Source organism: Egretta garzetta, unplaced genomic scaffold, assembly GCF_000687185.1.
Source record: "Egretta garzetta isolate BGI_Z169 unplaced genomic scaffold, ASM68718v1 scaffold79, whole genome shotgun sequence".
Classification (NCBI taxonomy): domain Eukaryota; kingdom Metazoa; phylum Chordata; class Aves; order Pelecaniformes; family Ardeidae; genus Egretta; species Egretta garzetta.
The window spans coordinates 8,222,703-8,294,791 of record NW_009260791.1 but is presented as its reverse complement, the minus strand read 5'-3'; positions in this window follow the sequence as shown (position 1 = coordinate 8,294,791).

Sequence of the window (72,089 nt, the reverse complement as noted above, 5' to 3'; positions counted from 1 at the left end):
ATTATCAGACAGTATTTGAAAAATTATCTAAATACTCTATAACTTCTTTTGCCCTCTACTAGGTTTATTTTTTTCATTGTTACTAAAAATGTTACTGCGCTAGCCACTTGCTTGAAAAAAAGTCATTATGGATCACAGCATTATCCAACATATCTTTTCTGTTGGCAGTGGATCAATATTTCCAGAAGTTACTTTTCATTATATTAAGATCTGCGAGATGCAGATAATGTATTGTCTATTCCAACTAACAAACTTGAGCAGAAACCTCAAATTTTACAAGGAGTGGCTCTCGCGTCTAGATGCAGTTTACGTATTCTTTATATAGACTGAGATTTTAGCACTGATCTTTCAGCCAAATCTGTTTATGTTAAGAATATGCGAACTTTTCCTGTTGCTACAGTTGAATACAGGCTGTGGTAGGTGCATTTTTATTAAGCAGCAAAACATATTTTATTAAATACAGGTCTACAGAAGTGAAACCATTTTTCCTTTCTGCTGCTTTCAGATGCTGAAAGGATGTTTAAAGTGGACTGCATGCTCCCATAACTTCTCTCATGAAGCAGACACCATTGGGGAGGAGGTTCTTTCTTTCAAAAGCAGAGCACTGAAAAAAAAAGATTAACCAAGGAAGAGAGAGGAAAACAGATTAGTAAATGCAATGGAATGAATTTTGGGAAGAAATGTGGACACCGTGATGGAAAGTAAAATGACACTAGAGTTGGAAATGCAAATGTCACTGGAGCTGGGATTGGTATTGTGTTAGAGGCTGAACTGGTAAGTTAAATGGAGCTGATATTTGAAATACCAGCAAAACAGTTTTACGGATAAGCTCCTGGGTATTTATTTGGAGAGGAGCAGCAGATGTTAGCTGTAGAACTGGTTAGGGATTTTCTGATGAGCTACTTATTTCCATGAGAAAATTATAACGTTTTAAGATCTAAATGGTTGATGTGAATACTCTCAGTAAATCTCCCAAGTTGTTTTGGTTTTGTTGTGTTTTTTTGAAAAATGTTTCCAATTGTTGAAATTGCTTCAGCATTTCTAAAAGGAAAGTTTTGGAGTATTATCTTCCATGACTTTCTGCTAAACATTTTAGATAATTAGGACAAAACATTTAAAAACATTAAACATAAAAATTCAAAACTCAAGTTTAAAAATCTGAGACAACTCAATCCAGTATTTTTTTATTTTACTATATTGGGAATGGAAGTTAAAATTTGATTTAGGCTGGCAAAACTGTTTTCTGCCTATCCAAGCCCATGTCTGGGCAAACTGACCATGGATATACAAGATAGATTAACATTAAAATAGGATGTGAAAGATTGCAGGACAAAGCTTTCTTATGTCAAATATCTGCATGCTCTGTTTCTTTTCTTTGAGCAAAAAGTGTGCTGGTTTGGGAGGGAAGAGGTTTATTTGGTGGTTTTTTTCCACTGTGCTCCAAACCAACCTCACTGTACTTGAAAAATTCTGGGATAGGGCAGGCTCCATTTGTCCCAAAGTATGCTTGGAGGATGTTTGTTACGGCTTGACGATAGAATAACTGATGCATTCAGATAAGCATGAGTATGTTGGCATTGCTTGTGCATATTTGTGCAAATTGTGCTCTCTAGCTCTCTGGATCTTAGGAGCGTGGTACTTCTGGAACAAGGCAGTCATTGCCACTTAAAACTGCTAACTTGGAGATACGTTTCCCACTCTGAGGATACTGGAAATGAAGTCGTCATTGTACCTTAAAGGAAGACACAGCACAGGGTTTATTCAGAAATTTCTTAATGCTACTTCTTAGATGATTTCTGAATAGTGTATTCTGGGTGAAGGACACTTTTTTATCGCTTACATAGCACCATTTCACTGAACAGTCTCCTGAATGTCACTGTCATACAATTCTACAGATTTCTGGGCTGCAGTGACCTGAAATTTCTAGGTCTGAGAGGCAGACTTTGTAATAGTATATAACAGCTGTTTCCTCTTCAGAAATGATTGCTTGATTTTCACAATTTAGCTGGGGATATTTTTCAACAAGCAGCTAGTATGTTTGCTATATTTTGGTATTTTTCTTGAAACTAGATTGATAATTCAGTTAGTAAAATATGTATGTTATACTGTATTTTAGTTAAATTTGGGGTTTATTATAGCAAAGTTCTTGAAGTACTGTTCACTTATTAATACATACAGGCATAAACGATTTACAAACTTTGTTCTTTTACACATCAGGAACCTGTTATATTGTTACTTAACACTAATATTTTTGTGGCTGCTGTCCAGGCCTCCATGTCATTTCCACTGAAATTCTTTGGCAGTTCAAAAAATAATCCAGGTCCTGGGAATGAAAGTACTGCCCATGCAGAATCAGATACATATGTTGTAATTTATGCATGATTTTGACCTGTAGGAATGGGTGCCATACTATTTCTGTGAGCAGATACAGCCTAAAGAAAGAGGTATAAGTTGTTAACTATCCATCAACAGTTGTCTCCAAAGCTTATGGGACACGTCAAAGTAAGAGAACATTCAGAGTGGCCAAGCGTAAGTAAGGATGGCAGAGTCTTATTTGTGATCATTGTGAGCAATGCCTCATAGTATGGAAAGGATACAGGTTTACAGGCAGTTTTAACATTGAGCTAGAAATTTATCTAGGAGCTAGATATTTCTGAAATGACAGCTGACTTTCTGCTCTGATATTTAAAAAGATGCTGACTGAGCTTGTCAGACTGGTTAGTCCCACTACGACTAGTTTTACCATACTTTTATGTGGTTTGATATTTTTATCCACAAAATTCGGTGTACAATATAATGTGAATAAATTAAATTACGGTTAGCCTAAATTATTTAATGATTGCTGCATGAATACTGAGACCACATACAGGCCCAGGTAATACTTAGGTGGGATTGTTGAGAAAATAAATATAAGACAATCGATAAACGCTACACCTCTATTCTTTTGTGTGATTTTCCTTACTTGTAATGATTTAATGAGTTAAGAGAGACCGCCCATAGGATCAGGGAATCAATAGATTTATTACCTAAATTGTCATTGATCTTTTAATGTTTATTGGAGTTGGTTACTGCTGCTGCTTTGGTTTCACTGCATGGAACTAAAAAGCTGGAGCTAAGAATAACATTATGGGGGAATCTTGTATTTTACACAGGAGGGGAGAGGATGAAGGAATGGAATGGTACAGGGGATCCCAAGGAACCTGCAGGAGAGAGAAAGGTAAAAATGGAAAGAGGGAAGATTCACAGGGAAGGAATTTATTGCAAGGAGTACTACAGTTGCACATCACAGTTTCTTACTTGAAAATGTTTGGATTTAAAACTGCAACCTTAACAATTTAGCAGGCTGGGTTTTAAGATAATTAGAACTATATTTTCCTTTCATTTACAGTCACTGTCTTGCAGTCTTAACTTCATTTTATCATAGCTTTTCAGTTTGGAATTCAAATTAGGAAACATTTCATTTAATTTTCATGCGCAACAAATAAAAGATTGGTAAACCATGTAACTGCATACTACGTGCTATATGAACACTAAAAGGTGTTTCATACAAGCCTTGTAAATAGCTTAATGAAAGTTCACTCTTACACCAATTGCATCATGTGTTTCTTTAGGAGAACCTTGTAGAACTAAATACACACAGGAAACAAAACGTCTGTTTCTGTGCCTTACTCCAAGATAGGAAAAATAACTGTGCATAAAAAAGACTTAATTGCTGACTGATTCCTTAAGTAATAAAAGAAAATGCCCTTTCATTTAAACCACAATTTAGGCTTAATCACAGGGAAAAAAAGTGTATCTTTTCCTTGTCATAATAGACAAACATCTCAACACAAAGCCCTACACAATGCTGCCTCATTGTCATCCTGGGTTATGTAAACAAGGAAATGGTAAGATAGAGTAGGAAGATATTTCAAACAGATTAACTGCATTTGATTATGCTTAAATTTAATGGATCTTGACACAATGAAGCATGTGAAGAGAGTCTTAAAAATAACTTGATTAGAGTAATGTCTTTCAGGGATATAGGAGAATATAGCAATGTGAAATTAGATAGAAATATAGATAGACAAACAGGAGAATATAAAAATAAACATAAGTAATCTGATCTTGATCATGCTAAATATTATCAAGAATAAAAGACTTTTTAGAAAAAAGATGACATTAAAAAAACCTGAGAATTTAAATCAAACTTATAGAAATAAGGCACATTTTTTCATCTTTCCCTTTGGAGTATCTCAAATAAAGTGGAGAAATTCATATGGTTTTCTAAAAGATGCACATTTTATACTACGTATTTTTAGGTTCGACAAGAAAGTATCAGGCTAACATTCTGGGTCTATGTTGTGAAGATGTGATAATACATTTGTCTCTGAAATCTCTCTTCTAGAGGTCTAATGCAGATTCGTTTCTCATTCCTCAGGAACTTGTTCTCAACAATTTTCTGCTAACTCCAGAACTAGGAGGGAAAAATAGACAACTTAAGATGGTCTTCTTTGTGAGTATCAAGCTCTTGGATGTGCATGTCTTTCTAACCACCTATAACCCATTTTGTCTTTTGAATATAAAAAATAAGGATTTTTATATTCCAAGTATATAACCCAGTCATCTAATTGATTTTGCATAGGTAGCAAGACAACAGAGCTTCACTGGACTCTTTGTGAGCACAAAGATCCAATTGTAGACTTGAAAATACTTTGAGGATTACATCTCCTACAGAAAGAAGCATAAAAAGGAGCCTGTAGAGCCTAGAGAATTTTCCATGCAATCTTAAACTGAGGCAGAGTAAAGAACTTAATCTGAATTTATGATTCTGAGAGGTGCTTTTTAGTTGTCACCTAAAGCAAGAACAACCTACATTTCAAGAAATATTTTAAGATGGGTGCACCTTTTCCAGACAGAGACAGTGCTGGAATAGCAACCAGTATCATCAGATCTTGAGATGACATTGACCAGCTGCAGCATGCACTGATGACAAGCATCATGCACAGCCATGTACCCGATGTCATCATGTCCCTCAAACTTCTGGTGTTCATTAGTGACCAATTCCGGCTGTGCAGTGGATTCACATCCCTACATTCCTTTTCTTCATTTTTTCCTAATAGCTGTACCATTTGTGAATGGATAATAGGACTATCCGCAGATCTGCAACGTGGAGGCAGACAGAAAAACAGAATAAGACTGGCCATTACTAGGATGAAAAATATGTCTGAGCTACAGAGATGCATATTGCCTGCACCTACCCCCATGTGTCCATTTGGTTTTGAGAAAGGTACTTGGCCTTAAAGATAAACTTACATGGAATCTCTTCCTTCTGCCTAGAATGAATCAAGTCAAAAATACCATTTTGAGTATAGAGTTTATCCTCCAGGGGAAATTTGCTCCATATCATTCTCTGTACAACAGTCACTGGAGCAACTCCAATCCTCACCTGGAGGTTAAGCCAATAAGGCAAAGAATAGGTCTTCTTTCATGAGATTCTGGGGGGTACCAGGGCAGATATGTACAGAAAGAACAATGGCAAAGCAGTAGCTCCTGATACAGGTTGTTCTACTCCTTCTCTTAGTAGCTATACCCCTGAGTCAGGCAGTTTCCTTTCTGTAGGTTGTAGGAACTTGGTGTGTGAATGTCTATGGACAGTCAGAAAATCTGGTCTTTAGGGTACCTACCAGTGTCACTATACCTTGATAGTTTCAGCACAGCTGTGTAGTAAGACATTAGAGGTAAAGAAAAGTTGCTAAATATTTCACCTTGGGATCTCAAATTAGTTATTCTTCAATTTTTAACCTGATTCTGAATAACTTTTGTTTAAAAAAAATTCTTCTTAGTCACTTAAACATAGAAAAAAACCCCTCCAGTTAAAATCTGATAATGTACCTGAATCATTAAGTGTATACCTGTAAATATATATCCCTAATACCCAAAACATAATGATGGAATGCTGCAGTTGCAGAGAAATGATGCTATGGTGCACAGGGGTCAGTTGCACTGGCACAAGAAAATATTCTTTATTTGTTAAGGATTATTTGTTTCAATGAACAAACTGTAGCCAACTTTGCACCATACAGCACAAAGAAGGATTTAGCTTTTTCCTTTGTTACTCATCATGACTAACGGGAGTCTTCAATAACCTTTGTGCTGTTAGGGTTAGGTTTCATGCATTATGAAAGCAAAACACAATACAGCTTCAGGAAGCTGCTCCAAAACTTCTAAAGAAAAGCTACTTCCTATTTCGGTTTAATTCAGCAACTATTGAATTATTTGAATTGTACAGCTGGAAAGGGATTTTTGCTTTCAGAAGGACTGTAAGTCGGACAATCTGAATATACAGATTAAAGCTTTTCTGTGATGTGGGCAGATAACATGTCTTTGTGATTTAATCCAGCCGATGTGCTATATATTTTTTTTTAAATACTGTTTGTCCCTTTGCAACCACATTATTTTCATATTGTAGTTATGGGTCAGGGTAAAGACTAGTTTTTAATATTTCTAAAAGTAAGAAAAAATACCCTTTTTCTTCATGTTTTTCAGACTTACTCTGAAGACAAATCTAAGGACACAAATCAGTGGACTTCCACTGGCTACTTTGCAGGTATTAGAGTAAAAATGTATTTCAGAATTTAACTGATCATCCCATGCTATCTGAATACCTCACTGTTTTTGAAGTATACTTTGGCAGCAGCTTTGTAAAACAGAACACAACTATTATTTTCGTATATAGAGTCATGGAATGAATCACATATGTAATTCATGATACTTTGTGAAAACAAAGATATACAGTCTTGCTTTAAACTAGTATATAAGCTTTATGCTTTGCAGTTAGCCAGCTACAAGGACACAAGTTAATTTATTTAAAGCTTAATTTCATACCAGTGCACTGTGCTTTACAGCTGAGACAGTGTCTCATAAATTATGGGCCACATTGGTCTGTGATAGAGAAGGTAGTTTAATTCAGGTGTCACCAATATCAAACTAGTTCAATAACCACTTACCCCCTGCCTGCCTCCTGCTAAGAACCAGCAAATATGCTTTCCTCTCAGGAGGAGACTCTGCATGCATGTATGCTGGTGCAAACCTCCAGCTGCTTCTTTCAGTTCAGACTTGAGCACACAGCATTGTGGAGGGCACTTTATAAGTATTCAGGTAAGTGTGTTACAAGTTTTTAATAAATGTGTTTTATTTGAAGAAATCTGATTAAATAATAGCTTTAGGTACTTTATATCCTCTTTAAGACACTGAGATGTGAAAGTCCTCACAGATGTAGCAAAGAGGAGGCATTTGTCTAAAGCTTGATTCATTAAAATCCTAGGTGGTCCTGTTTGGCTGGTCAATATTAATTGCAGCAATGACAGTTGGGGTCAGGGGATCATGGAACAGCCGGTCTGTATTACTTTGACCTAATCTCAGGTGATGTGGTCTAGGAAATAGTTAATTATATTATTTATCAGCATTCCAGTGACTCATATCTTTAATGTTAGGGTGGTTGATCATTATGCTTTGTAGACCCTTGCAGCTGTTCCTCATCATAAGCTTCCTTCTCTGTATTGACCAGAATAGTGAAATACATTCAGTTAAGTTTCATAAATTATGTGTCTTCAACCAGCAACACAGTATCTCAAAGTATGCAAATACAAATCATACTGGTACAAAGATGTACTGGAAACTCTTTAGTGACTGTGGAGGGAAAAGAGAGGAGCAAATGATCAGAAAACATTTTTTTCCTATTTCAACCAATTGTCCCTCCGCTAGGGGTTTCAGTTAAAGTTTTGTATATTTTGCCATTTCAGACATTTTGCAATAGACAAAGCATACAAACCATGAACTGAAAATGTCAGCTATTAATATCTAAAAAGATTTGAAATACATTTAAAATACAGCACTTTGTTAAACTGAGTCAGTAGTTGGTAGATTACATATGTGCTTTCGATGAAAAATCATCTGTTTTTCCAAAAGCCAAAACAATTTCATGTGGAATGCCAAATATTATCTTCATTACAAATATTTATGTTAATTCAAGAGAATGTGAACAGTGTGCAGAAGTTGGGAAATTGAAATTTATGTTTTTCACAGGAACTGTCACTTAACTGCATTGTAGCCACAGCGGCATACACTCACAGCATTGTTCTAAAAAAATTTTACATCTCTGCAAAGGGGCTCAATGCCAGCGGCTGTGAGAACCTGCATTTTGAATTTCCTGCGTCTGGCATATTTAAATTTTCATCTATAACACTAGATTAAATTAAATCTTTATGTTGAATATATGGTAAGAAGCTGGATTAAGCTCTGAATTCTCTAGTTAACACTCACAAAGTGCTTCCTGAAATAAGATCACTTGGATCATTTATCCTGCATAGCGTTCATGAAGATAGATGTTCAACATTTCCGCGAGAACTCTTCGTCAAAAGTTTATTCTGCCTGGGATAAAGTTCAGCTGTTGTAAGTGTTTCATGGCAAAGGTCTGAGCCTGCTTCCCTTATTCCTTTGGAGAATACAATAACATAGGAGGGATAGGAATCCCATGATGTTCATGAATGTTATCCCACAGATTGCTATTTGCAGAAGAGAGGCAGATTTTATGAACATATTGAAAATGTATTTTCAACGTATTAGCTGGGTCTGTAGAATTATTTTTTCTTTTTGCATTGTGACTCTCTTTTCTTTAAGTCTCGCTTCATTTTATTAAAACTTTGAAAGCTCTACATAAATATTTGAAAGGGATTTCAAAAATATTTCTTAAATATAGGTCAAGCTTTAAATAAACAAATTTGCATGCATATTCTGTTCTTCTTCCACAGTACTACATATTTTTAATGACAAAAATGTTCACTTAATAAAGTTCACAATAAATGTCAACAATCACAGTCAAATGTGCATGTAATATAAATTACAATAAATTCATCCAGTTAGGGTTTATCTTAGATATCACACTTAAGCAAGAAGTTTGGAGGGCAAATCTGTTAATATCTGTTCATGATAAACAGTAGTTTAAACAGTGTTTGAAAAGAATCATTAGGTGATCTTGGGTAAAGAATGGACTGGACTTAACTGTAGTCTGCTTAAAGACATTTCCACAGACAGAAAGTGTTCTGCAAAAGAAAAAATAGAATAATTTTATAAATTTTAGTATATCCTTCTGAATGCATCTTAACTAAGGGCTTTGAGATCTTATAAATATTCTACATTTGAAAACAGCAGCTTTTGTGCCAACGTGATTCTTCTCTAATGAGTTTCTGGTATTTGTGAACATTGTACAGTTTTCACTTTAAAAATTTCTAAAATAGTCTTTCTGGATATAATTGACCTTTTTTTCTAGTTCTAATACGTATTGCAAAGATCAGCCTACTCAGGGTAGCATTTGTGTGGCAATTTGTCCTCCTTTAAATTCACTGCTTAATTTGCAGTGAATTAAACATCAGAGATATAGAATAAAAGGAAGATCCACCATGCTTCCTGATCGAAGTTTGATACATGGGTTGTTTTGCATAAAAAGTCTTCATAATACTTGTGTAGTTCTGCCTTGGGGAAAATGGTGGTTAGGAATTAGAAGACATGATAATGAAGGCTGATCAGTCATCTGTTTGAGAACAGGTCATTGCTACACTCAGCTCTGTATTACATGCAGTTAAAAGAATTAAAAGACCAGGGACTTTTTTATTCTTTCTGACTGCAATCTGGCCAAAAGGGAAGATACAAATTGTGATCTGGCCCAGTTCTGAAACCTAATTACAAATATCAGCATTGAAACATATGGACTGACAAATCATTGTATTAGAAATATCCAACCATGTCACATCCCAGTCTCCGGCACTTGAGACTCTATAATATAGACACAGGAGAATTTGTTAGCGTGCTTCGCTCCAAGAATTGCCTTAATGTAAGACAGGGCATGGCAGCTGGATATAACTATCCTGGAAAAATTGGGAATTAAATTAGCCACAATGAGGTGAAGGCAAATTTAATAGGTTAGTTTATGTGCAAAACCTGCAGATTCCAGGTTTATGTCAGAGTACAGTGACCTACATACAATTTATTGGGCTCTAATGTAAGAAGAAAAATAGTTTCATTTACTGTATTTTACAAGCAATTAATTCAAAATTGAAACTATTATTTTCTCTTTCTTCTGCTTCAGGCCTTCTTACCAGGATCACGTCCCTAGTTAGAGTAGTTTTACTCAGTACTGAAGAGACAGTTAAGCCAATGTATGTTCCACAACAGTAATGGGTCCATAGTGATGTGATGTTTAAGGCAAGTAAGCTTTCGATTCTCAAAAGAATAAATGCATGGCCAAGATCATCTTTGGTGATTGTAACATCACCACTTCAAATGCACACTCCTTTCTTCATTCTGTTATCTTTCTTTCATATGAAAGAAACATTGAAACCATTCAACAGGACTGAGAATATTTCTTCTCACTGGATGCTCACATTTAAAATTCCAGTCTTTGTAATATCAAGAAAATTATTATTTTTCTTTTCTCCCTTTTAAAATTGTCTCTATTCTGAAAAAGATTGACACTGACTTAAGGAACAATTGGATTAATAAGATCTCAGATATCTATGTCTGCGCACATTAAGCTAGTTTGTCTTTAATTTTTTTGCTTCAGTGTTCTTTCTCTGTTCTGATGCTATTGAAAAGTCATCCCAAATCCTCTGTCTGGTCCACACTAATGCTGAACGACCTGCCCCCTGAACTTTTTGAATTAATGAAGCTAGAGGTCTTCTTGTCCTTTAGTCCAGATGAGTCCCACGTTTCTTAAAGCACTTAGCAGAGGCTCCTGTGAATGAATTAGTTGAAGTTCCTTGAATAGTCAATGGTGAGAGATATGCACCTCTGTGCGTTTTATGAACGATCCACCCTCTGGAGCTGCTTGGCTCTCTCCACTGTCTGTACAGGGCCGCTGAAGTAAACATGTTCTCCAGTCCTATATTCAGCTATGATTATTTGGGGAACGTGCCAGCATTCATGCTTTTAAGAAGTTTTGATAGTGTTTTCAAAAAGGTTACGTTAGTCCGGTCACACTCTCAATTCCAGAGAGAGCTAGCTGCTGTATTTCAAATAATGATTTTGAAAATTCAGTAAACATCTACTTCAAACTTTTTTCCCCCATAGTTCAATGACTTAATTTCCTAAGACTAATGGTTCCCACTTCCATGCATGTGGTCATGATTAGATTTTTTGGCCTAGGCCTCCAGAGAACAGGAAACTTGCTTTTGACATCTACAAGTAAACAAGAAGCCCTGGGCTGCTTTAGAGCTCTGGCTGGGCAGAGCCTCCAGAGGTGATGATACTCTGCTGCATTTGTCACTGAGCAAGGAGGAAAACTGATTAGGCCGGGTCTTGTTCTCACTACATGTGTGTAGCAGCTTGGAGCAATTCAGTTAAAACAGGAGGAAAAAAAAGGTTATTCTCTACTGACAGAACAGGTGACAAAAGAATGAACTGAATGTGCCAGGGGAAAGAACAAAAAGCTGCTGTTTGTGCAGTTTTTCAGTAAAACGACTCAAAATACTGACAACCATGATTTGTGGGCGATTTGGGGTTTTTTGGCTTTTGGATCTGCTTTTCGGTGTTTTTTCCTAGACCACTAGTAATACAGGATGGTTTCCCAGTGCAGCTTATTGAAACTACACAAACAAAGGCATTTCTGGGTTTTTGTGGGTTTTGGTTGGGTTTTTTTCGATTTTCAGGAACTTTGTATTACTAGAACAATATTTAAATCATTTCATCTGATAATATTTACTGGTGATTTCACATAGCAGGATATTTACATTGAATTTGAAGTACACAGGATATTCCATAAATTAATTTGAATTCAGATATCCCTGTTCATCTCTTTTGTTTTAGTCTTTGTCAGGTATTAATATGTATCTTTTGGGGGGCTTGCTGCTTTATATACTAGTGGCATATTGAAGATTTGCATTATAGGAAAATCCTTCTGCAATTTTCTATGTTGTGGTTCTGCTAAGTGGTAATGTAAAAAAGAATAAAAACATGTGATGGAAATTAATTCCTCAGGAATACTCCACAGTTGATTGTGGCAAACAAAGGAAGAGCATTCAGGATATATTCACTGATACCATGCTGCAAGAGAAGTGTAAAAAAGTTATTGTTGTATCATGTTATCCCTAAATACACATTCGGAGCTTTAGTTCTAGATCTGTTTGACATATTTGGAGCATGTGACAAGATCTTCAAAAATTTTCCACTTTCTCAACTAGCCTTCAACACTTGTGAAATAAACTGACTACAGTGTGCCATGTTAAAACTCCATTCTCTCTTCCTTGTCTTTTTTTAACAGTAATATGTTCACAGGGAATACATTCAAGACTCTGGACTGAATCAGGCTGACAAAGTCTTGCAATAATATTGAGTAGTGAACATTGTTTGTCTTGGCCTACTTCTGAATTTTTTTATTCTTTTATTGCTTACCTTTTTTCTGTATTCTCAGGGAAAAATTATTTTTCCCACATGAAGTGACCAAAATAAGGAAGATGGCTGAGGTTAATTCTGCTACTCCATTCCAATGAAAAATCCTGTTTTTTTCATCAGCATTAAGCACCTTTATTATGCAAAAACACAATTCTCCTTTTCACATTTGGTCTCATTTTGTTATTTTGCATAGCATATACATGTGTATGCAACATGTATATGCAGTAAGTCATTTAAATGAAAGCTTATTAGCTAGAATTTTTAATGATTTATGCAAACTCATTTTTTTGAATCTGAAGAAGTTCCACTTTTAAAAAGCCCTAAATATTAGTGCCACATTTCTTGTAAAAGTGGCTACTGACTGAAGACTTAAACAGGTCAGGTTGATCTATAATTAGTGTCTATATTTTTTATTATGTTTATACTTAAAGGAAACCTCTCAATGTTTTTTAAAAAAGATGTCTGAAGGTGGATGAATGCAGATTGCACTGCATGTTACATCTATGTGTGTGTGAGAGAGGAGCAGCAAAAGGTACCACAAAGAATGAAGTGCTACAGAATCAAAAAAAAAGTCAGGAGCCTGATCCTCAAAAAAAAAAAAAAAAAAAAAAAAAAGGCTTGGGAGCAGCTTTTTGTTCTGATTGCTAACTGAGGCATGGCAACATACACAAAGATAGTATCTCCTAGTTTATTCCTTCTGTGTATAAAAAAGAGATTTTTATACTTTTTTGATAAATAAATAAGATTGCATTAAAGACATAGTTGGCCTCACTAGAAATTCCTCTTCTACTCAAACCAAACCAACTCCCATGATCCAAACCACAACCTCAGTGCAATGACCAAAGTGGGAAATAGGCAGAGTGCAGATGAAACACTGGGGAAGTTATGAGAAATGCTTTTTTTTCATGGCTATTGCTACCACATGTGCTTTGTATGAAGACATATTAAATGCAGAGCTGGTATCATCACCGGTTGTTAAAGTTTCCTGCTTTTTATTAAGGTTACTTTTCTATTATCTGTTGTATACAACTTTATTTAATTTATCCATTTTGCTGAATCCTTCATGTTTGGCCCCTGCATGAGAATTTATTTTGTTTTATTTTTTAATTCAGCCAAAACTAATTGCATGGTTTCCAAGAATGAAGCCAAGGAAGTAAATCAGCATGTAAAAAACTTTCTTGCTCTTTTCCTTGAAAAACTCTCCAACCCACTTATTTATAAGCAGAAAAGGAGATTTGGCAGCTTTTTTATTCATATAGATGTCTTCCCATTTCCTTAAAAGACCAACACTTGTTCAGGTAACAGGCCTTTAGAAAACTTCAGTTTGTGCATGTTCAGTAGATGCTTCATAATGTTGAGTGTTGATGCCATCATCGCTTGCATCTCTCATGCCTTGTATTACTGGCAAGACTGTACTTTTGCCATCTTCACAGTGGGACTGAGCAGGTAAACTTTAGAGTATGTGAAAAATGGCAGGCTTCCTTTCATAAGCTTCTCCATTTAGGGAGAGAGTCAATATTAGGCACCAGGCTGAAGAGCATAACAGATATCGATATGTTCATGATCACCAGTTACTGTTTTTTTTTCATGATATAGCATACTACCTTGTTTTGTGATTTGTGAACAGGAAAGCATCTCATTCAAGGCTGGCATTGTATAATTGGGACGAAGGGACTCGTAGCACCTGAGTCTAGGAGAAATAATGAAGGCAGAAGGGAGGCAGGTGTCTAAACTGTGAAACATTGAAAGTGGACTGTTAAACCAAAACCAAAACTGATTGCATAGGAAGATTGAAACAAGATACCAGTGTATTGTTTTCAGGGAAAGTTGGGGGAGGGATAGGAACTGCAGTGGAAAATTTGGCCTGAGATGGAATGTGGAGGAAGGAGTGAACTGTGAGTTTTGTTCAGTGTGTTCTTTCTATTTTTATTACTTTATAATTTGCTTTTAGTATTTAATATGTTTGTATTAAACATTCCTTTTCTTCTTGGTATAACTTCCATAAAGATATTAAATGTAAAATACATATATATGGAAAGACTGTTATATTATAAACAAAATTTCCCAGGTAATAGCATCTTGCTGTTTCAAAAAATTAAGAAGAGAGTTTTGTTTTTAAAAGTTTGAAGTACTATACCTGCCATCTACTGGAAGTACAAGGACGATGCATTTAAGTTGTATTATGTTAACTGTTCAACCAATAACATTTATCGTCCTACTACCATATTATTTGACTTTTTTCCAGTAAAAAAAATGGAATGAACTTTAACCTGCATTATTTCACTTATTACTTTAACAAAAGATGGCAGTCTTAAAATATAACTCAAGTTTTCAGCCCCTCAACTTTCATAGATTTTTAATTAACCCACAGTAAAATCTAAATAAGTATTAAGAATCAAGTGTAAGAAATAATACATTTGCCTTGTTCTTCTGCCCCATTCTACATGACCATTCATTTTTATGGATCTGTACAACTTGCAGTTGGAGTGGGGGTGAACTATATACGGAGAAATAAGTTTTCAGATACTTAATTTATGTATTTATTTGGAAAAGAATAATTACAATATTTTAAAATGACAGCTTAATTAAGCGAGTGGTTTTGTTGTTGTTAAAGTTTATTTCTTTTTAATGTGGGGCACATTTTTAAGGGACTGGTAAATTACATTAGGTCCATTTTTATCTCTTTCTTGACTCTTAGCTCTGGTCCCATAAACCACAGTAATTTCATTCCAGCATGGTCACTTGGGCTGATTAAAAATGGGGCAAAAAGTCATATAAAGGTGAAGAAGTCCATTAGTCTTATATTGCCACTGGATTTGTGACAGTCTGACTTAAATATCATTTGATTTGGTTTAGTAATCCAAAAGTACTTGGCAACAGAAAGAAAAAAATTAATGATTCGTTATGGCTGCCATGTGATATAAATTCCCAAGTTTGCATACAATCCAATAGAATCCATTTTGATATGAGAAACAGTATTTTGTCTGTATATTAACAGTAAAGGCTAATGTAGATTCTTTGATAAGCTAGGTTTCCATCAGTTCAAACTGTGAAAAGGAAGAGAAATAATTAAGTGTATCTTTACCTTTTTAAAATCTATTGTTAACCAAAACAAAAGAGGCCTAAAAGGAAAACAAAGTCACCAGTTGTCATCAAGGAAGTATTGCTGAATTCCCAAGATATTATTGTGGAAATAAACATTTTCAGGCCTGGGAAGGTTCTTTTTCAAGACTATAATACTCAATACCATTTACTTTTGGGTACTACTCGGCATCGCTTTTATTGCCCATTATTAGACACTGTCAGAGTATTACATTCTGAGAAATTTATGGCTAAAATTGTTATGCTTTTCTGGAATGGTTGCTAAGCAAGAAATTAAATATTTATTCTTCTCTGCTTTCTTTTAGTTTATTAACATCTATTAGTACATATTTGATCACTTTACTAGAGGAAGAATCTTAGGCAGTTAAATTAATTTTCACTCTCTTTAAAATTGAAATTCTTGTTTCTCAGGCTGGGCTAGGAATCATTTGAAACCTGTATGCCTAAACCAGACAACCTTGGACAATAGCTACTTTCAGTGGAAAATATAAATGCTTTAGGCAAAGAAGATCTTGAACTTTTGCCTTCTGTTTGAACCACATATATGCTATTATAATTATGGAAGACTACACAGTGTCTGGATTCTATAACATTTAATTTAAAATTGATTTACCATGGTAGGTATATTATGTTGGCATTTCCCCATCTTTCTGCCTAATCAAATGTCAATTCTAAAATGACAAAATCTCTTGATTCTTTTGAAAGCAGGATAAAAAAAGAGATAATTCCTTTTTTCCCCAAAATGGAATTTTATTGAAAACTTTAAATATAGGAATGGTTATTTGATTATTAAAATAAACTTATGCATTAGGAATGAAAAATATATATAGTGTCATTTATCAATAAAATATGTAAAACCAGTTTTTAATAACGGCAAATTCCCTTAATATGAGAAATGGAGTTAGGCTCCATGCTGAGGCTGGGAGTCCTCTCTGCAAAGCTAACCATGTACACCTAAACAGCTGAAAAATCCTAGATACCTTTTTCATAAATGCTTTGTGTATGCTCCCCTGACAACCTCAAGCTCAACTTCAGACTCCGTTGTAAGGTACTCCTGTTTTCCAGACATTTTAGTATGGGTAACCCTAAGGCTGCTAGGCTTTTCAGTGTGAGCTATAAACTTTTTACCTTCTTTCTCTTCTTCACATTCTGGGAAAAGGACATTTCACATAAGCAGTCTTCATATTTTCCAAAATTATTTTTTTCTCTCTCTCTTTGACTTTACAGAAGAAGGAATTGAAGGGAGGTAGAGGGGGTTTTGTTTATGGATTTTTTTCCCCATATCTGCATAGCTCTAGGGCAGACATGGTTAACTATTAACAGTTTAAATTAAACACTTCACATACATAATAAAAAACAGGTCTCTTGTGTTGCTGCTGAAGCAGAATGGCTCTTTTTATTCAATATGTGCTTTGATAGTATTCCAGATTCATCTTTCTGCATTTAGATAGGTTAAGTGGTGCCTGAAGGATTATTCGCAAATTATTACAAACAGTGTAGCAGATAGTCCACAGCAAAAGAGGAAATATTAAAAGATGTTTTTCTCTTTTAAGGAAAATGTCATCCAAAGTTTAATATCCATGTGGAGCAGACATATGCTCATTCTATATTTCCCCATCAGAATTGCTCTTTTACTTTGTCAGGCAAACTTCTGCGTCTTTCCTATTGCTGTTGGCTTCCCCACAGATGTTAATCTACCGCCACCTGATAAAAAAAAATCTCACCGCTAGCTACCCAATTGATTCCCCCAAAATGTTACTTCAAGGTTCTGCAATTTCTTTGTCCTATAAATCTCTGAAGTTACTTTTTCATCATGGAGATCTACTGTGTGAGATGTTCCTAAGCATGCAAGAGTCTTACCAGTTAAATCTACTAAAATCAGAATTCTGACAAGCAAAACAAAAAGCTTACGTTAACTTAGTGCATGCAAATTGTTATTTCTTCTGAACTAAACTAAACTAAACAACTCAACTAAACTCAGTTAAACTGTATAAGCCTCTTTTCCTTGAGTCAGTGGTTTCTTTTCTTTCCTTTCAGCATCCCAGGTTCTCTTCTTCAGTAACTTTGGATTTGGATTCTAGAAAAAAAGTAAGAAAATGCACAGGTGTGTTTTTATGCTACCTCCCTTTAACACTGTAATTCTGTCAATGGGGTTTGCTAAGTTCCTTTGCCTCTGACTTTAGAAAAAAGTGTGATTTCTTGAGGTTGCTACAGAAAAGATTTTTTCCTGAAGTGCCCAGTAGAACATGATCTTTGATAAGAATAGTATTATTTCCCCTGTTGAGCCTGTTCTGAAACAGCTGCTGAGGACTGCACTTCTTTCTGGTATGTGCCACCTATAAGATGATAAAAAGTGCAAAATCGTATTCATTCCATGTACACATTTCACCAACCTGAGTGGGCGATAAAGGATCTAAGAAAATGAATGACACAGTAAATGATTTTTTGAACTAGCAATGGCATGCTGGAACAGCTGCATTTACCTGGTTAATAAAAGAATGTAGGAAGAGAAGTGGGAAGAAGGCAGATGGTTATGTTTTGATTACAGCAGGAAGCCTACATGGCCAAACTGAGTTTCCAGATCTCCCACACTTGTGTGACTTTGAGCATGTCAGTTAATCTTTTTTATGCTCCAGCTTTGTACCATCAGTGATGACGATATTTTTCCTATCTCCCCATAGTTCCTGGAGGAACTTTGTGGTAAGAAGTTCTATCTAGCAACAACAAACCAAAATTAAAAAATTGCTTAGTGGCTTTAGCCAAATAAGTAGTACTGCACTTTTATCATACATTTCATTTCAGTCTAAAGCATTTTTAAAAGATTAGGCATAACAATACCACCTCGATAATCTTGTTTTGAATAAATCATTTATTTGTCTATACTCTTATTAATCGCCATCTTAATTGCTAGTCAAAACTTCTGTTTCATTTAGGTTGATTATTCATTTAAGGTATCTAGTAATGTGGGGCACTTACTGCAAAAAAATTACAAAAAAGGAAGCTCATGTTTTTTTCCGAGTTGTATCTGGTCTCCTAGAAAACCATTTCCTCCTTTAGAACAGCTTTCATACAGAAATAAGATTTCTTTCAGCATTAGTGTATCTAGAAAAAATGACACTTTCCACCTCTGTATGTTGTTGGGTGCCTAGGAATAATGTAGACAGCTAGCATCTGTGCTACACATGAGCTCTTACCCAGCATCTCCCAAACAGAGTGAAAAGATCATTAACAGCCCAGATTTCAATCTTCTTTATGCAGCTCAGGTATCAAATGAGTAATTTGCTGTCTGTAGCTTTGAGAAGCTCAAATATAAAAGCTACAAGAGACGGGATAATGGTAGCTTAGTGATTACACTGTTTTTCTAACTACTTCCAAGGCTTTTGCTTTCAGTTCTGCCTTAAGAAAAAGATAAGCCTGAAAATGAGCCAGGTCCTTATTAAAACATAGCATACGTCCAGGAAAAAGAGGTCTGGCTGTTCAGATTTATGTCTTTTGGCAGATTTGTAAGGTGTTTATGTATAGTAGATTTGATCTCATGGACAAGTGCTGAAGGCTTTGCTTAATTTCCTAAGTGTTTAGAAATTCTGATTAAAAGTTGTTGGTAATAAGACTTAATTCGTTGTAACGACACTTTTCAGGACCAAATAAGGTGGTGCTTTTCCTTTACTGTAATACGCATGCTTCACAGCCGCAGCTGGAAGGGCCAACCAAGTGAGGAAAGAATGTGTTACATGCTGCATCTCTCCAAACTTTAACATACTATTGGTCTAGTGAACATATAATTTATCATCATTTTTTGTTTAGACATATGCTCAGTAGGCAGTGGGATAAGATCATGAATTCCAGACATGTAACTCCTATAACTAGCTTTGTTATAGGCAGGGATTCATAACAAGTCTCTGACAAAATGTGTTTAGGTCAGAGTAATTAAACCAGAATCAACCATAAACATTTTTTTCCAGATACTTCCAGCTAAGAAGAACAATACTTAGGCATGTTTAAGTGAAGTATTCAGAAAAGGAGAACATGTGAAATGTATTGATCCTGTGATGTACTGCTTTTGCTTGTTTGCCATAGGGAACAGTTGTACTAGTATCTTTGGTAACGGTTGTGAAAACGTAGGCTTAATCGCATGGTTAAACATTTGCTTGTGACAAAGGATACTCAGAATGACACGTTTTAAAGGATATAGTGTATCTTGCACTGGAGGCTTGCTACAGCTCTAAATTGCAGGTTTAATATATTTCAGGGAATCACAAACTGGTTTGTAGATTACTTTTTATTCTATAAACACCAACGAAAAAATGATTTTAGATATTACTGTTCTCACGTTGCTTATCCAAGTCACTACTTTTTGTTCATTTGGTAAACTTGTAGATGGATTGCACTACTGCAAATAATGGGGATGTTTAAAATGAAATGTAGAATCCTCCCTGGAATACCTGATTATTTTTAAAAGGTCATATATGAATCTGAGTTTTCAGATATGGATTTTCTCCTGCCGTCTTTGTTACAGTATTTCTTTCCTCTTATTGTTCTCTATATGTCTACAAATAATGGCATAAACCTTGAACACCTTCAATATGCAATTTTTCATTCTTAATAGTTCTAGCACCACTTAGAAAAAGAATACATGGAAAAAAAGCATTCAAATGCCTTTTGTTGTAAGACAGTTTCAGTATTTCAAACAAAATTCATGGAGAAATATACAATAGAGGTGGCTACTAAGGCAAAATAATTTCACCACAATGTTATTCCATTATATTTTTGTCAAAAGCTAGTATTCTTTATCATGCAACTTGAGAAAACAAATCAAGACTCTCTTCCTGTATCTATTTAAATGTTTGTAGAGCATTTAAACATTTAAAGCATTTATTTTTCAGGTTTTTTTTAGCAATAAAGAACAAATAGCTACATAAGAAATGGATGACAGAAAGGGTGCTGGCTAACAATCATTTTTAAGATCGGGACCATGCTAGCTTCCTAGCCTGCCTTTTAGAGTTTTTATTGAAGAAATCTTACGATATCATTAAGTTATATCTAAAACAGTTTAAACTGTTCTGTATTCCTCCCTCCCTCTGCTAACCCTGAACAACTTCTCTGCATTTAGTCCACATGGTTTGTAGAACAGTCTCCTCAGACACCATTCCTTGTCATTCATCACCAATTTATGCACTCTTTTGGTAATGGTTTCAGCTTACGAGTCTGTGCTCCACCGTGATAAGAATCTGCAGAAAGCTCGAAGTCTTGCAAACAAATCCCATGTAATATCTCAGCTTAATGTAGTGCTCCATGTATGATTTCCCTGGTGTGATGCTGCGGATGTGTCTACTGGTTTCTCAGCAAAGCAGGTTGTTTGTTTAGAAGCAACTGAAAATGTGCTCTGTTGAGAGAAGGAGGTTTCTTTTGGCTATTCTAAGCAATGTTATCGTGGCTTTTTTTTACTTTCTCTGGTTATGGTTCTCTAAATGTTGTCTCTAGACTGTTAATATGATTGTGTGGAGAAGTGGGAAGAGAACACTGATTCTGATCTCAGTGAACTCAATGGGAATTTGGAGGTTTTGCGGAAATGCAGATTATTATGTTTAGCAAAAAAGGTACTTTTATGGAGGGAAGAACGCTGATAGTTGCTTAGTGACAAACTATGGGCCTGAGAAGGCAAAGGTACAGTCAAGATAAATAAAGCTATGTAGTTAATTAAAAGCATACTCAGCAATCATAAATCACAGTCCTACTTTCACAGATGCTACTTCTTGCATCAGAAATCAGGTATAAGAAATCAAATATAAGGCAAAGGATGAATGAGCAAGACAGACATCAAAAAAACCCCCTTATTTTTGCACTGCATTTTTCAAAATTATGTGGAAGTTTGTTAGCTTTAAAAAACAAAATAGGAAATATTTTAATTTGGTAGGGCCCTAATTTAATATGAAATAAATTCACACATCACAAGGAAATTACTATGATTCACTACAGAGTCCTCTGAAGAATTCTAAATCTCTTGAAAAGTCTGATGTTTTAGAGGTAGCACATTTCTTCTTATTACCTGCACCACCTGATTAACTTTAAAATCTTTGTGATCTTTTCTAAATTAAACAGAGATTTTTGTACTTGTAGGTTACATTTTATAAAGCTTAAGAAATGACAAGGCTCATAATAAACCCAGACTTCAAAACTAGGTTTGTAGATCTAGAGACATTCACCATAAACTCAGTCAGACTGGGAATTTTGCTTGGGTCCAAGAATTGAATACTCATCAACAGTGTTCATCTGAACTATACCGAGGAACAGATGAGCAAAACTTCAGGGACTAAACTGAGTTAACTTCAGCTGTGTTGTTGATGGTACCAGTAACAACATTTATTAAAACAATTGATGATTGATTATAAAAATACTCAGCAAAATTCATCAGACTAATATGTCACCAGTGCCTAATACTGTAAAACTTACTATTAATTGTACAGTCATACTGAAATTTAATCTTAGTCTTTAAATATCTGTAAATATTTTGTCATAAACACTTCATGTTTCAGCGAAAGCAATGTGCTATTTCTTTTTTAAGCAGTGCAAGTCACAAAATTTACTGTGCGTGTTCAGTGTTGAGTGCAAACAATTGGATTCACAATGCGAAATACGTGGTGGAGCTTGCAAATGAATTCCCCAAGAAGCGAAGTCTTTGATATGTGGTGAACTAGGTTGCAACCTCTGGGTCAAATGTCACTGTGAATTATAATAATTGCAATTTATGGTAAAGACTAGAGTAAGGTTTGAGACCTGTCAGTACATATCATGAAGTAGAAATAAATTGCAGCTTGTCATAAATGACACATTTCTTTTAGGTGCTTTCTTTCACTTTGACTGCTTCAGACCTTTATCCACCCAGCAATTAACTTTATTCACATTAATATTCAGCAGTGTTGACAAGACTGACACAGTAAAACTCAGTTTGTATAAAAGTAAAGACAGTTTGATGTAGAGTTATTATATTGTCTCATAATTCACTGTTGAGAGGTAGATCTTTATAAATGAAGAACAAAGCTATTGACTCTGGTGTTGACTTACTGTGCCAAAAAGGACTCTGATTTTCTGTTTTTCAAGGTACACAATTTTTTGTTTGGAAATAAACAGTAATTTTATCTAAAGCGTTACTAAAAGTAATATTAATACACTGTTATCATCCTGTTCATTATTTCCATATATTCACTGTTTCCCCAGATATTTTAAAAATATTTAGAATAATTATATATAATGTAAAGAAAGGATATAATATATATATAAAAAAATAAATATATAATATAAATAAGGATAATAATATATTTAAAGCATGGTGTGCTTTAAAGGCTGTGACCACACAAAAGGAAGAAATAACTTTTAAACTGAAGTGGAAAGGAAATAATGACTGAAAACAAAGAAGTCCCCAACAGTTGGTGTATCCGTCCTATATAATATTACCCAACAAGAAGTGAAGTTAATCATGAGAGAGAGCAGGTTTCCTAATGTTTAAAAGAAGTGTTACAGATGTTGACGAGAGATTTAACAGCTGCTCTTTTTAGGTTTACAACATTTACTCAAAATGCATTTACGAAATTGCTGATGCACAGTTGAAGCCATTACGCAGACACAAACTTTAAATTAAAGTACAGATACGAGCTTTCTTCTGGTATCATTCTACTTTCATGATGTCTTTTATGGAAGAATCAGAAAGCCCTTAATTAATCAAGCCTTATCTCAGGCACAGCGTTTGAGTTAGGTAAATAAGATATTACATTACCGTAGCTGACAAAGAGACTTCTGTAGAGCTTCTTGCTGAACGTGGCAATTTTACGGCACCTTTCTCAACAGGGTCTCTGAATGGGATGGAAACAGTAATAATTCATACCAGCATTGCCTGTAAGTTTAGTCTCTTTTCTTCCCTGTTCTCCCCCATTGAATCTGTAGATTTAGGCAGAGGAAATTTATGTAAAAGAAGTCTGAGTCTCTGTTGCATGACAGCCTTCTTTTGCTACTTCAATATAATGAGACTGCAATACAGGTAAAACAAGAACATGTTGGAGAGAACTCATGAGTCCTCCACAATGTATTTTACTGCGTACGAAACAAAAAGGAGGTGAATGTCACGGCAGAATGACTAAAATCTAGCTTGTTGTTATTTCTTGGTGTCAAAGGATTTCCAGCAGCAAGGCCAGCTGAGAGCAAATTGGAGATGCTCCTAAGCTGTTGTAATGTCACCAACAGCTTTCTGTCCTAATAATAAAAGAAGAATTAAGCTTGCTTAAAACCTACATTGTTCCTCTCTGCTGTTTCTCATTGTAGGCTTATTGAATTTACTTTCTGTACCTTTAAGAGACATATGTGAGGTTTGTCATCCCTTCAGAGTTAACTCGGCCACTGAATGTAGGGGTTGCTGATTGTGCTACTCCTGTCCAAATGTGGTCCTCTTACCCAAGCGTGGTGGTGCTTTTCAGCCTGGACCACCCACCCTAGATGAAGACATAAAGAGGAATTTGATGCTGAGGGGAGAGGGCTGATGGTGTCTTTCTTACTTTCAGGACCCCAGGATGAACACGAATGCTTTGCTCAAAGGAAATTTGTCCCTTTGTTTACCACATACCAGGCTGTTAGGCAAAAGAAATATATCATCACTCCTCATCAGTCTTGTGAGTCTAAGGTGAAATTTTCTTTTGGCTGAACTGTTTGATAAATTTATCAAATAGTTTTATGATTAATTATATGAATGAACAAATGAATTTATGATTAATTATCTTTTTCAGCTAAGCCCTTTACTACAGATGCTCACCAACCTGTATTATAAATTCTCCCTGAGGCTGCTGTGATTCCATTTCATGGAGAGAAATAATTTTCTTGCTATTGTTTAATCTCTCATGTCCTTGGCATTATATCACATTTACTTATTCTCATTTCTCCTGCTGAGTTTAATCATAATTTTCACCAGTGCTGAACACCTTCAGAACCCACTAGAACTTGTTTGGAGATGTAGGCTGTGAAAATGAGACTTAACTAGTGAAGGGCATACATAGGCATCTGCAGCCTTTGGCTCTCCACTGAGTTCAGCGTACAAGCTATCTGTGCAGTACGTAGTTGAACCAGATTCACAAAAGCCAGTGAGCCAACTGGGGCTTTGTCTTGGCTACTTTGGGGACACTAAAAGCCACACTGGATCTAGATATTTATCTCTATGTGAGTTCTGGTCTGGTGTGAGGTGATTAGATTTGATCAATCCTTTTTTAAATGAGTAAAGATGAACTGCAATGTTAATAGTATTACCAACGATGCATTCAGGGGTAGGCAACTTATTTTTAAATCTCCATTCTGCCCACTTCAGAGGAATACGTTGAATACAGGTCTCTGGAACACGAACCAATTCTGAGGCTCCTGGGCACTCTTTAGATGAAACTCTCTCAGTCATTTGCATTTTCTCTTTTTTGCTTTCATATGGATATGTGTTCACAGCTGACTTTCCATGGCACTGTGAACACTTCTGATCACTAGATGATAGACTTAACCTTGTGATTTTCTCTTCCTGGTCCAACAATCACAAAACTATTGATCCACAGTGAAAGTTTCCCCCAGAATGCCTTACAATCTCTATGCGTGTTCTCTATGGGCACGAGAACAACAGAAATAAGAGTGGGCTGCTTAGATGCAGGGCTGTCCTCACAGGTCTCTGTCTGCTAAGTGGCAGTCCTAACCACAGGCTGAACAAAGTAGGACAGCGTCATTACCTACAGAAATCTTGTCTTTGGGCTTGAAGGTTGCCGTTAGTGTCCACGTTTTACAGATGTCCTCAATTGTCACTTTAACTGTCCAGTTCCACTTTAGATCCACCATTTGTGTGTCTTTCTCAGCTAATGGGAACAGAAGGAGAGAAATAATTAAGCGCTGGACAAGTGCACAACTACAAAAAAAAATCCCAGGAGATGGTATCACTGGACTAAAATACTCTTATATTCTTTATAATGTATTGGCTGTAAGAGTGATCCTTTTAAAATTCACATAGCCTGTCCTGTAATTCTTATTACAATTTTCAAGACTAGTGTGCGGGGAAATATCTGTGAAAGAAGAGCACTTTCATTTGGATTTTTCTCTATTAGCAAAGTTATAATGATTAAGTTTCTGTGAGTATAATCCTTATACTTCCTAATTGTTATCCAGCTGTTATGCCAACAGCGTTGCCCATATTGTAATCTGAAATGCATTGTTGATATTCTGTAATAGCGTAAACATTAGAGTACATAGTGTGTTTCTTCAAGAGTATCATCAGGAGTCATTCGGTTTCCCCTAACTTCATGAACATTAAACTTTCATTTACATATTTGTATCCCTGTTGATTCTAATGCACTAAGATTCTTTCACTTCTTCTCAGGTTTCCAGCACCTTCTTGTCTTTCAGGATTTGAATGATTTGCCCTAGCTTTCTAAATTTATTGATTCTCTTAACTTTAGGACAAGCCTTACAGCATACCTGCATTGTCTGCCTTGCTGCTTTCTTTTCCACATTGCGACAACTGAATCAATGGCAAGACAGACCTCTTCCTGACTTTTTGCGCCTGCTGGGGGACATTATGCAGCTCTGTGTTCACCTAGAGAATGGTAGAGTTTGTATTTTTGTGTTTCCCTGCTGTCAATGGCTGGGTATGGCTGTTATAGAAAATCATCACTAAGATCTTATCTATTCCTCACTCTCCTCCTTTGTCATCAGGATATTTTTGGCTAGAATTTGTTTTTTAGTGGCAAAGTGATTAAGCTGTAACTTAGTTAAATTTCATAAACCACAAGCTGGCTGCAAGCCTGGAAACACTGAAACTTTTGCCTAATTGGAATCAATTGCTTCTCTATTTATACTGGATTACAATGTTATTGGCTCAATTTAGTTTGTGGGAAATAAATTGTTGACGGTTTGGCTGAGCAGCTGTAACAATGAAAAACTGGAAAAAAAAAAGATGTGAAGATAACAGGCACAGCCTGTTTAGCATTGCTAAAGCCATTGACATCATGGAGAAATGGCTTCAAGCCAAGAGAAGCTCATTTGGACAAGATGGAAGAGAAGAATTGTGGAATGTTACTGAACGTTGCAGACTCTAAAGATATGTTTATACTGTCACATTTGGCACGCTCCCTGTTTAATGCCAGGGTCCTAATCCACTATTGTTCATGCTGCATAGATGTTAATATGCACACAAGCTCCATTCTGGGACGAACTAAGTATTTCTCTTGAGGGGATATCCTACCCACGTGATCTCTGTATCCATAAAGGACAGAGCATGCTGGTTTCTTAACCCCGCAGTATGCACTAAGAATGTAAGGCATGCAAGCTACCCTTAAAGGACCTCTTCTTATGACTTTGGAGAGATCTTGGACTCTTTCAAAGAGTGTTAAACACATATGCCCATTCCCTGTGTAATGTTATAAGAATAAAACTCCAGCAGCCCCAGCAAGGAAAAACTTTTAGGAGCTTACTAAAGGAGACAGGCTGGCTTCTTTCCCTCTTCATCTCATCAGTACACGCTAGAACTCTCTTCTTCTGCAGTCCAGCAGAGTTCCACAGAAAAATGAGCACTGATCTCAAGGACCTGCCTTCTAATTTAGGTCCATGCACACTTGCCAGTTGCTGCTGTGTTATCTTGGGCCTCTTTAGTAATTCTTCTTACAGGCTGCAAAGGAATAGATTTATCTGGGCCTCAGTGGCCACTTAGACATTTGTGAAGTTTGCTCAGGGTTGGGTATGGAGCATCTGTTGCATGTCACACACATTGCTTTCTGAACAGCAGTGCGTGTCACCAAACGCTACCGAGAATGGGTGTATGTGTTTGTTTTAACTCCACTTACTGATAGTGGGGAGACTTAAGACCTGACTTAAGACGAACTTTTATAATAAAATGTAGGATTTTGCATTAGTAGGCTGCTGACTGTAAGACCTGATGACAGAACAAGAGACGAGCAAGAAAAATCTTTCTCACCCAGGCTAAGAAGGACTAGGGCAGTAAAGACAGAAGTGGAGAGACGTCTACACAGAGTGCCGAAAAAAGAAATTACTTATGTGAAAGTGGCCTGGAATGCAGTGTGTTTCTGCATCCACACGGTATAAAAGCTTTCTTGAGGTTTGATGCAAGTTGTGGAGAGCACAGCAGGCCAAGCTATGTGTCTGGCTTTGAGTACCACAGTGCCAAAGCTGCCCCTGAGGACCTGCCTTCCTTCTGCCAGGCAGCTGGATTCACACCTGACCTCTCTCCCTAGAAGTTCCAGATTAAGTATTTTAAGGGAGCGCAGGCCTGCCTCTGATGGAAAATGCCAGTGTTTCAGAGAAGTAGGAGTGTTATACATCTGACATGAATGTGGTAAACCAAGGATTTTTGACTATTACTGACTGTGAAAAAAAACCCCAACCTACATCTCTGGCTTGAGATTTCAGCTGAGAAAAATCAGAAACCCATCCTACAGGACATACGTGCTTCTTTGCTTTGCTTCAATATTGACGCAATGGTATATTCAGATTTCATAGGTTTTAACCTTAACCTTAAAAAGAAACCCAAGCTGTTGAGGCTCTTTCAAAACAAAACATAAAGTAATGCAAACTGTGTTTGCAGACAGACGGAAACCATGACTGCAATGTATGAGCATTTCCCATCTGTCATTAATCTCATTGTGATATTTAGCTCTAAAGCCTGACGATGCTCTGTTAGCAACCATCTTCACTGTCTTAGGAGTGATTATTTTAGTGTACATACCACAGACGGAAAGGAGGTGAAACTGTTGGGAGATTTTAAGACTTTTTCATTGAATAAAATATAGAGAGAAAGGCCTGAATTAGGACAGAAGCAAACATGAAATAACTGAGAAAAGATAATGGCAGGAAAAAGTAAAATAGAGAAAACTGTAATTCTTAAAAGGAACCCTTTTCTCACAGGGATCTTGCATGTGAGGCACTGAAAGAAGGTAACAAGAAAAACTCAGTCTGATACCTTGCTTAATCACTAGGCTTGTTGTTGATATCAGAAAGCATTTCAAAAAGAATTGAGAGCAAACCTGAATTCACCCCCAGCTGACAGGAAACTCAAGCATCCCGTAGAAAAAGTTCAATATTCTTGGAACACTCTATCTGAAAAAATAGCACTGCAGGTCTTAGGTTTCCCCTGTACAAATTAATGTAGTGTTCTTTGAACTCTGATTATGATTACTTAAATACTAATACTATTAATTGCTCCTATGCTGAAAGATGCAGCAGATGTGTTTATCAAATGCTTTTATCCTGTGTATCTGGACAAACCTGTCACATCTTGGAATTCCACTCACCTGAGAGAAACACGCAACCACCTTCTTTAAACAACACTGAAGAAAGCTTAAATAGTGAGGGGGAAGTGCCTCCGTTTTATTTTTGGTTTTCTGTTCTTTTCTTTTTTCTGAGACATTACCTAGAAATCTATTTTCTCTCTAAATGACTGTTAGAATTCCTAAATCCAACTTAGGGCATAGCACTGAAAGGAATACAACTGTATCAGTTTACCCAGATAGGAACATAAATATGGATGTCTGTCCACCTGCAAGTGTATTAGCTTCAGGTGTGACCGTACACACACAGTGGTCCAATAACATAGTGGTTAAGGGATCAATTTTCATTGTACTTTTTTATTGGACAAAGTTTTACAAAAGATGGGGAAGGCTTTTAATTTGGTTGAGTAGCATCAAGATGATGAGGGGACTGGAGCATCTCTCCTATGAGGAAAGGCAGAGAGAGCTGGGCTTATTTAGCCTGAAGAAGAGAAGAATGAGGGGGGGGTCTCATCAACACTTACAAATACATTAAGGGCAGATGTCACAAGGATGGAGTCAGACTCTTCTCAGTGGTGCCCAGTGACAGGACATGGGGCAATTGGCACAAACAGAAGCATAAGAGGTTTCAGTTGAACATGAGGAAGAAGTTCTTTACCTTGAGGGTCACTGCAACAGGCTGCCCAGGGAGGTTGTGGAGTCTCCTTCTCTGGAGATATTCAAAACCCGTCTGGACGATGTCCTGTGCAACATGTTCTAGGTGAACCTGCTTTAGCAGGGCGGTTGGACTAGGTGATCTCCCAAGGTCCCTTCCAACTATTGCCATTCTGTGATTCTGTGTGACCAACAAATCTGAGTCTTTACTTCCAATTTCATTTTGGACACTTTTTGTTTCCACACTCTAATGAATTTGTTGCCATCTTGAAGATGCCACCTCCCAAAGTACTGCAGGAACAAGAGTACATGATCTTTTTACATATCTTGTTGTAGCACCTTCTCACTAAACTGATTTAATATATTATAATTGAAAACTTTTTTTTAATAACTTGTATTGTGAGGTACTTTATGCATTGGTTCTAGTGCCTGTGCATTTTAAGAGCTAACTGATGAGCCTCTAAGGAGACATTGTCACACTAATGGTTATTGCAGAAAGGAAAAAAATTAGGCAATGTCATGAACCCTTTCCTCACTTGTCTCCCCTTCTTCCTTCCCTCCACCTCAGCCCATAATCATCTCCTGGAACCTGGTAAACAATTTTATATATATATATATACACATATATATATACACACACACATATGTCTCCACTGCTTGAAAAGGACATTTAAATCACCACGCTGCAGACACATGCCAAGTCCATCCCTGCTGTCCATCTTGCCTTCCCTATGTCCCTGCCCTGCCAGCCAGGTGGACGTCTCCATCTTTTGCAGCATGAGGGCAGAGCTGATAAGTAACACCAGGTACTAGTCAGCAAGTGAATCATTCCTGTTCTGCAAGATTTAAAGGGACATTCACTGGTGGGATTAGGTGTTCAGCACATGCACTGTCCTTCAGGAGAAGATACATTTCTTTCCCTTTTTTTTTTTTTCATAATTTATGCTGCAGTTCTCCTTATGGTTTAAATTAAAATTTCTTGGTTTGTAGGCAGGAGATTGGTGTCACATGTGCCAGATTACCTGTTGCTGTTAAGGCAATCTGAAATGTAAAAATCTAAGGTACTCTGCCATTAAGGACTGTTCACCACTGCTGTGGATTAGCTGGCAAGATGTGGGTCTGTCTTTCACAAAAAGTGAGGAATAGAAGTTACCGTATTAATTTTCAACACCCAGCAGCCCTCACATCTGCATATATTTACTAATTCAGAACCTGTTAAAATCAGAAATAGCTTTTCCTTGGTCTTGGCAAGTTTTGGACTACCCAGTTTTATCATGAGAGGCGTTTTTAAGTGTAAGTAATGTAGACCTCTTTTCAGATTTCAGTAAGTAATAGTAATGGATGAAATAGCTTTTTTTTTCCCCCCTGCGAACATAACTGTTGTTTTTTTTTTTCTCAAAGCTTGTTCTAATTAAACACTTCATCGTATTTTATATTAATTCTTTACATATTTTTATACAGTAGCCCTGCTCATTCTTGTGCGTGTGTGTAGCGGCTGAACCCCACAGTTTATCGGGTAGGAGCATGAGGTTTTTTCCAACTAATGAAGATGAGGTCTGTGTGGTTCATTGATTCTTCTCTTCAGGAAGGAGGCTCTCCTGTAGAGCAGAGCAATTGCAACTTTACCAAAGAACTCATAAAGTAAAGGCTTAACTGTCACAGAAGAGAAAATACAATAGGAGGACAGCAAAGAACAAAATCCTTTCTTGGGCTGACATTTGTAAGGACACCTCCTAGCTTGCAGGATTGGAATTACAAGTGATGTTCCCACTAATATTATTTTTCTTTCCCCACAAACTGAAGACTCATAATGTTCAAGTTCCTTTATCATTCCTGTCCAGTTTGATTTCTTTCCTCATTCCAGTTTCCCCTTGCTGTCCTTTCCTTTATTTACAGTTATTCCATAAGATCTTAATCTACCAGCTGAGCCAAGATCTAGGAGCTTTTGAGGTCGTCTGAGGTATTTCTTTCCAGCCAAAGCATGACTCTCCCTTAAGCCAGCTGAGAAACTGTGCTGCATTAAAACAGCCACCGTTGCTCAGCTTGACCCTGGATAGGAACACTAAATATGGGGTGCTGGCTCAGGAAATAATTTAAAGGGGTGCAAGCAAGCAGTAAGATAAGCCATTGTAACTTTTGGCCCTTAGGCAAAACAGATGACAACTCACCATCTGCCTGTTATATTGCCTTTTAGTATTTCATACGCATTACAGAAGGGTAATTACAGTAGATTTTCAGAGAAGGGTACAAAGAGTGGGACAAAGTCTTTCTACATAATTGGAATGTTCTGATTTCTGTTGACAGTATCTGATGTGTCTGTCAATAAGACTCAAGCTCACGTTCACTCTGCAAGCAACATCTACAGGTTTTTATTCTGTGCTTGCTTTATCTGAAAGATTTTTTTAAGTAAAAATCTCCACAAAGCAGTAAAAAATATCATTCTGGTACATTGTATTCTTAAATTTAAGAAAAATGAGAAAATCTTAGGATGTTAGAATTTTTGTAGCAAAGAGTTATTATGCTGCAGTTCGAGTTTGCTGGTGGGAATTTTTTTTTTCCTGAGTGCTCTTCTGTAACCATGCACCAAGCACAATAAAATTGCCTCTATTCGATTGAATATTTGCTGTTGTCAAAGGTTAATAGAGTAGGTTCAAATTCAGCCAGTGTAAGAGGCCATAGCTTTGATGGTTTTCAAGGATACTTTCAGCTTGTCAATGGAAAAGTATGAATCTGGCTGTGGCCTTGAGGTAGCATTAGGAAGTTTTTGTTCAAACTTTTGTACTTAATAAAGTTCTTTGCATTCAAAATGTCACATCTTGACATCTCTTCATTTTCCTTTTGTGTCATCTACTTTTTCTCCTCTGCAAGGCATACACAATGGGAAGAATAGTTGGAATGTCAGAAAATTTGAACTAGGATTTCAGAATTACGAGACCAAAGTGCATCTGTCAAAAAAAAAGCTTAGAGACCAAACTAAACACATTGCCAGCTTGATAATGAGTACATGCTGTTATGAATAACCCCTGTGGATTCTCTGAAGCTGTATAGATGAGGTGTTTCATGTTTGCTGCTGTTGTGAGTCATGGATAACAACAGGACCTCTGACCATTGCATTAAGCTGGCACATTTGTTAAGCTGTGGTTTTACCAGTTGTCCTCCATATCACAGCCAATATGAACCCAGCACGATCATGCATAGTTGTGTGCAGTAGTATGCCATATTTGCATCTGAACCCTGCACAGGCTTTTTTGAATCTTTAATAGATTAAATCTTGTTTGTGTTTTCAGAGTGTGAGACTTGTTTACTTGAGTGACTGTCTATAGCTGAACATCTTTAGAGATTTTTTGGCTGGATTCAATCTATTTAAACTTCATTAACAGTTCTGCATCACAAGGACTTTTTAATGGGGCTCTAAAGCAGATAAAAAATGAGAGCAGCCAGGGTTGAAATAGAAATGTGTTAGAGCATAAATAATCTGCTTTTCTGTGTAAACTGAGCAATGGGAATTTTTCTGCATCAGTTTATGTAGGAAGACATTTAGTTATGTGAAAACAACAAAACAAAATACTAAATGTTGCAGAGCTGGTAATAGATTAATTCACTGTGAAGAAACAATTGAGAAGAATAAAAGGAATAAAAGTTCAAGTGCTTAAGTGAGCTCTGAAGCAACTGTAAGCACTCAGGAAAAGCTTGGGTAGCATGGCAGTCATTGCAGTGAAAATCTTTTCTTGCATAATGTTCTTGTTTCATGTATAAATGGTCAAAAAAGAAAAATGCTAGAAACAACATTCAAAAGGCAAGTTCAGACTTAGTCTTATGGACAGAAATCTAATTTGCTGTTTCCCAAACTTCACCTCAGCTTCTCCCTTTATTTTGAGATGATACTGCAGAAGATTTTACCTATCACTAGAAAGATCACTGAGAAAGGACCATCAAAATCATTGTATCTGTAACTCTGAACGATCCTCCCTTTATTTTGAGATGATACTGCAGAAGATTCTACCTATCACTAGAAAGATCATTGTATCTGTAACTCTGAACGATTGTATTTTTTATGCCGTGTTTCCCACTCATGACACATCTGTTTGTATGGGTGGATCTCTTGGCAGAGTTGACTTTGCATGACTGTTAATCTTAGATTAGCTGTCATTTCATGGATCGGTAATCTGACGATTTTTAGGAGGAGCTTTTAGCTCCTCCAAATACATAGGGACATACCTTTAGAGCAGTCTTTTAAAGTGATGCTGAGTGAGGACACCAAATGTGGTAAGAACTTATGGTGTGCATGTAGATAAAGGGTGATGAAGTTCTCAGCTGTAGAAGACAGAGGAAAGAAAATGAACCTCCAGTGAGGGTGCCTTGCTATCAGCAGTCACGGGTCTGGAGTCACTGTACCTACAGTGGATAACTGGATAAACTCAGTGTTTGCTGTCCTGTAACTGCAGAGTGCTTTATTAACACCACCTGTTGCGTTTTGACACAAATGCTAAGAGAACTCTAAATATCTGAATTGCCTGTGTTAGCACTGCTAACATAGGATGTTTTAAAGCTGTGACACTTTCTATCAGAATGAAATCTTGCAGAACTGAAAATCGGGTACTGCAGAATCTCAGTTTGTTGTCTTTTAGGCTTCCTGCTGTCTTTCTAAATCCACAAAAGTATAAAAAATTAGATACCTGCAAATAAATAAAGCATATTTTAAGCATTTACTTGGGCCCAGTGGGGAGATTCCCCTATTACTGCAAAAGTGCAGATTTTTTTCTTGGTTTCTTTTTTTAGTTTACTTATACACAGAAGGTCAAAATTGATCCATGTGAAACAGGTTCATATGAATATCACCATTATTTTATTTTATAAATTCCAGAAGATAGTAATAAGATCATAAGGACAGCCTCATTTTCTTATTTGGCAGTGTAGACTACATCCAAGGTTTATTTTACCTATTAGCTGAAATATAAAATATAAAAGTAAGTGTAGGAAGTACGGGCAAGCTTAGAGAAGGGCATATGCACTAGAGAGGCTTGGAATCATTGGTGAGTAGTCCTCTGCATGCAATCTGTTACATTTCTATTAATTGTAATTTCTGATAATTAGAAAATTAGAAAAGTAGAATGCTTTCAGATCATCATAAAATTTTTTCTAGATATAATTCCTACCTGATCCTAATCTATAAATCAAACAATTTAATATACTATGAAAGATACCCTCTTGCAAAGCTTCTAACATGGCATGCTGTTTCTCAGTTTAATTCTTTTTTCATACAGTATAATTTCATTTTATCCTACCCTAGAACTTACTGATGAAAGCTGTAACCTGAGATTAAACATTTTTATTTTTGCTGTTTTTTTAAAACGCTAGGACTTCTAAAAGTTCACTAGGCTAGTTGTGGATAAATCAAAAAAAATCAATGTTTGAATAGCTCAAGGAAAACAAACACAGACATACACAATTAGAGAGTTTTTTTAATACCTGCAGCATTATTTTACATATTGCAATCAACTACATCTCAACCCCATCAGAAAGCAAAGTTAGGTTCTAGAAGATAAAGTGCATATGTAATCATTCACCAATTCCATAAACAAGTGTAATTGGAATCTAAAACCAGCAAGGGACAAAAGATCAGTTTGCTGGAGGTTCACTAACTGGAAAAGGCAGATAAAAATCTTTTGTCTGATACAGATGTACCTCCCAAGCACTATCAGTGAGCAACAGGCAACACGCTAATCACAAGGAAGAGGTGTTCGCATTATTAGACTTATAAAGCATGACCATGGTCACCACAAGCTTCGAAGGCACAGATCATCAATTATTGCACTAATTGTTTGTTCTGTTTGTGTCTGAGGCTAAAAGGAAAGAGTCACTCAGGCGAAAATGAGACACACAGAATTGCTACCTCAGTGGCAGTTCAGTTTCAGCATCTCATTATTCATTATTTGTTTTGTTGTGCATATGTGACTTTAAGTTGAATGTACTCATGTATACTCCAAGATGCATACTGTGCAACACTTGTGAAATCATTATGCACATTATTCTGCAACTCCAGGCATGAAAACTGCTTCTTAAAGTTCTGCCAGCTTCTTTCTTAGGCTTTGTTTCCAACCCAAGTAAGAAATACCAAAGGCACTCTATTTAGGGTTTGGATCTCTCTATTGAGATTTGAAATCCAGGTGTTAGCCAGCACATCTGTAGGAGGAAAGTACCTCCATCTGAGCAAGTGCACCTTTTGACACGTCTTAGAAAATAATTTCTTTTTTAAGCCCTAACTCATTCATCCCTATATTTCTCTCCTGAAACTGCAAGACCTTAATAGCAGTGTTGTCCAACTGATAAAATAGTGATCTAAGAAAGTTCAAAAAGGACATAGCATTGACAGTAGAAGCTTCCTTAATTATGACTCCTTCTCAGAATGAGCCAAGAAAGATAGCATGCAGACATGAAATTTAATGGTCATATAATGTATTTAACCTTGTTTTCTAAGGTTATAAAAATTATCTTTCACAATATAAGGTATTATAAACATTATAATATATAATAAATATATAGCAAAGCAGTAACAATGCTCTAGTAGCAGACCTATCTGCTTTGCTATCTTATAGCTGGAGAACTATGGTCCTTCTCTAGCAGCACATCATGCTGTCTCTTAGCTTGTATCACTTTATTTAAAATTGTACTTTACTTTGAATCCTACACCTTTTTTTTCTTTCCAAAAAATGGGTCAAGTAGATTAAGCCTGTAGAAGAAGGTATACATACCTAACACTAAGATATGCTTTCAATAATATGGGATAGAAAGACCCAGGAGTTTATGGGAACTCATGCGCGAGAGCCCCTCCCCACTCTCAAAAAGTACATTTTTTAAAAAGCAGAGACTCTTCTTGCCTACTGTCATTAGATGAATGAACATCTGGTTTTGAAGAGTGGGTAGTAATATATCTGTATAGAGAATCTCTGTAACTGTCCCATTCCAGCGCTAACAATCCTTGCTTGAAGAACATTTGAAAAATACAAATCCTATCATATTCACATTGTATTCAGTCTCCAAAAATATTTTCTTGCCTCTAGGTTCCTGTTGTTTCCCTGCAGAAATTTCTTTATAATGAATCTGTAATTTAAAGAAATACTATAGTGTTGCAAACACGCAAAAGTGTTATGTTAATTTGGTTTTCATTTCATATTCAGCAACTATATCAAAGTTTTAAATGTTTAATTCTTTACAATTCTGTGTTCAGTGTTTGTAATTAAATTCTCACTGTACAACTCCAACTATGGATCACATAAATCTTTTTATTTATAATTTACTTTAAAATAGTCCAAATGAAGTAGCCATACTGTTGATCTACATCTATGTAGTTAAATAGAGATAAGGATTACATTCAATCATAGCCTCACATTTTATTATATATCATGGTTTGATAATGTCAAAGTTATTACACATATCACTTAAATGTTCAGAAAGCATTTACACTTTGTAGAGGTATAAAAATTAGCTGATGTTTTTTATGACAGTAAGGTAAACTTTTTTTGACAGCGTACTTACATTTCAGTGGTGAATTGGAAAACAATCCTACAATTATTTGAAAGACTGCTACTCTTTAATATTCTAAAGTATACCTTTAAAAATTACCTCCTAATATGAAAACTTTACGTGAAATGTGACCCTTCTTACTAATCAGATTTCCTTCTATTTCCTCCCATCTGAGATACACACTCAGGTGTAGTAGGTGGTTATTTCTTATCCCCTATATGCTTTTTGAGACAAAAGGTATATGTTTGGGTTTTTTTTAAATGCTAGATTCCGTGCACAGTACTCATTGACACAGGTCAAATATTGAAAGTCTGGTCATGCTGATTCCGATGCAAGTTTCCTCTAGTCCTGTTTGCCTGCTCCTGCCTGAACCCACACAGCAACTGGGGTTTCCAGCAGAGCCAGCCCGCTGCGGAGTCCAGGCCAGACTGGCAGATCTCAGCCAGTTACCAAAAGCTGTGACCAGTCAGTATCAACCCTTAGAAAAAGGCTGAACTGGTGGGCTGCTCCTCCAGGAGCAGGGGAGCGGTCTTCAGATCCAGGGTCACCTGTCCTGTGCCAGTAGAAGCTCACTAAACAGGAGGGGAAAAAGGGACTGGCTATAAATGGATGTCTGGGGGAAAATAAGAACGGGGCAAGCACGTATACCCCTAATTCCCTGCTTATACTTTCCCAGGCTGCAAATCCTTTCAGCTTAGGGGATTTCCTGAGTGCTATGTAGTTCATCACTGTGGTGCTTATCATTTACAGAAGTGTGAACTTACCGGTAACAGAAAGTTTGCAGAGATGTGTGCGACAGCGTAACTGGATGGAAACCCCCAGCAAAACAGAGAGCAATGCATAAAGAGGAAACACCTTTATGTTTTCAAAATTGGGCATTCCAGGGAAGAACATTTCATCTGTAATGGATCATACTCTATTTTGAAGTCATGCTACTCCTGTAGATTTGGACTAACTTAATAAAATATCATACATTCTCCTTAAATGTGACATTATACAATGTCATTTAGATTCTTCTCTGAGTAGAACTAAGTTTAAATGTTCGTCTACTGTATGTGTACCAGAGTAGAACTAATTCAAGACATAGTTTATCAGCATCAACTTAAAGCCTTTTTCTTTTTAATATTTGTATATTTGAAAAAAATGAGCATACAGTAGTAGTATAGGATTTACAGGTGGTAGTGTTTACCTTTCAAAAAGATGCCACATTTTCTTTTTTTTTTTCCTAAATTTGCCAAACAGTGACCCTGGGTAAGGTTTGAAAAAAACTGCATTTAGAGAAGATGTTTTTGTTCATCTCTTAAACATAATTTTCTGAGAAATTCTAGCTCCTCACAGCTTTGCTATATTTACTTGTAGTTCTGTGGTGAGAGTCAGTGTGGTAGAAGACGTGTGGCTTTCACCATCCATATATAAAAGTACTCAAATCCAGCCAGTGGCTAAATCTGTGAAAAATCTCAGTCCTAGAAATTCAGCCCAGGAAAGTTCTTAAAGTTTGTCTATACAAGGAGAACTTCTGTATTCACTTTCTAAATGGACAGTTTCACGACACTCCTGAAGATAAATTTAAAGCCATGACAGGAAAAGGAAAATTGACAAAACAAACCCAGAAAAGGTCTAGGGGTTCGCTGGTAAACAGGAAGCTGCCTTTGTGCAGCTTTCATACAAAATTACTGTTCTGCCTTGTTTACCTTCAAGCACATAATCAATGCATCTGGGTACACCAGGTCAGACATGAGAGACTAGTCACGCTCTGTAGCCAAAATTTTCAGCAGTGTTTGGGACTGAGATGGTTGTTTTCAGCAGCTAAAAGTGAGATTTCTGAGTTTTGACAGTGACAGCCTTTTTCATTATACAGTCACAAAGGGACACACGTTTCCAAATCAGAATGGGAAATAATTTTGCAGGGAAAGACAAATATCTTGTTCTTCATTTTAAAAGGCACAAAATGAGAACGAAACCATGGTGATGAGGGGCTATAGGCAAGAAAATGAAACCCATGCAAGATCAAAAAATATTTAAAAGCAGGAAGAGTCTCTGTGGTCCTATGGATAGGTGTTTCACAACTCCTCTGCATTAAATAGTTGCTAAATTTCTTGATAACTCTTTCCAACCAAAAAGGGGCAGGTAGAATGATCTGGAGCAGATTTGTGATAGCATACTGGGGCACTGATAAGGACTACCTACTCTGAGTCAACCTCGTGGATATCGTTACTTCCTATGTGTCATTTTGCTGAAGAGCTGCTGCTGAAGCATTTTAGTGACATTTTATCATGCTTCAGAATTCACCTCCAGCATACAATGAAACAAAAACACGAAAGAAGTAGTGAAAAAGAGGGGGTAGGAAGTGTAAAGAACAAAACCAGAATACGCTGAATTTCTTTTACTGTTTTGGATTCTGCACTAATTAATTAGGCTTAGTCTATTTTATGCATTGTCTTATATAGATAGTTGACTTATAATTGTCCAACCAGAAAGTTAACAAATAAAACATTATGTCTCAGAACTTTATAAATAGATACTTATTCTTAGTTCGCAACAAAATAAAAAAATTTAAAAACCCCCAACCATATATAACCACAGAATCACAGAATGATGGAGTGTGGAAGGGACCTCTGGAGGTCACCTTGTCTAACCTTCCCCATTCAAGCAGAAGCCTGGAAGAAGTACATTCTGCTCTCCCCTCATAAAGGTGTTCAAACCATGTTACTGACTTACTAGAGTAGTGCTGTAAGTAGTTAGATTTGACTTTGGGGTACTACCAGTGTTTCTTATGGACTGGGTGGTCTTTTCATCACTCGTAAAATTTTTTTAGCTATTGAGTATAATTCATTAAGGCAGCAAACATGGTATGTTCTTGGTATATCAAATGTGTTCATTTGAATTCCCTTGTTCTAACTCATTAAATAATTAAGTAATACCTGCAAGACAGAGCAAACATGTCAGCATGAGCAAATGAGATGAACATGTCCTTACCGTACAATATAGTGGATAGGACATATTGATGAAGACTTGGAAACCCCCATGAAGGTCCTGAGGTTTTCCACGTTGCATGTAAGAGATCTAATCATTGGACATTAAATAAATGACAAACTGCCATCAATAAAATAAAACTATTATGTAGTATTTGTTACACTCTAAAAATGAAATGTTTGGAAAGTTCTTTTGCTTGTGTTTCAAATCTAAGTGCTGTGTCACTTCTGTTTCCTCTGAACTTGACGAGTAAATTAGAATTAAATTTGCTGAATAACTTCATTGCCTTGATTATGGTTTGAAGCAGGAGCATATTTTATTCAGAAGCTATTTCTTCTCTAATGAAAAAGGTTTATTCATGTATTTTTTAAATTATGTGCTTCATAATTATTTTACCCTCATAATATTTCCCAACTGCATCATTTTTTGGTTACTCTTAGAGGTATGATTGCAATTGTACAGAGCTAAACTAAAGGAAAGCTTCTGCTATGGTTTTACTAAGCCTGAGTAGTTTCACAGGTTCAGTAATACCATATTGTTATCTTTCAAGAACAGCATCACTCACACTCATAAAAATAATAGTGCAGTTAAAATTCTAGAAACTTGAGATCAGCCTCAGTTCTGGTTAAGTTCTGTGAATCTGCAACCTGAGGTGGACGTTTCATAAGAAATTTTAATATTTCTGCATAGATTTAGTAAATATCGCTTAGGTATTGTTGGCTGACATTTCTATTTGCGGTCTTGGCTATAAGCAGTCTATACAGAAGTATAAGCTGAGGGAAGAGAATTAAACTGTTCTTTAAAATATCCATTTGTTCATTTAGGCGTCTATAAATATCAATATTGCACTGAGGTGAATTTTGATCGAGCGCTCTTTTGCAAATATCTTACTTCCCTATTTTTCTGTCCCTTCTTTAGCCCATACGACAGTTTGAATTCTGGCTCCGCAGAGCCCTTATTTCTATAACTTACCACAACAGAGAACAGTCTTTACTCTGCCAGTAGGGCACTTTTTTTTAATTTATTTCTGCAACAACTGAAATGAAATGAAAGAAAATACGTCAGCTGACAAAATAGATTCTGATAGTCTAGGATGCAGGCTAAGAGAGAGTACACACAATTTTCAGTCTTGCATTTCCATTAGATTTACATGAATTCTGAGGTTGTTATAAATCAGTCTTAAGGGTATCCTCAGGTCATCATATGGGCACAACTTCACAGAGAACACAAGCTTCTCAGTAAATATACTGACTTTTGCAAACTGTAAATCATCTGTGAGCCACTACTGTTCTACTAATTACAGTAAGAAGCTGTGCTCATTAGCTGTTCTCATCTGGTTCACTGCACGAGCTAAATAGTCCGTAAATGAGCCAGCAATTATTGCTGTATTACAGCTACCAGCTCTGTTCATATCAAAATATCTTCACCAAATGTTGTGCTTCTTGGTATTATCACGTTAGGAATTTCACAATTTCATGTTGAAGCAGTTAATTGGGAGATTGTTCTTGGAAGATAGAGGAGCTTCTGAAACTTCTATGAATGACTGGCTCTCACAAGTATCTTCAGCTCATTTATGACCTCTTAAACCAGGCAACTACATGAATGCATAAATATTGTACTTAATGAACCAAGGAAGAAAATGCATACCTTGCTATTCAACCTCAGGAGTTCTTCTAATAGTAAACTTTAGTTAGGTACTAGATTGAAACATTTAATTATGAAGGGGAAGCTTTATGGATTTGGCAGCATGCATAGGTGGGGTGATAAATTAGTCATATAAGAGTTGTTGGTAGTATATATACTATATGAGTAAAAGAGGAAATATGAGTTACTGTTGTATTCCCACCAGCACGTTCTACAGCAAGGTTTTTCAGGCAGTAGCCTGTGTGCCAAATGTAGCCTGTATGTCGCATTCAGATGTCCTGGAGATGCGTTTTCAGACAGGGAAATGTGCTTTAGACTCAGAGGGATAGGTAGAGGATATGAGCTTCCCTTTTCTTACCTCCAGCCTAACGCATATACTAAGCTGTAAACTCTTGTCCGCTGTTGGTTTGGGTGCATCTTCCTCTGTTTTCTGGCTCTCGTATACACAATTCTGAAGTTCCTTGCTATAGACTTTGTATTGAATCTGCTTATGTTGGTCAAAAGGCCACCCATTTGCTCTCCCCATTTTTTATCAGTGAAGTTCAGACTTTGTTCTTTTTACTGCCTGTGTTGTTCAGGAGAGTTTTGCCACGATACATAATTAGAACCGTTTTTCACATGGGTCACTTTCTGATGTGGCTGAGACAAAAAGCATTCAAAGAGGAAATAAACATTGATCTTAAAGATATATCTTGTCTCTCAGAAAGTCAAAAAGGCATGCACTAGAGAAGCAATTCCTGAACTACGGCATATTTCATGGACTTTGTGAACTTGATACTTTAAATAACGTGATAATAGCAGAATAAAACCCAGTAGTTACAATTTCCAAGATTTTTCTATAAGAATGTATGAAATTGTGAAATTATCTGTCCTTTAATAGCTGAGAATTGCTCTGTACAGCTTCATACAACACAAGTACCATTAATTCAACTCAATTGGCACACACAGATGTCTCTTGCTTCTTAGTACTGGGCTTAATCCTGCTGGGCCAAGGTTTAGGAAGGTAGGAGCATTAACACAATAAAGCAGAGACTACCATGAGTAAGTGGATAATTACAGTTACGTATTTTCAAAACCAGCTCCAGGATTGTGGTTGCTATCCTTCTGTGGCTGCTTCTCTGTAGGGAATGTAGGCATCAGGAGCACTTCAGGTCTGGCACGAGGCAGGATTCTTTCAAAGGACCCTAAGGTGAGTGAAGAGGAAATGGGAGAAGAGCATCAGGAAGTGGTCATTTGGAAAAGGAAGGAGGGAGGAAGTATTTTGAAGTAAAGTGGTGGAAATACGCAGAATACCGAGGTTTCCAGGATTCCTAGTTGACTAGAATATTTATTCTCTTCTTTACATGTTGGCAGCAATCAGCTAAGTAAAGCAAAGGATAATCATTTAATTACGGTTGTGGTAACTGCACTACTCTTAGGCATCATTTTAATTGAGTGAAAACCCCAATATTCTAAGTAATTTATATTTTCCTAATATGATTAGCCTGCACTTTCAATAGAAATATATGCTATACATGTTCTGAAGCCACAGAGTCACATTACAAATAGAAGAATAGGTGGAAACTGTTCTGTTGGATAACATTCAAGTGTATCCTATGTCTAATATTGGTTGTATTACCCTAATCCCCAAACCCTCTGCTCTTATTCCCCATTAAAATACAGCAAGACTTGCAGACTGGGGTTCCACAGTTGCCGTCATTTCTTTCTGCGGAAATCATAAGTGATAATCCACATTATTTTCTTGGCAGTTTCTGTAATGCTGTTTTAAATCAGGACCTGTCAGAAAATAAAACTTTTGTCTTTCAGCTACTTTTGAGGCTTGTAAAACTCTTTTCATCCTGCATTAGAATGAAGGCAAACCTTCCAGAAATAGCATGAAAAATGTAATGTGAGAGGCAGAGGTGTAATGCAAAGGAAACAGAAGCCTGGAATTTAGGGCTCCTGTCTGGATATGGGATCCCTTATGGAAAATCTCATGCTTACCTCTTCTGAAGAAATAATGTATTTATGAAATCATGTACATTATATTGAAGATTATATTTTTAAATTTAAAGCTTTGTCTGCAGTGAAACACAGTTTTCTAATGATAAACATGTTGTCAAAATATCCTGAAACAGCTCCGATTAGGACTTCTTCATATCAGGTGATTGTCCTAGACTTGTTAGGCATTATTACCCCTAAAAAGTAAACTGTCACAAACTACTAGCATCTTAAACTGACTAAGTAGCCTGATTTTTCTTTTAAGAGACAGTTGTTAGCATGAAGGGATGTAAAGATAGCTTTGAAATAATTTATCCTTCTCACATGAAAAAGCCAGATGCGATGTAGTACTCACACTGACATCTTTTTAAAAAAGTTAATCAGCAAAAGCAACTGCGATGAATGTGGTATGTAAATGTTCTTTGAGAACTTAGGATCCCTGTTTTACACATTGAGGAGTTTTGACCTGTTTTTTAAAAGTACATTACACTTTTAACTTTTCAGCAGAAAAACTAAAGCACAACTGCTGCATGTCAATGTAGACGACATCTTCAGCCAACAAGTAGTCATCTATTTTGATAAAAGGCCCTTTTGATTTAGCAGCCTTTATACTCATTCTTCATTTTAATGAGCATAGTTGATTTTAGTGGAAAAGAATCTAGTGGGGATGGAGCTTCCTTTTGTTGTCCTTGTTACATGCAGCAACAAACAGATCAAGGGAAGAGGGATACAAAACCAAGGCTGCAGTGAAGCAAAAGGTCATATGCGGACATTTCACGTTGATTCTGGAGAATTATTAGCTGCACAGTGACTGGCACTCTTAACAGTACCTTCATGATTCATTTGCCAGTCACTCTGCAATTATTCCAGGTGCTGCTGGGGAAATGACTCTCAAGTTTTATAGGAGTAATCAGCATATAAATGTTGGCAGGATAAAACCTCCAACACAGGCTTCAGGTGCAGCACTCAATGCAGATGGAAACACTTCAGTCGGTTCTTAAAAAAGGGGTGGTTATATCTTGGCTGGAAAAAAAATTGTTCTGTTGGAACCTTGTTTTTTATCCTAGTCTTATCGGAAAAAATGGAACGGAAAGTAGAACTTAAGAAACTTTTTAGTATTCAAAAATATAGAACCGATTTTTTCTAAATGAAGTCCTTTGTGTAAGGAGCAAATAAATCAGAACAAAGGCTGTTGGGGTTCAGGAGTGTATGAATTATATTTATTGTTATTTAAAGGATTGCCCTGTCTGATCTTTCTAGTTCCTTTTCTTCAGTAAAACAATCAGGAATGCTAATGTGGCTCAGGTCAAGGGAATACAGACAGCATCCTGTTGTTTAAGTCTTGGCATTTCTGAAAGGTTCTAATTCTCTTCCAAAAGGGTTTGAGTCAGTTTTTAAAGATAACAAAAAAATACAATACAGTCAGTCAGCCTACTTTACAAATGTCATTGACATAAAAATATAACTACTTCAGAGCGAGGTGTTTTCTGCGGCATAATGATCAAAAAGCAGGATGAAGGGGTTAATTAGTAAAGTTGTCAGAAATATTTGGTTGAAAATTCTCCTCTCAAAATGTTAGGAAGCAATCACAGTTTGCCCTAAATGGAATTTTACTCCTGGAAAGTACTTCTTTCACAAGATTTTTAATGAAAATGCCTGATACCCAAAACATTGGAAATGTGGAAAAATTGTGGTTTGATTCTGTATGCTTCTGTATGCATATAGATTAACCAGATTAATCTGAGCTGGATCCACTGAGGCAGACATTGGTTCATTTCAGAGTATGGAATGTCTTAGAAGAGACTACCTAAAAGCAACTTAGAAATTAAATTTTTTGCTTTTGGTTTCTCTCCAAACCCCAATGATTTCTCAATCAGCTCTAAAAATTATTTATACAAATTAATCTCATTCAATTGTGTAACTCCAGGAGATAATATAATGCCACTATTCCCTAAATAAGATTTTAAGGTAGCTATAGTTCGAAGAATCATTGGTTTGTTTTGCTAAACTTCATGCACATTCTTTACAGTCAGTGAATCTGGGAATAGAAATTAGCTTCCATTTTCATTTTAAAAAAGCATCTGTGTGAGTATATATTTAAGAATATTTTATTGTGTCCTTGGATCATCCTTCTTGAATTAAGATGAGAGGATGCCTCTGATGGGTTCCCATCCCTGCATTGAATAGGCACTAGGAACTATATATAACACAATAGAATTGCCCCACTACTATTAGAAACCACAAGGCAAGGTCTCGTTAATACACAGTGTCAGAGAAAAATCTTTAGAGAAAAGTATTTACTGAAAAAAGAAAAAAACTGAATTGGAAAGGATCATAGAATCATAGAATCATTTCCTTGGAAAAGACCTTTAAGATCATCGAGTCCAACTGTACCTGTCTACTACTAAACCCTGTCCCTAAGCACCTCGTCTACCTGTTTTTTAAACACCTCCAGGGATGGGGACTCAACCACTTCCCTGGGCAGCCCGTTCCAATGCTTAACCCTTTCGGTGAGGAAATTTTTCTTAATATCTAATCTAAAGCTCCCCTGGCACAACTTGAGGCCATTTCCTCTTGTCCTGTTGCTTGTTACTTGGCAGAAGAGACCATTCTGTATTTTCTATCGATCACTTGAGAAAAACCTTTTTTTTCTATGAAAAAAAAAAAGAAGAATAGTTTTACATTTTCAATTCTGAAGATGAGCACTTGGAAGGCTTTTCATGTGGCTGCTTACACAACTGTGAAATTATGAAAGGCAGGATAGCCTGTCTACATGGATGCAATCATCTAAACACATCAATATGCCACAGCAATAAGAATCCTGTTAGAAGAAATACTCACAGCTGTGCCTCTGTGCAGAGTTAAAGGACAGGCAGGAGCTTTGCAGTTAGGATGCAATGTGTAAATGAGAAAAAAATGTGAACCACAATGTAAGTACATTATAAACTTAGTACATGAGGACTTTGAGACAACACACTTCTGTGACTTTTTAGTTCCTACAAATGGTGTTGGTTCTGAAACTGAGTGGATCCACACTACTGCTGGAAGCCTCTGCAATTATAAACACTAAGAATTTGCCAATGATGACAAAAACTGCTAATCATTCTTTCTTGTTCTCATTACAGGTCCCAGTGGGAGAAAAAAGTTCAGTTGGAGAAGGTTTAAGAACCTAGGGTGTCATTTCAAAATGCTTGGAAAAGTTGTGGAAGTAGAACATGAAGCTAGTGTTGATGAGGAGATGCTATGAGACTGCTTGTTAGCGTATGATGAAAACTGCCATATATGATCAAAGTTCACATCATTAATTAATAGAGGCTTTAAGTGCCAAAACAGATGAAGCCAAGTAAGCTTCAGGTTTTCTACACTGTGGGGGCTGATCAGATTACTGTAGGTTGAATTAAACATGTCAAAACAATGACTTTTTAAAATGAAATTACATTACCTTGTCATCTTGATTTGTTTATGCAGTAGCTAAACTTAGTCATCTGGATCAAGTTTATGTGGTCTTCTTTCTTCTAACACATTTCAGGCATGGAATACTACTAGTGTCTTTGCATCCATTGGTCATTTTACAGAGATCTTCAGGGACACTAAGGTTTTGGGACTAACATGAGCTATTTGTAAATTTTCTGAACTACTTATCTAATTTGAAAGCTCACAAGTTTTCTAGAAAAAATTAACCCCTTTGTTTTTGTGTATCATTCAATGACATTCCCTCTTCCAGTTCTAGCAGCTATGGTACAGAGTTTCTTTTATGACCTGCTCAAGACCCAAGGGGAAGAAAGAAAATATTTTCATTAAGATGGTCTTCTATGAAATCTCCTTAGGAAACTTTGGAAAACCTTCTTTGCATTTACCAAATTTGTAAAGAAATCACTGAAGTATACTAGATTACCAGGTAGTTTCCCAATTAATATAATTATTTACTACTTATATGACATTTTAGATACGTAACTAAATAGTCTTGTTATATTTAAAGTACATTTTCTAGTTATGTAGTAATGAATCACATTACCAAATGAAGACTGCACTAGGTATAAATTATTTTCAAATAAATTTATGAAAAGAAGTCTGTGATATTGCTAAACATTTTGTAATAAACAGTTATTTTTTACAATTCACCCTACAACTGTAAATATTTCCTTAAAACTAAGGAGAGACTTTAGAGCAGAGCTTTATAACTTTGTGTGTACAGGAGCCACCATCAGTAGTTGTAGTCACTGATATCCTTGTCATGACCAGCTCTTACTTCTGATTTGGGAAAACCGGCGTGTGTGTTATGTACCATACTTTGGCAGAGATTTTATAGAAGCAGCAAATACACTTTTAGTCCTATAGGATATTTTACTCCTGACAGGACTTAATAGCCTAAATAGAACTGATTAGTTTTTCACCTTGGTAGGATATCTGTTCTTTAAAATAAACAACTAATGGGATAAGGAAATATAAATTGGGACTACCTTCCACATCAAAACACTACCTGTGATTTCATTTTGAAATTTATGGAGGAAAATATCTCTATAAAAAGCTTGAAAGTGAGGCACTTATTTTTAAAACAGTACAGAGCATAACCTCTTGATAACATTCAGCTGTGAAACAACTCCTCTAGAAGAGAATGGGACTATAAGGCATTTTCAGAGTAACATCCATGAAGTGCTGCAAAGGCATTTTAATTTTTAAAAGCTTAAGCATCATCTTTAAAGTCTTAAGTTCTGATACAATTTTTATTTCTTATGTGGAAGTGCTAAATACAGTTGATACAGAAAGGAAGCCACTCCAAAATTAAATGGTATGATGCATTGTGCAGTCTGAGAGGGATGGGAAATTGGCATTTGCATTTACATTAACTTCCAACAGAAAATTTGCACACTATAGTCATAGAACACAAGACTATATATATTGTACACACACATACACAAAATTTATACTCTTGATCTTCTGAAAGAAATAAAACCAGTATAAGATAACGAAGCCACTTTTTCATAGTAACAATATTGCTGGGGAATGGGAAAAATGCTGGTTAGTTGGTAAAATTAGGTATTTATTTCTTTTCACATGAAATGTAGGTAGGCCAGTTTAGATAGATGATTCAAATGGGATGCATGCTGTCTTCTGTTTTGGAGGACTGAAAGAATCTGGCATGCTGTGAACAAGGAAGCATCTGACTGGCTTTGAATGTTCGTCCTCTGACTGACCAAAACTGTAAATGAAATTTAAGTAGCAAGAGTATGGGGGCTGGCTACTGCTTAAAGTTGCTTCTGTGGCACAAAACCAGCATCCCAACGTGTGCCAGTGAAAAAAAAAGAACAATCATATATGTCTCTCAGAGATATCACTTCAGTAATCATTTCAGCAAGGATGTTTTTCTTCAGTCTGTGCGAAGAATCCTCCATGAGCTGTTAACCTCACGTTAGATCAGTGTAAGTTGTTAGGTAAGCAAGTGTTTAATTGTAAAATGACAAAGTGGACTGCATACTGGAGAGTGTTCACTCTTGAACATGACCATACTGAAGCTGTTGACCAACAGTCAGTTGTCCACATATGACTGACAACTGTCCTTGCTAACTAGACTTCAAGGGAGAGCCTAGACGAGTGTTTATCGAGGTGACAGTAATTAAATAAGAGACAAAGGTATGCCTTTTATGTTAAATCAGGAAGACTGAAGATCTTTCTAAACAGCTTAATGAACAAAGAACAGAGGTACTTTAAAATACACAGCCCAAAGGATAATGAATTTTGCCACTGTAAGTGGGAATAGCAGCATTCTGTCAGATACTGGCATATTCTGCTTTTTTCAGAGTGCTTATAAACTAGCATCTAATTCTGAAACATAATTAAAGTCGGAGAGCAAAGATATCGAGCTGTTCGTTATAAATACTTGACATTTACTAGTGTATAGCTTCTCTCATCAGGATTGCTTTCCTCAAAATGTTTGCAAGCTGTAAAGGAGCAAAAACACTGAAATGCACCAACATCCAAGTGGTGGGAGCCAACTAACTCAGGGACCAACAACGTGAGCACTTTAAGATATAAGCACAAAGTACAAGCAACTTTCTAAATATCCATAAATATATGTATATATAAATTTGTGCAAAGTGGAATGCAAAAGATAAGCAAGCAAGATCAATTTCATTGAGTTCAAATTTTCCAGGGGATGTATTACCTCTGCCAAAATTCAGGTCTGTGTGTCCCTGCCACTTTTCCCAAGGAATAGCATTGTTTACTTAATCTCAGAGCCTCAGCAGGAGAGCAGGAGGGATGGATCCTAACTGAGAAGAGACCTCCTCTATAAAATCTCATGACTTGTCAAAAGGATGGGCAGGCCTGTCACATGATCTAGCTTGGACCACAAGTCTTACGCAGTCCTATGCACTGGATGTGCCTCCTGGGTGCTATTTAGTTACTGAAATTATCGCTGTTTCTGTGGCAGTAAGACTCTGAAATAGCAGGAAATAAGAATTTCAGGTTTAGAATGAGTGTGTTAGTAAGATACAGTAGAAATATGTATCATGTTAGTATTGCTATCTGGTTAATTTAGCCTGGAGTATTGTTTTAGAAGTAATCTGTAGTGGAAGGGAAAAATGTGTAGTTATCTGTGTGAAAGTGTAGGAATTTGGTTTTGTATAGGAATTTGGTTTTGTATAGCTATTCAGAGAAGCCCTTGAAGAAGAAAGAAAAAAAGAACAAGTAATATATTAGACATATTAGGTGACTTTGGTCTTCAGTTTTGGGTAATGATTTGTGTTGATATACATCTGTTGCTTGCATATATGCACATGTGCTGCCCGATCTGATCTCTGTCTTGTTTAATCCTATTTACATTGGAGAAAAATCCCTGCTTGTTAATATGATAATGATGGAAAAGCGGCATTGTTCAGAGTTTACCCTTCCCTTGGTTCCATTAACTGTTATTTATGTAGTAACACAGGAGTTCAGTATGCCATACCAGCTATACTGTCTTCTAAATTTTAGGATAATTATTATTTTATCGTCTGCCTCTCTGATCTATGAAAAACAGTTCTTCTCAACTGTTATGTTATACTCTTTTCATGTGTGCCATATAAAATGTTGATGGCTCAATATTTTGTGTATGCTGTGGAAATTTATGGATAACAATTCCATCAGGGACTGCAAGCATGAAATGTGATACAAATTTTAATTTCCTGGGAGCAGAAAAAAGTTCCAAATGTGACAAATAGGAGAAGCAGCAAGAGTTGATTGTCAGGCCACCAAACCCATCTATAATGATCCTTTTTCTTTAGCAGGATTTTGCAACTGTAGTATAAAAAAATTCAGATGAAGATTTAATTAAGGCTGCACCGTGTTGTTGCTGTAGAAGCAACAAGAACTGTTTTTGTCTGTCGGTGTGTGTGAAGTGCTGCAAATATTTTCTTAACATCTTTACACAATGCTGCTTAAGCATCTTAGGTGTGTCAGTAGTGTAGACAGCTTTAAGCAAATTCAGATTAGTATTTTGCTGATCACATGCACTGGAAGTCAATAAGCTAGCATAAATGTCATTCTATAATGAAATATATTGTTCATCTGATGTGCTGGAAGGTTAAGGTAGATGCAGCATTAAGTCTTCTTTGGACAAGAGTGAAAATAGTACATTACTGTTTAGGGTGGCATGGGAAAATTCTATATACGTGGTGCGTGATTTTATGGCACATGTTATTTGCCCTTCTGCTATGTAAATCGAGGTACCACATATAGTAATCTGACATGAATATCGTATTATTAGTATGCTTTTGATGTTACTAGTATGGTTTTTGTGTGTGAATAGCTCAATAAACTCACAGCTCATTTGATATGATTCACACTGTTATCTAAATCAGCAACATTATGCTATGCTGCTGTTGGACTGGATGATCATTGTAGGTCCCTTCCCACTGAACTATTCCATTCTGGTTTAGTCTGTTCTATTCTATTCTAATATGTTGTGGTTTTAAGACTGTTATTAGGCATAACAACACAGGATATAATAAATAACATAAACTTAGTGGCTTATCAGACAACACACAGCAAGAGATGACAGAATGTGAACATCCTGGAATTATTTTGTTTGTCTACCTGTTGATGGTTATTAATTACCACTGCTTAGAAGCTTTCCCTCAGAGGTAGTTTTCTCATACAATTTTGCACATACACCCAGGAAGAGGAAGGATCTCCATTTTTCCAGGAGGACTTGTTTCTACCTAAAGCATTTCCCTTTGAAGAGTGGATGGGAAAATGACAAGAAATTGAGAATGTCGCTAGGCCAGAAAGTTACACCATTTTCCAAACAGAACTCCAGGCTCTGCCATAATATAGACTTTATAATCTTTTCTGAAATAAAATATCAAATGTTTTGTTTTATTGACCTAGCTGTGTCCACTCTCTCCTAACACTTGTCAAGTACTGTTGCAGGTGAATAATGGCAATGAGAGAATCTTTTGCATTCAGTAGGAAGTGTCCCTATTCTATGATCTCTAAGTCCTTCATGTGTCAAGAGAGTTTTGGTACAGTTAAAAAAATAATAGACCAGGATGCTGAAAGTACCTAGTGAACCCAGTAATTACCCGCTGAACTAAACTGCCCTGTTGTCCCATGGGCTGGAGTACTGATACTTTGGATACATCAGTTATTCTTAGGAAGGATCACATCAAATTACACATGAATTACTTTACATTGCAACCAATATTTCTTACATCTCCGTTTAAGTTCAGACAGACAATTTACTTTAAGGCTGCATCACTTACATGCCACCACCACCACCACCTGTCAGTAGAAAGATTGCATTTTGTAAACTGTGAGAAAATCTTCGAAAACCCTTACTGTTTAGTTACCTGCAAAGGCTACAGTCCATGTGAAATATCCTGAGATCCTCAAGCAAATTTGTGTAGGACCAAGTAAGGAATAAATAGGCCACCTAGAGAAGCCTGACTGGGAAACTGATTACACTTAATCTCTTCAGCAGTTAAATTTAAGAGCAGTTTAACTGCAACTGACTGTAAGTCTAACTGGTAATGGACCATCCATTAGGAGTATAAGTAAACCCCTCCAGTTGCTCAACATGCTCTCTGGAATAGCTCTGATTTGAGTGCCTCTTGTACCTGTGCCTCTGGCCTCCTGTCATTTCATCCTCAGTTCCCACTCAGCTTCTGACCAAGGGTCCTCTTGACAGGTGTATTCTTGACTTACTCCTTTCTCGATTGTAGGCTCATCCTAACAGCAACTTTTACTTCCTTTTTTTAGTCCTTTCTGGAAGCCTATTTCCATGCCACTACACTATATACAGTTCATGAAGTAATGCTTTAGTATATTGTGCATCTTTGAAGAGAGAGGCTATAATAATAAAAGACACAGAACATGAATGTCTCCATCTTTAAGATTGTTTCTGATACCATATTTTGTACCACTCTATTTAAGGTCTTTCACTTAAATGACACAGGCCCGGTCAACAGAGCGCATAGACTGTGTTATTTGAGCATTATAGGAGTGTTATTTGAGCATTATATGAGTATTATTTGAGCATAAAAGTTGGTTTCCCAAGGAAACAAAATTATCAGAAGACAACTGCTGACTGTAGCTGCTGACTGCAGATGGCTGACATGGATATTTGCTGGTTTCTCTAAAAGTCAGCAAAGGGTAACTGATCTTAGGAAATAATCACTGTGCAAAATGGTTGAAAACGTACTCCCATGGTGTTTTTTCTGGCATTTTACTGAAGTTTCTTCAAACATTCTTACGCTAACCAAGGATTTATGAGAAAGTGGATTCATATGTAATCAAATGCATGGTTGAGTCAATAGAACAATATGTTTTTCAAATTAGCTTAAGTGTAGCTCATATTAAACTATAATATAAAGTTTCTTTCCATGTTGTTTGTGAGCAGTCAAACACATTTCTCCTGGATGTTAACATACTTCAGGTCACCAAGACTTGATAAAAGGTGGATAATACTGTAGCATGGACACAGTGTCCTGCCAGTGATGAAAGAAACTTATTCTGAGCTTCTGCTGCTGCCAAAGAAAATAAGAATCATAGCTTTTGTGTGTAACGTAGTAGAATGTTATGCATAAACTTATAGACCATTTAATGTGTAGGTTTGGTTAAAACTGGCACGTTGCATACACCAACTAAACCATTGAAAAAATGATGATGGAGAAAACCAGCCAATCAGCTTACTAGGTAAGATTCTTTTTCTTAACTGGAAAAAGAAACCTGCTTTATTTGCTTACTGATAAGTTTGATAATGTTTTGCTTGTTCCTTATTATTATGGTTTACATTACACTCATCTTCTGGGAGGCTTTTGTTAGAACAGCATCACCAATGTAAATAACATCTTGTTATAGTAAAGCCAGGAGAACAGATGATGTATTACTGCTTAAATCAATATAGCATATATAGGTTCTGGTTTTCAAAAACTCGACTGCTCAGATCTATTGACTCAAACTCAAAAAATTTAATAGACTCCCACCTCCCTCTTTTTTTAGGCAGACAGAAGGTAAAGCGCAATAATAAAAAGGACAGCTTATGTCCTTTGCCAAAGCATATTTTTCACTTTTTGGAATTTCTCCTCTTTACCTAGCAGTTGTGGAATACCTGTGTTTTCTCTCTTGTTAGGATTTGCTGGCAAAGGTGCTGTACCTGCATTGCAAAAAGTAGAGCATACGGCCATCATGTATTCCTTTCCACAAATTCTATCACCTGTCAGGTCTCTGATATCAACTATTATTAAATTGAATAGTTCCTTGAGGGTGTCTTTTAGAGAACAAATACAATGCTACAGAAAGTTTTTCCTGTGTTTGATTAAACAGCTTTTTTCTAAGTGAGCTCTGTACCATTTTGTCAGTTTTTTAAAGATGCCTTCATCCTTTCTACTAAGAAGGGGTAAGTATGCTCTTAAATTCTTGAAGTAACTTTAAAATTCTCCCCTGTTATTAGGTTGTTTTGATATCTGAGGGGAGAAATAAGATTTTAAGTCACAGCAACTTGTATTACTTACAAATTCTAACATTGTTAATTAGGCCCTGCCTAAGGAAGAGAAAAAATTCTGGCATACCCACACAGAATAGTAATATAGTCACTTTCTCATTGATTTAAGCCCTCAGTTATGGTAATTACATATTGGACAAGTCTCCCAGGGAACGTTGCTCACATTCTTTTTAACTGGACCAAACCTTAGGAACACTTGTGCTTGTCAAGCTGGGTGGAATTCAGCAGACTCCAGAGATATCTCTAATATTAGCCTCTCTAACATAATGTTAGAAAGCAGGCATTATGTTTAATATTATTTCTTATAATATTGTAAGGTGTCATTTTAAAGGTAAATGGTCCATAAAATAAAAAATGTAGGCCTTGCATATATGCTCAGCTTTTAGGAGGTATGAAATAATTAGGGATATGAGCAAAACAACACCTTGGTGCAGTTTCTCTCTCCAGCTTCCTAAAGCCTCCTTGAAAGATTCTACCTATGTCCTTTATTTCAAGGCTTCTCAACTCTAACTCCACTGATCCACTGCAACTTTTGTTTTCTGCTTCTATAATGAAGTAACACATAGCAGCCTAGGATATTGAGTCTCACTTGCAACTGCAACAACCAGAGAACAAGCAAAGAAGTGTCCACAGGTTCCGATATGTCACATTTTCCTCTGGTTTTGTTGGGAATTTCAATAATCCAGCATGCGGTGTTGATAAAGAAGGGCAGTCTGTTCAGCAGTACTACCTGAAGCAGCCACATTATTCTACGAGCCTTCCACATTGATAGATTCAGGAAGGCTCTGCTTCCATCTGCAGCATGCAATGTTTCATTCACCTGGAAATCTGTAATTATAAATGCTAGTAACAAAACAGAAAGGAGTTACATAAATTGCCGTATGTGTTCTCTAGTCAGATGCATTTGTAGTCTTCGTTTTCTCTCTTATAACAGAAGTGAAGAACAGTTCATTGAATGTAGCCTACAAGATGACTCTCTCTGACTGTTACCTTTGATTCTGAGATATTAAGAAAGAGCTAAAACAGTGAATGAACACTAACAGCCTAATACTCCCTGCATTGACCATGTATGGCCAAGCACTTAGAGGCAGAAAAAGTTATACTGAAACCACTTAATCCATGAGAGAATGCCATACTGGAACTCAGCTTTCTTTGCAGGAAAGATGGATCACCTTGTTTTGTCAGATGCAGTGATTTGGTTGGTAGGGTTTTCTTAATGTATCTCTGTTTCCTCTACTCTCTTTTCACATTATATTGGAATTTAGGGATTTCAGTTTACTTTGGACCACATTTTTCTTATAAATAATTTCATTCTAATTGGAAACTATCAGCTGGTACAGCTGCAGGAATCTGAACAATAGCAGCGCATCTCTGAGAGTCAATGTCCTTTATCATAATTCTGGGCCTTATTTTCTTTACTAAATGAAAATGGGCAGTTCACATCTCACAGCTATTGCTTCACCTCTCTGCTAACTCAGAAGGGCATTGCTCTGTGATTTATACCGAGGCACACTTTATCAGTTTCCTTCACAACTGTTTTATCTAAGGACTTGTTAAAAGAAGAAAGCTTGGATGCCAAGTAGTCAATTGGTTTGTCCAGATACCCATGATGTTGTTTTGCCTTCCAAATGGTTGTTCACAATCCTTTGGATGGAGAACAGCTCCCATCGCGGGAGGTTCCATTCCACTGAAACTCTGCATCACATAGCATGTTTTGCTACTGCTAAAGGTAATCAGTGTGCACTTTTTAGAGGTACTGAAAACATACCCATGTCTCCTCTAGGGCTCACTCTTACAATTTTTTTTTCAATACATTAGCTTTAGCATGGCTCCACAGTCCTCCATGATGTACTGTTCCAGCTGCTAGAAAACCTTGGTAAAGACAACTGAAATTACTCCTTTAGTTTTGGGTAGTTAATTAAACAGTAATTTAAATCTAAAATGTAGTCTGGTGACTTTTCACTATAGCTGACAACATAATCTGCTAGACCCACAGTGTATACATATGTTCTTCTCTCTATTTAGAGGATCCCCGTAAGAAGCCAAGTTAAATGTTTTAAACACTAGTTATTTTGTTTCTCTTCAGTATGCATATGCAGCTCCTATTAATTGTAATGGGTGCTATGTGCAGTTATCATGGGTAGAATATTAGATAACTAATATTGTTTAACAACACCCCTAACACCCCCTCATTAGCATTTGCTTACATTTACACACATGGGCATATAATCTTGGATTCTTATAGGCAATCATTTTAATGTTATTTAGGCTGGCATTGTCTCTAAAGCAATTTCTGGTAAAAATTAATATAATGGAGGAAGGGACAAAGTGATGGCAATTACCAGTGAATGACATGTGATATGGCATATCACCAAATATCTGCTACTTATCTCCAAAACAAGTCCAACTCGATAATACTTAAATTTGAATAAATCTTATGCATTTCCATTAAAATAAATACCTAGAAAAAGTCATATTAAGGGAATTGCACTCTGTTGAATTATGTGGAGAAGGCTGAGGTACTCAATTATTTTCTTGCCTCAGTCTTCACTGGCAAGTGCTCAAGCCACACCACCCAAGTTGCAGAGAACTGGGAGAATGAAGAACCACCCACCATAGGAGAATATCAGATTTGAGACCATCTAAGGAACCTGAAAGTCCCTGAAGTCCATGGGACCTGATGAGATGCACCACCAGGTCCTGAGGGAACTGGCAAATGAAGTTGCTAGGCCACTGTCCGTCATAACTGAGAAGTCATGGCAGTCTGGTGAAGATCCCACTGACTGGAAAAGGGGAAACGTAACCCCCATTTTTAAAAAGGGAAAAAAGGAAGACCTGGGGAACTACAGGCCAGTCAGTCTCACCTCTCTGCCTGGCGAGGCCATGGATCAGATCCTCCTGGAAACTATGCTAAGGCACATGGAAAATAAGGAGGTGATTGGTGACAGCCAACATGACTTCACTAAGAGCAAATCATGCCTGACAAATTTTCTAAAATGGGTCCTTTAAGGTCCCTTCCAACCAAAAACATTCTATGAGTCTATGATTGAAAGCTTCATATTACTGTGATGTAACCCCAAGCACATGACCACAATGATACAGTAGTAACTGGAAACAATATTGTTTTTTAAATTATTTTGCATAGAAATAGGAAATCCACTAACTACAATTTCAATACAGTTCTGACACAGAAATCCATCCATTGGACTAGACCTTAAATGCTGGTTTAGTCAAAGAACTCAAGCTATAGGTAACATTTCAGCCATGAAAAGCTGAGCTACACAGAGATATGTGACTTGTCGTGGGTGACACAGCATAACAGTGTCACAAGCTATCAGGCATTTTTTGACTCTTTGCCTGGTTTCCTTACAGAAGAATGTTCATTTCTATCAAATTATCATCTGAATTTCTACACAATTTGACCTCTGTAAGATGCCTTCATTACCTCAAAGATCCCTGTCTTCCGCATAAATAAACAACATTATCTAGGAACCTGATTTTTTATACTCTACAATTAATTGCTGAAGATATACAGCTATGTCTCACACACTTATGAACTGTAATTTATCTGTGTGTCTCTTTGCATCTTAAAAAGAATTAAATTCAACCAGTCTCTTATGTTTGCTCCCTTAGTAAGTTTGCAGACAACATCAAGCTGGGCAGGAGAGTTGACCTGCTCAAGGGTAGGAAGGGTCTACAGAGGCATCTGGATAGTTGTATGAGGTTCAACAAGGCCAAGTGCTGGGTTCTGCACTTGGGTCACAACAACCCCATGCAACACTACAGGCTTGGGGAAGAGTGGCTAGAGAGCTGCCTCGTAGAAAAAGACCTGGGGGTACTGGTTGACAGCCGGCTGAATATGAGCCAGCAGTGTGCCCAGGTGGCCAAGCAGGTGAACGGCATCCTGGATTGTATCAGAAATAGTGTGGCCAGCAGGACCAGGGAAGTCATCCTTACCCTGTATTTGGCATTGGTGACGCCGCACCTCGAATACTGTGTTCAGTTTTGGGGCCCTCACTACAAGAAAGACATTGAGGAGCTGGAGCATGTCCAGAGAAGGGAAATGAAGCTGGTGAGGGGTCTGGAGCACAAAGCTGATGAGGAGCAGCTGAGGGAACTGGGGTTGTTTAGCCTGGAGAAGAGGAGACTGAGGGGAGACCTTAGTGCCCTCTACAACTACCTGACAGGAGGCTGTAGTGAGGTGGGGGTCAGTCTCAAGTTGCACCAGGGGAAGGTTAGGTTGGATACTGGGAATAGTTTCTTCACTGGAAGTAATAAAAGTACAGAGTGGTACCCAAATAATTTTTTAAATAACTTTTGAAAGAATGTTACAGCTGGTTAAATAATGAATGTATAGATGCATGAACAACATATGAATACAGAAGTATTTTGGTCATATTTGCAGACCACTGAGACAAATTGTGGCATTTGAATGTCCTGTTTGGAAGCTTGAATACCACATACATAATAAATTACTTTTGAATATTTCCTCCATTTATTAATTCCTTATTAAATTAATGTTAAACAGCGAGACTGCTTCATAGAGCAAAACCCTCATATTTCCTCTGCCACTGGTTGCCCATACACCTGCCAATATTTCAGCTAACAATTTGTCTGAACTTTTATCATGTTTAGTATTTGCAAAGTATTTGTTTACTAGTTCTATATAAAAAGGTGTTTAGATGCCTATGCTATAAGAAATATTGTAGTGCTTGGCCTGATGCCCTGAAAGATAAAGAAGTTACTTCTAGGTAATGCACCTTCTTCTCACCTGGTATTCAGAAAGCAGCCTGACACTGTATTTGTTAAGAACCTTATTCTTTAAGTTTAACTTATTGTTACGTTTGGGTTTTTTTTAAATGTGCAAACAGTTCCGGTAGTTTTATACACAAAACCACAGGTATCATTTCTAGCTGTCAAAATTCCAGGGGCCTGCGGTGGCGCTGAGATGAATTGATGTCCTGTAGTGACATCTAGTGGGAGCTGGAAATCACAGTACTCCCTGGTTTAAGGAACTGTGGCCTTGGCTTCCAAAAGGATGAAGCTGTAAACACCAAAAATTGAGATTTTGAATATTTTTCTTCCCCCCCCGCCAAAAAAAAAAAAAAAAGCTTTCATGCATTCTCCAAAATTTTTATCTGAAGCAGATACATCAGTGGATGAAGTTTATACTTGTTATCCTTGAGGTCTTTAGTGTCCCCATAGCAAAATAACAAAAAGGTTATTTAGGCCAGGTTTGACAGACAGTCACTCTCTCATCTCTTCTTTGAGAACTTTCTTTTCTGTGTCACTTCCCCTGTTTTCTCTACTTAATAGTATCTCTATAAATAATCCTTAGAAATAAAACATTGTTACTGTTATATTTTAGCAATAAATAATTATTTTTATGTTATTTATATAAATCACTTCTCCTTTATATGAACAATGTGTAGGTCTAACTCTATCAATAAGCTTAAAATCAAATTGCAATCTAAATTAGCTAAATCAGGTTTAAGTAATTTTTATTGTTAACGAGCAGCCCAGACTGGTTTGGCCATGTTTGACACTCTCTTTATAAAGTATGACTCTGCATTTGGGTCCCATACTTTTCTCCCCCACCCCAGCAGAAGATGCAAAATGAAAAGGCTTTTAAAAGCCTACAAGGTAAACACAATTCCACCTCACACTAAGCAGATTATTCGTGTGGGGAAGAGCCTTTATTTTGCTCCATTTTCCTTCCACCCTCTCTCCACTCTTAACACAGTAAGCGAATTCCTTGGAGAAAATCTCTTTAAAACACACAAGCTACTGTAATGCAGAACAGGCTCATAGGAACATGAACACATAAGCCTTTCCTTTACTTAACAAAAGAAAGCGCGTTAGTGTCAGGCATTATCATGTCTGTAAAAAGTATTGTAGCCAGTTACCTACATAGCAATTTTCTAAAAATACGTCTCTCAGCCTCCTCTCAAATGTATTCCTGAGTTTTGTACTTGGCTCTCCAGAGATTTGTTTGTTATTCAGCATACTTGTAAAACAGTGTCTGTTAAATACGAAGAAACTGCCATTTTGCTTCTGTAATACTACCTTGCAAAATGAAAAGGTTTTAATTTTTATGAACAGTTCTGTAACAGATATTTTTCTGTGACAGACATTCTGTTGAGACTGCAGCAGTATGGATTGAGCAGAGATGAAAGACATATCTGAAAAGTAGATTATATTAATCTTTTTCAGTGTCCACCATTTGGAAACCATGGGAATTTTCTTAAAACCCAAATTACCTTCAACACCATAATGAAATGTGATTCCAATTCACAGAATAGCAATGAATTGTAGAGACTTAAGCAGAGTCTCAGAAATCTTCCCCTAAATTAACAATTTAATGACATGGAGATTTTAATTCCATTAGTGTAGAGATAATTTTTGAATCATAAATTAACAAGAAAATGTATGGAAAACATCAGAGGGAGGGAGAGGAGCAAGACAGTCACTAAAGAATAATTCTGGTTCTGTTTCTCTGTGGTGAGATCTTTCAACACAATCTGAAACCACAGAAAATTCGCCCTCTGTAGGATGGGACACATGTGCTGTAATCTTTGATCTACCTGTTATTTGGCTCTGAATATTGTCTGAGAAAAGGAACTTTGCATCAAGTTTTTGTTATTCATTATAATAGATTTCAGAGTACTAGAATCATGTAATGATGATGCATGTGGAATGAAGTTTTGTTCCAATTTGGAAAAAGCAAGTTAAAGACAGAAAGCCAGGAATACTGAACTCTAATTTGGAAAAGAACAGAAATCCAAAATAATTTAAGGGTCAAATATGTATATTAAATCTATACCATTGAGATAAAATTTCTAGAAAATACTCGTCAGTAGTTTGAACAGATTCCCTGATTCTTCCTTGCCATCAGGGATGGTCTAGAAAGATTACCTAAGAATGATGAAAATAATTTTGCTTGGGTTTGCATAGTCAGCTTATATATTTCAAGCATTTGTTTTTCTAATACGTAGCATAAACTGATGCAGAATCAGAGAAATCTAAGATACAGAAATGTACTCAGCACATTTGTTTGGCATAGGATACATACAGGGTTTTTCCTGAAGCACATTTCTTTTTGTCAGCTTCAGTTTAAAAATTCTCTTTTGATGGCATTTCCATCATTTCCCTCAGGAAATCACTCCTCTTTGTCAGGGAACTTTTCTTATGATCACCCTAAATATTTTCTCTTTTCCTTTGGCTGATAGGTTTAGCTACCTTTCCATGGATTTTATCACTCAGCTAGCAGTACTGTGGCCTGCATACTATGGTTCTCCAAGTTAATACATTTCTGTTGACTAAACACCATGCACGTGTCAGCTCATGAGAAGGATCCAAGTCAGGAAAACCTTTTATATCTTCTACTTTCAGCAGTTAGAACTTTTGACAGGTACAAATGCCTTAAATTTTGTGTTTCTCAGTAGTAAGGTGCCATACTCTGTATTTGGAGAAGGAGCACCTGCCCATCTGCTTAACAGAAAACTGCCTGAAGGGTCTAGGATGAAACTAGGGAGAACACTGGTTTCCACACAGTCTCGCTGCTGTGTGGTGCTACAACCTCTGTCCAACTTTCCATATCGTGCATGTAATGTTTGGGAGGAGCTACATCAGGCATATAGGGCCTCGAGTTACAATGAAGCTGGGATGCTGCTTGTGTTTGTGTCATGGCATCACTGACAGAGGCCAAAGGCCGAAGGCGTGACTCTTGATATGCCAAGTGTTAGAGTTGACAGAGATCAAAGTGAAGAAAGGACAGAGGGCACTTGATTCTTCTGTGCAGGAATTCAGTGGTGCCCCAGGGAACATACTGATGAGACAGGGCATACCTGGGTTACTACTGGTTGACGATGTGGTGTTCTTACTCAGGCCTTTGCACCAGACTGCTCAAACTATTAGTCTGTTCCCCAAAATTAGTGGAACCAAGATTATTAGCTCTGGAGGTATATATACGCACATATACAAACATATGCACAGCATGTTTGAGCCATCCTGGGAAAAATTTAGCATGAACATAGGTGAACTTATTGCGCATATGCTGTAGATCTGATCTATTCAGGATATATTCTATGCACTGTGGAAACAGTATGGTCTTTATGCATATATGCACTGGCCATTCATTATATACCTGGAAATCCAGTAAGTCACCATCTAAATGGGTAAAGTGAAAGGTTAAAAGCAGAAGTCTATTGCCAAAATTGCTATGACTGGCAGATTTTTTTCCTTCTTTTGTATTTACTCTTCATGGACCTGACCGGTTTTGCGTGCTTCTCTTGTCAAAGACTCATCTGCTGTGCATATTAGTTCTGTGAAGTGACTCTAACATGAGCTTTCTCACCTGGATGGACGATTGCATCTCCAGCTTTAAGCTGGATCTTACTGAATCATGAACCATATTTTTACCAGTAGTTATTTATCTTGCTATGTCTCCCATAGCGAAGCAATACCTTCTATATTTAAAAGTGGTACAAATGACCCAGGTGTTTTAAATACATTTTAGACAAAATTTATTGGCTTTACTGCATAGCATACCACCCCTCTTATAACTATTTGGAAAGATGCAATAGAATATTTGATGAAGCAAGCTTTTATAAAGAAGACATTTCTTACATTGCAAGGCTAAAGATTAGGTATATGAATTGACGATTAGCATTTATGACTTCCACAGATTAAATAAAAATATAAATGTCTTTTAAGATCTAAGCAATCATTTAGAAGCCTTAATAAAATGTGTCATCAGGATCAAATTAGATTACATATAATGGGAAGCTACAGTTATGATATTTTCCATATATATCCAAAGAAGACATGAACAGAAGTGAAACAGCTGGAGAGGAAAATGAAATGTGTATTTTCTCTCAAGTGAAAGAGGTTTCCATTTATCTATCTCTCTGTCTATCATATAGCAATATTAGTGCCTCCAGAGATAAAGATAAAGCTTCTTTCCTGGGAGAAAGGAATATATTTTCAACCTCATACATAGAATTTCCTTAGAAAGATGTGAAAATATTCATCATAATTAAATTAAAGTATGTAAAGAACATGGAATATAATATCCTATTTTTGGTAGGCTTAAGAACTATAAGAAACACAGTAATATTTGGGGTTTGGAACATTTTGAGACTAAAGGCAGAACTAATCAAGGCAGAAAAAGGAGATTTTCAAAGGTTTTGCATGTATAGCTCAATCTATTAATTTTGCCAATCCAGCAAAATGCTCTCCTCCCCCCCCTTTTCTGTTTCTGTCAGGATTCTGCTATGGTGTTACAATTGTTTGGTTTGTCCTTTTCTGCACAGTTGCAGCCTTTCTTCTCAGTACTTAAGGAAAGAGAAATGGCATGCACAGATTTCATAAGTCTTGCAAATCTTTTGTTAAATTATTTGCGTGTTTTTCCTTTCAAAATAATAAGGCAGGAACATCCTACTTAGCTGAACTTATTTTAGAAAGTAAGCAAACAAAATAAATAACTTAAAAGACATAAAGTAAGTCAATCACAAAGTAGCGTACAGTTAACAAATACATGATGACTATACAGAAAAACATTGCCAGATTGGTGCCCAAGATTGTTTTTGTCTGTCTCAAGTGTTGCACACAGTGATTGAGGGAACAAATACCAACTTCGCATTAGACACATTAAAGTGTCCTACTGTCTAAGAAATCAACCAGAAATAAAATTAAAATGCAGTTCTTAGTTGCCTTCACTATCTTTTTAATGACAGCAAACTCCAGAAAGTGTCTTCAAAATACAAATGCACAAAGCCACATCTCCTATCAGTGTACTATGCCAGTAATTTGCCAAGAATGAAAAGCAAAGAATTTAAGGCTTAAAGACTTTGCATTAAGAAGGCCTGAAATGTTTATCATGCATGTTTTGTTTCTTAAAACCATCCTTGCTTTTTCAGTTGATGAATATGAAGTCTAATGTTTCTTTTAATAGACTATGTTACTTGTAGGGCCATGGGGGTGCCAGAGTTGGGTTTTAAACACCAGCTCTTGCTGCTGCAAACTGCAAACCAAACTGCACTTGTACCTGCATGAAATTGAGTATGTAAGTACTAGCATTGATACCAGCATGGCTACTTTTTGTTTAAATAAATTATTGTGCCAGATAAGTAAGGGACTCAATAAAACCAAAGAATCCTCCCTTCTTTCAGGATCGGGGAATGTGCAGAATGCAGCAATAAAGCTTTTTCTTTCAACTGTTTGTTAGACATTTATGATAAATGCTAACAAAGTTGAATGAAATAGTAAGTGTCTTTAAAACAATCTACCAGTACATTCCCTTACTCAGTTTGACAGCTTCAATTAAAAAATTTTGCTTTATTATCCTGGTACCTGTCCTAAATTCCTGTTCATCCCAACAAAGCTTAGAGGTGCTGACCAGCTCAACAAGATGAATGCAGCCATTCCCCTGAGGTGTGTGACATGGCATGCCATCCCTAAGAGTGGAGACATCTACCTGTACCCCATTCTGGAACACCCAGAAGTCAGGCTTAGATACCTTCAATATCTTTGGCACAAACGCTGATTCCCCACGATTAGCTCTTACCTCCCCTGGTGGGGTCTTCACTGCCTGTGCAAGAATTTACTGAATCTGTCATCTTCTAAGAGGCATAGAGTTCCTGCTGTCATGCCACCCAGGAAAAGAATGTGTAAGATTAGACAGTGAACCACAAAAGCTCTAGTTGACTGAAGGACCAACAAGGTTGTCTGACTGTTGTCACATAGAAAATTGAAACTGGCTCTTAGTAAACTTTCCTACTCAGTAATGTCCACGCTTGCTATTGTCTTGGGCATCTCTGGACACACTGCTCTACTTGGAAATGCTTATAGAAATGAAAAATGACCTTTCTGACATATTTGAGAGCACCTTCTGGTTTTCCCGCTTGCTTAAACCCAAATGCCAAAGTAAAATCCCACTAAATTAACACAGGAAGGAGAGCTACTGTTCAGACCCATCCTCATCACCTTCATCATTCTGACATAGACTCAGCCTCTTTCAGTATTGTGCTATGCCACTGAAACATTGAAATGAAAATGGAAAAGGATAACCTGATCAGAAAACCATTGACCCATAAACCTCTAACTTAACACATTGAAATTAAAGGAATGAGCTGGCAGGAACAGGACTAAATATGACATTTTGTAAGACACATCACAGATCTTGGTCATGACCGAATCAAATGAACAATGTACCACAGCTGTGCACCACTTGTGTCATTTACCAAATAGTAAATTACTGGGGGAACAAAAATGATAAATCAGCCTACGTTCATCTGGTCCTTTTTAACCATCGAACCTATAGAGAAGACTCGTGACTCTTGGGTTGTAACTTCTGAACACAGCAAGAACCTTTCTGTGGTCCTAATCTTCTAGAATGGGGGAGAGTGTGTTAAGGCTCCTAGCACCTTATGGCTTTATTATATGGATTGAAGATCCTGTTGGGTAGGACATCACTTCCTACACAACCTGTTGGGCACACAAACAGCCACCTATTCGCAAGTGTGCAGTAGACTGTAATAAGGTTAACCACAGGTTCATGTGTTTAATTTGCATTCTGGGTCTTAATTCCATGTATCTCAGACCGAGAGTTTTCTCTCAATATATCTTGATAAATATTACATCATTTTGTCTGTTTTCTAACTAACTACATTATGCAGATTAAAAAAAAAACAAAACCAAACCGAATAGCCATTAAACAACTGATAAAGGTGACTGATGACTGGTTTTGGGGACAGCTGGTCCCTATGTGCTGTGGATTCTGCCTGATTCTTACTCCTTTCCTTTCTTCTCTCACACAATTGATACCTTTCCTTTTAACAATGTACTGGAGATGCCAAACCAGAGCTAGGTTTAGGTATTTAAGATTTGCCTAGAACACCAGGTTGGCTCAAATAACAGCTTTCAGACTCTGCTTCTTTGGCAAAAGCAGCAAAACAGCCTATTAATCTCTGCCTCCTACCCGCACATTCAGATAATGTCAACATGGCTGTTCCTCAGCCACTGAAGTAGTCATCAAAACCAAACATCTCTTCTAGTCCTTTAATAATAGAAAGAGAAATCACTGCTCTCTCTGTCTCTCATCCTATCTCACAGCCTCGTATGTATAGTTTTATCTTTAGCATTAGGGAACTAAGATCAGTTAACACTGCTGAGAAGTCTTGAGCTGGCTCTGAATCACTTCTGCCAACCTCTCTGAATTCTGTTCAGCAAGTCTTCACTGAGAGTAAGCTTATTTTTTTAGAAGCGTTACAGACCCCAGAGTAGGAAGAAGAAACTGCAATGATGATGCAATGCATTTAACATAAACTTCCTTTGCTCCTCCAGTCTTTTTGCTTCTTTCCTAATTTGGGATCAAAATGTTTCTTCCCAAATTTTCCTTTGATCAGGGAGGCGAGAGGAAATGCCTGGAACTTTGAATTGCTCATCAGCACTGACAGTACCTGGGCTGCAGAAAGGTTGCTGTTGGATTACAGTTGCTCCTACCTGCAGTAAACAAGGGAAGGTAAAGAGCACAGTCCTGGTTTCAATGGACTAGTAGAAAACTGTACTCACATCCTGGGTTGGTGCCACATTATGCAATGCTGAGTGACCGGCAAGTTCCTACATCCCAGGAGAAAGCCACATGCCAGGCCTGCAGTTTCTATAAGGAGTTAACTAGCTCTTTTGGCATATCACCTGATCTATTCCCAGGCTCTCTAGTGGGGTCCTGCTCCTAGCCCAGCTGCTGTGTGAAGTCATGTGTCCTACGTGGTGACCTCACATTTAGTTACATGCCTTAAAGCCTGTCTTCTTGTTGGCATGATCACTCCTACCAGATCTTAACTTGGACTGAATTCTGGCTCATAAACTTTATTGTTGACTTCTTTGAGACAAAAAATGGCCAAAGGTTCTTGAGGAGGTAGAGCCGAGGTAATACATCTAGGATATGTCAACGTCTATGTCTTTACCTGGATCCAGCCAAATCCTGTAGCTACAAAGGGGGGTGTGAATTGTCCACTGGTCATAAAGCTTTCAGGAAAAGGAGAAGAGACAACTCTATAGTTTTTCCATAAAATATAGTTCAAAAAAAGCGCTAGGAGAATGAAAAATAATAATAATAAAAAAAAAACGTTCCTCAGGTTTTCTTTGTATCATATACAGAAAAGTCAAAACAAATAAAAGTGCACATTTTTTTTTTCCTTTAACCGGTCACCTATAAACTACAATTTTATTTTTAATCCTCTTCTGTTTAAACAGCAGACCTATTTTTATGTAGTACTTCTGTTGGCAATTTTCCTCCAAGTGCTTTGAATGTGTTCATAATAAGAGTGTTAGTTTAGTGATTGCTGCACTAATGTGATGTAAGGAATGAAAAGAATGATTCATTTCTTATTCTAAAGCTTTAAATACAAATTAACACAAAAAAAGCCCCACTAATCTCCTTTGGGGGGATTTAGATGTTACAGTATTACACAGACTACTTAAAAGCAATAGAAGAAATAACCTTAGAAAATTAAGCAAAATGAATTTTCAATTAGTTTCAGAAACCACGACAAATGCATTTTGAAAGGAAAGAGTAAAATGCAACTTTGTTCAGTATAAATTGAAATTGCCTTTTGTGCTTAATATAGTTCACTTATAATTAGCTGAAGATTTTGTTCTGGTTTGAAACAAAGTTCCATCTTGAGATTACTATGTACTGTGTACACAGAACTTTTATCAAGAAAGGCTGGTGCTGCAGGGTTTGCTTTGACAGCCTTTATCATAGCTTTATAGAAATGAAAAGTGAAAGAACACAGCTGGTTTTAACAATGGGGCATGTTCAACATTACACCAAAACACATTAGATATTGCAAAATATTGCACGTTGTATTTATAGCTACATGCAAGTTTTTGAAATTCATGCTGATACTGCTCTAATCCAGCTTCTTAGAACAATCTGTCCCCTAATGATGGAATTAGATTTCACTTTGAGAAAGTGCTTTTTAAACCAGTGGCAGCAGGGTCGGATTCAGAGCACTGAGAGCAAAATAATGAATTTAAGCATATTCTAAAAACACTTTGTGGAGCAATTTGAAGGTCTCTCTCAGACTGTGAAACTACATTTGCAGTGCTCTGTTTGTCATTATGCCTTATTGTTTTTGAAAATGCCATTATGAGAACTTCCTGGCATCCAGCCATAAGGTCCTTTGAAGTACGCTTTTAGTAAAAACATTTAGGGTGAGATACCCCAAATATATTTAAACAGCAGGTCCAACACTTAAGCACCACTGAAAGCTTCAGAACCCCCACTCATTGCTTCATCACCCCTGAATAATCCAAATTTCATAAATTCTGCTGAACACATAAAAGGTCACTTAAATCTTGAGGTCACCAATGCATGTAACACCTAAAGCTTTGCAAATAGATTAATCAATCAGGCATTTTTGTTTTGGTTGGGACATGGGGCTTTTTTTCAGCTACTCAGAGCACACCACACAAAGGACAGCAAAAAAGAGAAAGCACTTTTTTTCTAGCAGGCTGCTGGTTACAGGCTTCACCAAATGTATAAGAAATTGAGAATCTAATTTCACCTCTCCCAGTTTAGGAGACAATTTCAACACAGATCTACCTTCTATGGAACCATTCTTAATATAATAAAAAACAGAGAATGGCTTATAGAAGAAAGAGGCTGTATGGCATTAAATGAGAAGCTTTGAAGTAGATCAGTGCATGTAGTGGTTTAAGCAATAGTCTGTAAATCACTAAATTCAGTGAAAGACTCAAATTTAAAAGATTCTGATCTTTATTTTATAAAACCCTCTGGTTTATGTAGTTATAAGACTGAAAGGCTGAAGTAAAAATGAAGGACTACACCCTTGCCAGTGAGAAGGGGCATTTCCATTTTAGTATGATTTTGTCCTCTAAGCGCACAATGGAAATGATGGAACTGGTAGATCTAGAAGACGTTACAGCCTCAGAGAGTAATACCATTCTCTTTTTGTCCTCTGTCCTTCCCTCCCTTTTCCAGAACTTTCACAAAGCTATTAACTCTAGTGTTTTGGGACCTGTATTAGACCTGTGACAAGGAATTGCCACTTGCATAAGACTGATGACAGTCTCAAAGGTTGGCATACCCCAGTAGAAAAACTATTCTCAGGCCCCTGGAAAAAATTAGAAATTATAAGGAAGGGGCTCTGAGCTGGTCAGTCAGTTTACACATAAAATAATGGCAGAGAAAAATGCTACATCATACTACCTTACCTGCAGACGTAGCATTCAGTACTGGAAAATCACAAGTCAAGTTTACGGGAAGAAGCCTAGCAGCATTTTATTCCATATGTTCTAGATGAGGTAACTGTATGAAACTTTAAAAAGGTTCAGTTAGAAACGCCTCTCTTCTTGAAAGTGTGGTTTGGTTTGGTCATATCTGCTGGTAATGATTCTCCATCATCTTTAGTGGCAAGATGCAAATGTGGCTAATGCTCGCAGAGCTAGAGAAGCTCTCCTTCTCCCACCAGACAATAGGGGCTGATCCCTTCTGCTGCCCCTACAGAAGCCTTCTGAAAACAGTCCTCATCCCACCCCATCCCGCGCACCTTGCCTGCTCTTGGCAAGGAGAATGCCAGCTGGTCCAGGCCAAAAATAGGCCACGCAGTTAAACAATGTGGATTATCACACGACAGCGCGAGAACTCAAGCCCTGAATGGCTTTGTTCATCAGTATAGATTTAGCCATTGCTTACGTAAGAGATTATAGATAGGACTGCTCCTGATTTACTATAAAAGCAAAAGCATATTGATACCTAATGTGGAACAGGTTGCTCTTTGTAATGTTTGGAAGAGATTGCAATCTGCTGCTGCAAAGTCAAACTCATTCCAGACTGACTCTTTTGATCTCACTGTATGTGATCAAAAAAATTCAGTGAAAATAATTTTCAGTGAAAAAATGAGATAATACTCCTGCTTTTCAGTATTTTTGCCTATATTTGTAGTCAAGCTTTGAATCCATTATTGTAAGCTTGACAATAAACAACAGCTGAGACTGAAATAACAAGATTAATATTTATAAATGCTATCAAATATCTTTGTCTACCCAGTGGTATACTGAATGTAATTTCAATATCAGAAGGCAATCCTATGTCATTAAGAATAAAATGATTAATATTTTCCATATGTAATGAATACATTCCATTGCTGAGCTATGGAATGCAATCTTCATGTGCTCTAGTTTGATTCTACTGATGCTGGCGACTCAGATGACCTGGCAGGCAGCCTGGTGATCCACTGTGAAAGCTCAGTCTCTACAAGCATGACTATCAGAATTCTGCTGATATAATTGGTTTGACATAAGATTTTTAATAATGAATTATTATATAAATATTTTAACTTATTTAACATTAGCACAAGTACTTGTTCTCAAGAAGTACAAATGCTGGGTGTAAAGTTATTTGATAGTCTGTGAAGGCATAAATGATGGATATTTAAAACACTTAGGGTTTCAAATCAGAAATTGCCACTATTAGGACAGTCAGGATATACCTTTTGTTACACGAAATCATTAAGCATGGCCTTTTTTATTATTATTTCCATGTTAGTGGAGTTAGTGCACTAACGGGGGCATATGAAAGCTTGAAAAAAGTTTAAATCTTACGTTTTCCATCACCAGAATTACTAAATCAATATTGTAAATGAAGGGTAAGAGTAGGATTTCGGTGTTTGCTTAACTCAGCTGTGGGAAGTTGGGTGTCAATAATAAAATATGTTAAATATGAGAAGGCATGAAAGCTGCATACCAGGTGTAGCCAAGCTCCCTAGTTCACATCTGCAGTCAGTCCCCTTTCTACAATTTGTGGCTGATGTGTACGTTTCAAGAACTGCTTGGTAAAAATGATAATTTTCTTATTCCATGCACTGTGTGGAGTTTGTTTGCTTTGTAACATATGTTATTTCTACACAGAGTAACATCTAGCTATGCGAGTGATACAATATGCATCTTTAACTGCATTAGTTCATCATGTGTTATTAAAGTTCAGAAGGAGAAAATGTTTTTTCACTTCTGTTGGTTTTCATTTTCTAAAGACCAGTTTTGTCTTGGCAGAGACATTATACTGAATTGTGTCTAATGCTAATACTTCATTTAGGTGTAGAACTTCACATTTATGGATGCAAACTCAGAGCCCTACTCATTTTCAGGATTGACTTGGCAGGAACAATGTTGTTGTTCTGTGTAAAAAGGAGCATCACTTCATCTCTGACTATGGAAATGAAATAATTTATTTTCCCCGGTTTTTGCTGTTTGGTTTGTTGAGGTTTTTTTGTCTTGACTTGCTGAACAAAACATATTGCTTAATAAATCAGGCTGATTATAAAGCTCTAACTGAATGTGTGTTGCAAATGAATTATTATATGGCCATTTTATATCTTAATAATCTGCAACCTTTTAGAGCTTGGTTATAGATAAAACACTGCATTGGCTAGTCACATCCCATAACTATTTTTTCTGGCTTAAGCGTTTCTGAAGACCAAAACAAACCATGA